At 38.5% G+C, this 72089-nt stretch overlaps 3 protein-coding genes across 4 annotated transcripts; all 3 read left to right on the forward strand.

The window, feature by feature from the left end:
* Window positions 1–2075: 2075 nt before the first annotated feature.
* Window positions 2076–16038, forward strand: mmp2 (matrix metallopeptidase 2). The gene is made up of 13 exons (XM_085450392.1): window positions 2076–2425; window positions 2627–2853; window positions 3643–3791; window positions 4447–4575; window positions 5351–5524; window positions 6271–6444; window positions 7316–7489; window positions 7633–7788; window positions 7909–8035; window positions 11549–11682; window positions 12287–12446; window positions 13388–13497; window positions 14940–16038. The coding sequence occupies exons 1-13, from the start codon at window positions 2273–2275 to the stop codon at window positions 15041–15043; spliced, it is 1971 nt and encodes a 656-aa protein (XP_085306518.1). The 5' UTR covers window positions 2076–2272; the 3' UTR covers window positions 15044–16038.
* Window positions 16039–16710: 672 nt separating this feature from the next.
* Window positions 16711–25590, forward strand: lpcat2 (lysophosphatidylcholine acyltransferase 2). The gene is made up of 14 exons (XM_085450479.1): window positions 16711–16981; window positions 17357–17499; window positions 19103–19320; window positions 19828–19940; window positions 20110–20170; window positions 20583–20641; window positions 21118–21152; window positions 21373–21427; window positions 21639–21721; window positions 22120–22245; window positions 22375–22528; window positions 23199–23297; window positions 24006–24147; window positions 24486–25590. The coding sequence occupies exons 1-14, from the start codon at window positions 16871–16873 to the stop codon at window positions 24662–24664; spliced, it is 1578 nt and encodes a 525-aa protein (XP_085306605.1). The 5' UTR covers window positions 16711–16870; the 3' UTR covers window positions 24665–25590.
* Window positions 25591–31187: 5597 nt separating this feature from the next.
* slc6a2 (solute carrier family 6 member 2) lies at window positions 31188–58812 on the forward strand. 2 transcript variants are annotated; one of them, XM_085450499.1, is made up of 15 exons: window positions 31188–31278; window positions 31693–32170; window positions 33264–33395; window positions 36786–37014; window positions 43521–43659; window positions 43837–43971; window positions 44588–44691; window positions 47796–47920; window positions 48108–48220; window positions 50457–50585; window positions 51232–51331; window positions 52208–52308; window positions 55412–55576; window positions 56637–56708; window positions 56992–58812. In XM_085450499.1, the coding sequence occupies exons 2-15, from the start codon at window positions 31873–31875 to the stop codon at window positions 57013–57015; spliced, it is 1866 nt and encodes a 621-aa protein (XP_085306625.1). In that variant the 5' UTR covers window positions 31188–31278; window positions 31693–31872; the 3' UTR covers window positions 57016–58812. The 2 variants fall into 2 exon arrangements, with proteins under 2 accessions (XP_085306625.1, XP_085306631.1); XM_085450505.1 differs by having other exon boundaries at window positions 31188–32170.
* The last annotated feature ends 13277 nt before the right edge of the window (window positions 58813–72089 follow it).

Consider the following 72089-nt stretch of genomic DNA (forward strand, 5'->3'; position numbering starts at 1 on the left):
GGAGAGAGAAAAACAATTTACATGCAAATCAAACCTTATCATCTCCATCTCTTTATGCCACTTTTGCCGACAAAATTGCATTCATATGCACAAAGGCATTCAATTACTGTAGCTGTGGCTCAACTTTTCACATACCAGCATTTTCTATTTGGAGAGGCAGGCCCATGTACATTTAATAGGTAGCCATTCTGTTCCCCGGCTCTGCGAGAGATCACTGCCAGTGTGTCAGTTAGAGGAGATGGCAGCATGTATCAGTGCATGAAATAAAGCTCATGCTCCAAAGTGACAGGTCCTGGATATTGTTGGCAAATGGATGTTAAATTCACTCTGCAACCACCAACAGCAGCCCTGGCTATGAAAAATTAACTGTACTCTGGCTAAAGGGAAGGGAAATTGCTTTGCTAGATATACCACAAAATCCTGTTTGTGAGCCATCCATCTGTCAGATCTCTTTGCAAAAAAAGTCCTTCAGCTCTCTCTATTAAAGAGTCTGCTCTCATATGCTGTTCAGAGTAATCCAGTATGAGAGCGGAAACAAAGAGATGTCAAAGAGAGTTAGAGTAAATCCTAAATCTGTGCTGTAGATTACAAATCAGGAAAGAACACTGGCTCCAAGGGCCACAAAACAGACCAGGTACTTGTTATATGTGAACCACTAGAGGGCACCAATCACCACTGTTACTATTCAATAGTTAAAGTAGGTTAGTTCACTTAGTGTACATTATAGTCTATAACTGTTGGCTTTGGGAAGCAAAGTGTTATACACCAAACTACATAAGAAACATTGTAAAGGATACATTTTCCACTGCACAAGAAATATTTTGTAAACCTTTATTTATCCAGGCGCGTGATTTCCAGGGGGTTTAGGGAGGTTATGACCCCCCCAATAATTAGACCCAACCAATATAATCCTCCCAATAAAATTTCAGGTATTACCAGCAAAACAGTATAATGTTTAATCATCTGGGAATTTACCCAGATTTATTTCAGCACAAAGTTACACTGATGTATATATACACAAGGCCTGGTATTATATACATGTTTTATCTGCAGATTGCTGTCGTTAAGTAAAATGTCTCATGAGGTTTGAAGTCCACTCATGGTAAGCAGCAGTGTATTTATTTATTGTTTTGTTTTTGTTTGTTTTTTTGTTTTTTTTTTTACCGTGTATTTATTTTCTATAACATGTATACTGGGATAAGTCAGCATTAGCAAATCTCCCCCCGGCACACACACACACTCTCACCCTTATTAGTTTTCATGGGTACAATACATATGGTTCACTTGGCTCTTTCTAGCTTCCAAATATTGAGACCAGTTTCGCATCCTACCAGTAGATGTCAATCTACCACTTTGAATAACTTCTGGCCTTTCTGCAACTGGGTGTCGCTGTTTTTCTCTCCTGGCAAGGTAATATATTGTGTGGTGACGCTCAGCAGCTTTGCGTCAATGAATTCCAAATTAATCCAGTATAATGATTTCCTCCCTCTCCCCCTACCCACCGCATCGCGAATGATTATTTAGAAATTCATGAATAGGGATAGAAAATCGGTCGCTGGAAGTCAGAAAGTTAGAAGGGAGGTGTGGTGATGCTCTCAGACAGCAGTGAACAGTGCAAAAAAAGTACCAAAAAAGTCGCCCACTTCTACCAGTTATAAGGTTATTGGCTGAATTGGTTGGCAGAACTTACTTTAGTAAACAAATAGGTGATTTTAAGTCTGGAAAGAAAAATCATGAAGATCATTCCCAAACAAACAAAAAAGTCAAACAACATGCTGAAACCTCTTGGCATGCAGGTTATAGTTTATCTTGGAATCTGCACATATTAATTTAAGAAATGCACACTTAAAAAGCAGGTCTTCATTGGTTTAATTGGTCAGCTTGGCCCAAAATTGGTTAATTTCGCCTCTAGATGATTATCCTACTCTTTAAAAAAAAAGATAAAAGAAACAATTAAAAAAAAGAACATTTTTATTTGTTTGTAGACGTTTTCTGGTAAAAGCGAGTGACTAAGAACTGTAGTCGGTGAATCATTCAGCATTTGATTTGCTGGTTCGTCCCCATTTCTTTCCCAACCTGGAGACTGCGCAGAAGGCGTCGGGGGAAAAGTGCATGTGCAAGCAGAACTAAGAAAGTTCGCAGACCCGAGGTGCAGGATGTCCCGTTAAGGAGAAAAAAAAATCCTGCTGAGGAGCAGAAGCAACACAAGCTGACGGGCTGCAAGGACTGCGAACGGCACTTACCGCACAAGATATACTGTTAACCAGAGAAAATGGGCTTTCCGACGATATTCAGTTGTCGTCGGAGTCTTCTCAAATTGTTTTTGCTTCAGTTCATCGTGTTCCAAACAGTAAATGCTCGTCCTTCTCCTATTATCAGGTTTCCTGGAGACGATACCCCCAGAACAGACAAAGAAGTTGCTTTGGTAAGTTTCTGTCTTTTTTTTTTTCTTCCTTCCTCAGGATATGTCTAAGTAGGTCAGGCAGCAATGAACTGTTTTTACCCCTGGAGTACCAGAAATGAACAGGAGTAGTTTTCACATTATTTATTTCTTATTGCTCTAATTTTATATAAAGATACCATAAGAACGCTAACCTATTATTTTATGTTTTTATCCAAACTTTAGCATTATCTAAACAAGTTTTATGGATGCCCACAAGACAGATGTAATCTTATGGTGCTCAAGGATACCCTGAAGAAAATGCAAAAGTTTTTTTCTCTGCAAGAAACTGGAGAGATTGATGCCAAAACTGTAGAGATCATGAAAAAACCCCGCTGCGGTGTCCCAGATGTGGCCAATTATAACTTCTTCCACAGAAAACCCAAATGGCAGAACAAGGACGTCACCTACAGGTCAGAGAATTAACAATAACACACATGATTAGAGAGGCTATGGATTATGCTATAATGGGAGTGAGTGCCAATCCACTGTGACTCCAAATTAGTTCTCAAACAATTGCGGAGGTTTTAATCAGCTTTGCCTGCAAAATGGTTATGGCATTACCACTGGGTGTGATCTAATAGTTTTTGAGTTACTTGGCATGCTGCACTTTAGGAAACCGTTTACTGCACAGCACTATTTTAAAAATCTGTTGCTTTAACAATTGCCCATAAATCAAAGTTGTTGTACTGAGACATATTTGCCCCTGTCTAACCCTCTAAAACCGACCCCACCCTCTCCACAGCCTCCATTCCACACTACCCCCATCCACACAGTCTTGAAGTGCTTGCATCTTTATGTCTCGCTAACACCAGCATTCCTACACAGTATGTGTCAGGTCCTTTGTTTTCATTCTGTTTGAGGTTTACTATGATGTGGATGTAGTTTATTTATATCAGCGGTTTTGCATGTTCTGATCATTCCAGCCTCTCTGTCTGTGTGTTTATAAGAAAGACTGGAAGCCAAAGACAATAACAACTATGAGATCTTAGACTGTTTTCAGGAAAAGGACTGTGTAGACAGGCATACAAATGGGTTTGCGGCTGAACATTGTTTCAGGAGGTGCTTTTACAGATTACTCATATTGGCCTCTTTATTTTCCATGATCTTTAGTAATGAAAGGAGAATTTGCAACACTCACAGATTGTCCTGATTGGACAATTCAAGTCATGCTTGTTTTTTTTGTTCAACTCAATTTGTAGAATCCTGGGTTACACTCCCGATCTGGATGAAGAAGTCATAAATGATGCTTTCTTCAGGGCCTTCAAAGTATGGAGTGATGTCACGCCACTCACTTTTACTCGCATCATGGATGGAGAAGCTGACATCATGATTAATTTTGGCCGCAATGGTATACTATGTGTATAAACATCACACTATATAGATATTCCATTTGTTATTTGAAAACTATTGTACATCTGTACTCAGGTGGGTTTACGAGAATCACAATTAATAAAGAAATGTATCAGTTTGTTTTATAATAATACAATTGTAAGCCCTCAAAATCCTCCTTTTATTGGATCTGCCACATCTTTGTAATAGAATAAAGAGATTGTACCACAGGATAAAATTCTAAGAATGTTCCTATAATAATTAGCACAAGTCAATATTTAAACAGAAGCTCACCGAGTTCTAGACTAATGCTGAAGGAGCAAAAACATACATCTTTTTAAAGTAACATTCTTTTCAAAGTGACTCTACATCCCGCCATCCTGTATTTTAGGAATTCTTTAAAGACAGTGGGGATTATGGTATTAACCCAGTTCATTCCAAACATTCCAGCTAAAATAACCACTTGATATTTACCCGCATTCTGTCTGGTCACAGCTGACTATATTCAGAAAGAATCTAGTAATTATAGGGAAACGCAACTGAAAATCGGCCGCTGAAGAAGACATGGAATTGTTGTTTCAGAAACAGAAATCTTTGAATACATGGACAAATGTCACATCATGTCTTAAGCAGTCAGTATACATGTTTTGATTGGTTAATGATGTCATCAATAGAGCATGGAGATGGTTACCCCTTTGATGGCAAGGATGGCCTCCTGGCTCATGCCTTTGCTCCAGGCCCAGGAATTGGTGGAGACTCTCACTTTGATGATGATGAGCAGTGGACACTTGGAGAGGGGCAAGGTAATGCAAGAATGCTAGTTACAAAAAGTGCATGCAGCAAAACCACCAGTGATGATTTCTTAAATGTATTTAGTTCTTCATTTTTTTGCTTAGACTGTTATGTAAAGTTAATTTAAAACTTTGTCAGGTGAGAATTTGAAATTGTAGAAACTAATATAACTTTCAGATGCTATTTTCCAAGCATCTTTTTCTGGCACCTGACATCATATCAAACTACAGCCATCTGGAAGCTAAATTAAAAAAAAAAAATCTCTATTGCACACATTTGTATTCGCATCCATTGACCCAGATAGTTTTACTCCCAAGTACTTCCCCTTTTTAACATCCTTATGTCTGGATATTTAATTTGTGTGGAAATAATCTATAAACCTATTTTCCATTTCTCTTGGTGCTAGTCTTAAACAGATGAACAGATGAGGATCTCTTGGATGAATTTTTATTTTCTCAATATGTGTTTGTTGTTCATACTGTTACATACAAATCATTTGTACCCTGCATTATACAGTTTGGTTGGACATTTTTCAAAGCCTACTTTGAAACTGCTTTCCAAATTCTAGACAACAATATTTGCTTTAACTTCCAGGAAGTTGAAGCTTGCTATGTTATGTTAGCTTGCTTGCTATTATTGTAACAAAAGTTACCTTCTAAACATGTGTGAAACTAATGCTACAAAGTTTTATAGTGAATTGAGAAACCATCATATGAAATCAAACACCATAGAGCAAATATTCATATATCTTCACTCCTTTCTATGTATGCATTCTTTGTTTTACAGTGGTGAAGGTGAAATTTGGCAATGCTGATGGCGAGTTTTGTAAATTCCCTTTCCTGTTCATGGGCACTGAGTACAACAGCTGCACAGCTCAGGGTCGTGATGACGGTTTCCTATGGTGTTCCACCACTTACAACTTTGATGAAGATGGCAAATATGGCTTCTGCCCTCATGAATGTAAGCTTACCCAGTGGGTCCCTTTTTTGTTAAAGCATATACTATATGTTTGACATGCAGCTGTGATGTCTGTTTGGACATTTTGCTTTTGAAACTTGTGATTTTTGTGGCCCCACATGACCTTAGGCGTGATGTGCCCTACTTGGATCTTATTGAACCAGACAAAACATTTAATTAGTCTTTCAGTACTGGTAAAGCAATACTTAATATCACATCATAGCTATACTCAAAGCTGTTCTGTTGTTTTTGAACATGAAGAAAATAGGTTGGCCAGGAAAATGCTTTTTTTTTTCTTTAAATTTGTTTTATTTGGAGTGAATTATGGAACATTTCTTCTCCAAGTTACTGCCCCACTTTACAACATGAGGCTTTGTCAAACATTTTGTTTATCTCTGTTATGTTGCTGTCCATGGTACTAACATGATCAGATGCTATTACAACTAACTGCCAAAATACACATGTTCAAAGTCATTTTATGTGATTAAAAACACGAGTAAGGCCTGTTTGCACTGGAGTTTTCTATTTTGTTAAACTTTAGTTTTGAAGTAAAAAAAACCCAAACAGTTCCAATGTACCTATTTTGTTAATTCAAGTTTATTGTGTTCCCTTGTGTTATATCACTACTTAGTGATCAAGGGTTTTGTATTACAATTGAATTTCTTATTTTAGTTAGAAGAATGTAAAAACAAATACTGTTTTTAAATTTATTAGGCCATCTGTAACTTCATTTGGTTTGTGATTTGCAGTACTTTTCACCCTGGGTGGAAATGCAGAAGGGGCTCCATGTAAATTCCCCTTCAACTTTCAGGGGGAAAAGTATGATGGATGCACCACTCAGGGCAGAGATGATGGTTACCGCTGGTGTGCCACTACTGAGGATTATGACCGCGACAAAACGTATGGCTTTTGTCCTGAAACTGGTAAGTGGTGTGTCATGTGTTGTCTCTTATTCACATAACATATAGTAAAATGAAAGATAATCACATCAAGTTGATGTCCACTTAGGTGTGCATAGTGGTCACGGCCTTCATTATGCAATAACACTTAAATAAATAAATATTTCACTAGCGGTGCTTTTTTTGATGAGCAGTGCATAGTGCCTTGCCATATGTTGGGCTACAGGAATTCTGCAGCTGCGGTTTTTGGTTATGCTCGTGGTGGGCTGAATAGCTATAAAAGTATTTTAATGTGCAGTAGCAGGGCCTATTTTCCATTCTGTCAGTGGGGCTTGTTTTAGGGTTGAGGTACTGGGGTAGGGAGAAAGGCATACAGGGAGAGGTACTACCGTTGGTGCTTTCATCTGATTTTATTTGATTAGGGATGAAGCTTTGCTGTAGAGTCCTGTGTGAGAACTTGTACCGAATAAGAAATTATACTGTTTTTTTGTTTTACTCTTTCTTTCTTTCTTTCTTTCTTTCTTTCTTTCTTTCTTTCTTTCTTTCTTTCTTTCTTTCTTTCTTTCTTTCTTTCTTTCTTTCTTTCTTTCTTTCTTTCTTTTAACACAAAACCACTCTTGCCAGACTGAAAATGATCTCTCTTTGAAAGAAAATCAATTTGGATGGGTGCATTTTGGTTGTGTGCCTAATGGATTAGTTATTGATGTCGTGTGTGTTGTGCCAGCTGCTTTCATCGTGCTATTTCTGAACATCATCTGCACTCATTTCATAATAACCCAAACTTTTCCAGAAAGAAAAAAAAATCACTTTGCATAGTGAATTTATAAGATAATTAAGCAACTGAATTCAGTGCTTATTTTGCATTTACTGTTTTGCATTTTGTTGCTGTTACCAGCAATGTCAACAGTGGGAGGCAATGCAGATGGAAGCCCCTGTGCCTTCCCTTTCACCTTCCTGGGAGACACTTATGAATCTTGCACCACCTCTGGACGCAGCGATGGCAAAATGTGGTGCGCTACCACCAAGAGTTACGATGATGACCGCAAATGGGGTTTCTGTCCTGATCAAGGTAAAAGAATTTGCCAGTGGTATTTGGGGATATTTTTCCCAAGAGCCAGTGGATTGGAAGACACTGAATCTATCTTTTTCTTTTTTTTCTTTTTTTTACTGTGGAAAGATAATAGATATTTGTTTAAACTAACTTGTTTCTAGGCTACAGCCTTTTCCTGGTAGCAGCCCATGAATTTGGTCATGCTCTTGGTTTGGAGCACTCTCAGGACCCCGGTGCACTGATGGCCCCTGTTTACACTTTTACTAAAGACTTCAGGCTCTCCAATGATGACATCAAAGGCATCCAGGAGTTGTATGGTGAGAGAAAATGCCACATAGAGTCTAATACCAATAAGTGCCTGGGAAAATGATTGTGTTGTCAGTGGATAATTTGCAGACCCCTTTAAATAATAAATACTGTGGTAAATCTGACAACAGGTGTGCCAACAGACAAGCCTTTGCCTCCAACCCAGGGTCCTGTCACTCCAATGGATATCTGTAATGAGCCAGTGATCTTTGATGCTGTAGCACAGATCAGAGGAGAAACATTCTTCTTCAAAGACAGGTAATCATCTCAGTTAGCAACTTGATGTATCTTTAAAAAAAAAAAAGACTTCAATGTAAGAAAAGTCTGAAGCCCAGGCAAAGTGTTCTAGATATGCAAGCTGTAATGTTCCCAGTTGCTCTTTTGAGTCTTAAATGTGATGTAAAGGCTGAGTTTGTGAACACTGAAAGCACTGCCAAAGTCCTGTTAAATTTCCTGTCTGTGATCTGTGCGAAGAGCGATAAAGAAAACGAAATTGCCTGCTTCAGGCTGTATCGCGTGACTGAAACACAGCAGCCTGCACCAACTGGATTTCACAATCACATCACTGCAAACAATGAGCAGTTTAACATGAGGTTTCTTGTTAATTATGGTTTCTCTTTTTACAGTCTTGTGCCACTTGAAGATTGTGAGCATATTGTTGTTTTGTGATATGACAATTAGTAAGAGTTGAAAACAAGCTATCCCTCTACTCACGCAGTGACAACCAAAGTAGTCATCATTCATAAACAGTCTACACTCCTCTTCTCCACCGGCGCCAGTGAATCCAAAGTCATGTAGCTTTACTATGTGTCTGCTGGCTGACTCTGTAGAAAAGAAGTTGCATAAAGTCCTGTGGTTCGGTCAACAGTCTTCGTGAGTCAGGGTACTTCCTGTAGAAAGATGAACAGTTTCATTGCAACAGCTGAAGTTTGTTACAAAGAGCTTACCCCAGTGGCATGTTACAAAAAGGAACTGTTAGGACAAACAAATGATGGGTTAGCTGTTGACATTGTTGACACAAACACTATAATTTCAACGTTAAGAGCTGCATATCCTGTCACAATCATTTGGAAATCAGCTAAGAGTAGATGCATCAGCAAAATGCTCAAGAGTCAGTTAGCTTGGCTTTTTTCACTGAGTTACAATATTTTTCACCTTGCTGTGGCTCTAGCAGAGAGTGTGCAGCGAACCATGAAACTTTGGATCAGTTGTTGGTCATCAAGTCAGCTGAAATGATCTTTTTCTTCCATCTGAAACATTATATATCTTATTTAACTGTTGGGACAATTTTTTTTTAAAGTGAAAATTTTATTTTCACTTTAAGCATTGTTGAAGTCTGAAAATGCACACAGTCACATTAATGTAAAGGCAAGAACAAGTTTCCGACATACCTCGGCTCTCAGGTCACCGTTGTTTAAATGAAGCCATGGAAAAATAATATCTTAAAAAAGAAATGACATTGTGTCTAAATGATAGGATGACAGCAGTGCTAAGCATCACCTACCTGGGTGGAATGTAACAGATGATTAAACTGTCATTTTGCAGAGAGATGGTATTCAGAGCAAACTGGTTCAGTTTAAGGTGGCTAAAAGTTCCATATACATATGTTACACTGAAATTTAGCTGAGCTGTAACATATTTAGACATTTTCCTGTTTGCCAGATTTTTTAGCACCATTGTGCACTAATCTAAGCTGTTGTGTGATGTTTTCAAACACATTTAATTCAATATGACGTGAATTTTAGGTTGCTATGTGAAAATTTAATCAAGCAAAGTTTAAAAGTTATTCTGAAGATCAGGGTGGGAAAATGAGGACATAGTATTATGAAGTTACTGTAGTGAACAAACAGTATATCTCACTGAAATCTGGGATCGGTAAAGTTTTAGTACAGGCCTGTTGGTCCAACTTCATAAGTTGCCTGAAGGGCATGTCAGAGTTGTATGCTGCAGAGTTCTGGTACATGCTAAGTTTTATAGCTTTACAGAAAGAGCTGTACCCTCTGGGCTCTGGGGCTAAGCTCACTTGACTCTCCCACTGTAAAAGTGGAATCTCTCATTCTGTTAGCTCAGCATATTTATGTTGTGAGACAAATCTTAACGTGATGCAATGAGTAATACTTGCAGCACTCCCTGAGCTCAGCATATAAGTGGGTCTGTCTGTCTCAAGGCTTAAGGAGAAGGTACTTAGAAAGTCTGACTTATAGAAAATGTTTGGCCAACCTGCTGGTTAGGTCTGTTCTGAAGCGTAAAACCAGTAGAGATTGTTGTGACTGTTGTGCAGAGGCTGGTGAAAAACTGTTAAGAAAGACTGCTGTTTTATAGAAGCACTTTTGTTGAATGGTAGTAGTTAAAGATAGTGACAGTATAAAAATACAATAGGCCTCACAAACACTGCCAAATACCTGTGACTGAACTTTGCTTTTGAATGTTTCATTATTTTCTGACTTTTTTGGTGCACTTTAAACATATTTAGACTCAAAAATGATAAAGATCTGTTCTCCATCTACTTTATTCTTTTTCTTCTGGTTTGTGAATGTCGAATGTTTTCCTTTTTTATGTACACCACAATCCATGTCTGAGAGGATGTAGCGTTAAACCCCACAAACCAAACTTTTTGTTTTACCATCATAACTCTCAAAGAAATACTTTGGTGTACCTTTTCCAGCTTCCCTGACAGATACTATTGTTACTCTTTCTTCAGTTGTGAAATTCTTTCTATCTTCTTTTTTGTTTTTGCTCTGTTATACAATTTTAGTGCCTTTTCCACAATGCATTTTAGGCAAACTTATAATGTGGGTCAGTACATTGAGCCATTTAAATCAATGTGTTAAAAACTTATATTTCTCACAAAGCTCAGTTGCATTGTCATAATCATCAACCTGTATTTTTACACAGTTCAAACAGGACTTTGTTAAGAACAAATCCAAGATCAATGGATTATCTACTTCAGATGTTCGGGTTATTAGTAATTACCTGTATGAAAATACAGGTAAATAAAAAAAGAATAAAACAGACTCAGAGATCTAAAACAACAGGAGTGCTTTAGAAAAATCACTTGAATATTTTCTGTACACGTATTCCCCTTACCACCCCTAGGCAGATCTTGTTTTTCCTTTTATTGAGTGCATACTGGAAGAAAAGAGAGGGAGGAAAGGATAAAATTAAAGCTCTGCTACAGACTGAAAACCCTCTGGATATTGTTAGTGCACGAACAGCAAACTGATCTGCAAGAACACAAATAAAATAATGACATTCGTAGATGGTTGGTTCAGACTGGAATATGTCTCATCTTTCATCCTGACAAATGTAACTTTGGGCAAGTGTTATGTATGCACACTTCTATTTATGCTTGTTTGTAAAGTTTTATTCTCATCTTCACTTTATCATTATGACAACTGATCTTTGTTTTTGGCAAATCTTTGTCTGTCTAAAAAATAGGTCAGTGGAAAAGAGTATGGTAAGCTGCTATTGTTGCGCAGCTGTGTATTGGAAATCCGGGCAAGATGGGTCTTGTTCCGCTGGCGTCTGCAGCCTTAGTCCTAACGAGAACCAGATGCTCATGAATCAGACCATTGTGGCTGGCTCGGCCAGCGAAGCACTTGCACTAAAACCCCGATCTCTTATACACACAGACACACATGCTTTTTCTCTCTCTTTCTCTCCCCACCTCCTCATCAGCCCCCTCTGGTCCTTTCACTCTTACTTCTTCACTCTTATTTCTTCCCTAGCCTGTCTAACTCATGATTGCTCATCCACCCACTCTCTCTGCAGGTTCCTGTTCAGGTCAGTCAACTTTAGAAGCAAACCCAATGGGCCAATGCTAGTGGCCACCTACTGGCCTGACCTGCCCGCCAAGATAGATGCTGCCTATGAAAATCCAGAGGAAAAAACAGTCTTCTTTGCAGGTATTCTGAGGAAAGCAAGAGACTTTGAAAAATGCACATTTAGATCTGTTTTAATATTGACATAACCCCGCACTTATAAGGTGATGAAGGAAACAGATGCATTACTTTTAATGAGTAATGAAGATGTGTCTTCCCCATTTTACCACTTGGATGCATTTCCCCTAATGGTCAGCCATTTCTATTACCTGAAACTTTAGGAGGCACCAGAATGTAGGCCAAACACTCTTAAGTGCAGTGTGGACTCTTCCAGCATACTTATTAGTGGTTTATGAAATATTCACAGCATTTTACAAATATGACAACTTTCCTGAATACTGATGAGACTTACATGATATATCCATCAACTCTAAAGACATTAAGATGGTTTGGTAAATGTTCGAATTATTATCTCACTGCAAAATTGGTTCATAGAGTTAACCCTTGTGTTGTCCTCGGGTCAAAATTGACCCCTAGGTGAATGGCAAACAAGTATATGGGAATCCCGAGGACAACACAAGAATAAATGATTAAATGTTGATTTAAAAGTTTAGTGATTTTCATTAGAATAACATATTGTATGTATCCTAAAAGTGAGTTCTCTTTTTATCTTACTCTTCTCTCCCAGGCAATGAAATTTGGATTTATAGAGCTGATCAGTTGGAGACAGGCTACCCGAAAAGGTTGTCCAGCCTGGGCCTCCCCACTGACCTGCAGCAAATCGATGCTGCCTTCAACTTTAGGAAGAACAGGAAGACTTACTTCTTTGCTGGAGACAAATTCTGGAGGTAAGGAGAGTTAAAGTTTGTGCAAAGATTTGCATTTAATGTAATTAAAAGCCCTGTGTGACTTGACCTAGCTCTTGCAATTGAGGTCATAAACTGTTGCAGTTGTGTGCTATATCTGAACTGAGTTAGTGTTTGGTGTGACCTAAACGGTACAGTAACTCAACAGCTTGTAGTTTTTGCACATATGAAGCCGTAGTGTTTGTTTTATCTGGGAAAGTGCCATCATATGTGTTTCTGATGCACTTTATCAGATGCAAACCAACGAATGTCATTCAACAACAGAGGGTCTTTAAAAAAAAAAAGTGAAATCATGGCTATCTCACTTCTATTGTGCATATTGCACTGGTCTGCAGGCTCTTTGGCCTAAACAAACAGGTACAGCATGCTGGCCATGTCCACAGTCCCTGTCCAATTGTAAATCGACTTTTTGGTGCATTTACAGCCACAAACCTTGAGTAACTGAGAGTAAATCATAATAACAATGCAGCCAGAACAGTTTGCCCTAACTAACGTCCTATGTTATTAAATAGCAATGATATTTGTCATTATCTGGCTGATGTGCACACACCCAATTTTTAACAGGCTAAAACAGAGAGCAAAGCAAAGCAGCAACTGTACTTTGATAAAAGGACTGTGCATTATAAAAAAAACATTTTTTAAATTCTTTGGGTATGGGAGCGACCTAGTTAACAGTCTGGATTGTTACTCTACTTCTTTTACTTTTATTCTCTTCTCTAAATGATGCAAGAAAGGAACAACAGTTTATGAAACTGATGGTCAGATTAGCTACTAAAGCTCTGAAGGCATCCTCTGACAAAAATGTCAATACACTACATATTTTTGGCACAGCATAGAGTTGTTCGGTGCTAAATTAATGCTATTAATGTAATACATGTCATATGTAAAACCTCAGATGTGATTTCATTGTTGTGTGTTTACAGATATGATGAGACCAGCAAGACAATGGACTCTGGCTTCCCAAAACTTATTGCGGATTCCTGGAATGGCATCCCAGATGGCATTGACTCTGCCTTCAGTCTTAATGGCATTGGTAAAATAATACTTTTAACAAGTAAATTTGACCAAAATATGGCAGGAACAGTTATTAGTATGTGAATGAATTTGTTGCACGATTCATACCATTGTGCCATTGCTGTACTCTATTTTCCAAGAAAAAGTGATTTCAAGTTTTCAAGATATGGCAGTATTTAGGGAAAAGGATAAAAAGCTACACCTGCAACTTTGTTAGTTACAGAGCATTGTAGTTCTTTCCACTGAAAACAATATATGAGTATAAGGTTTCATAGGTATATCATTTTAGAACACTGTCATATTTTAATTAGTACTAAACAAAAAGAACAGCTCAAACTAAGCAGGAGAAGTTTGATTCCGCCACATTTCATGGCAGCCCATGCCAAAGGAATGTCAAGACATTTGACTGGAAAATATGAATCAACCTCACTATGGTAGGAAAAGTCACAGGTTCCCCAAAAGGTCTTATTTTCTGGGAATTGTGAATGTTTGTACCAGATAATATAGAAAGCCTTCAATAGCTGTTGAAATATTGGAGTCCTGAGCAAATGGGAAACTTCCTGACTCTACCGCTTCTAGAGCCATGGCTCCAATATGCCAAGAATATGCCACACAACTGTTGCTATGCTCTGATAACGACACTAGTGTTTTTATGTGTGTGTGATTACTGTCTGCACAGCAGCATTCCTTCTGGTAAAATTGCAGGAAAATCCAGTCAGCTCTATCAGTGAGTCTGGCACTCTGCCTTTGTCAGTAAAACTCCTCATATACCAGAATTGAGCAAACAGTGACGCCTTCTAGGCAAAAAAAAAAAAGTGTTTAGAGGAGTTGGCTACACAAAGAATGTCAGGAAGGCAAATAGACCATAAGGAGTATTTCTGAAGTCAGGGAGTGATCAGTGGTTTTATAATGACAGAATTGTTGCATTTTTTGTGAGTGAATATCACAGGTTAGTTGACACTTACTTTTACTGCTGGTGCAAAGTGCATTGCAGCCACTGTAAGAAGTAAATGGTGAATTTTTAATGTGAGACCACCAGTAAATATCTTTTGAGATTCTCACTGTCAGCCATGTATACTTGAGGTCAGAGGTGGTTAGCAAATTTTTGCCTATGGCAAGCAACCAGGGACTTTTTCATTGCTTCTCTCCTAACATACAGACAGTGCTGTAAGTGTCACATAGCCCCTTCCCCACACCGTAAACAAACATATTTATATAAAGAAGGTCTTTCACCCTCTACAGAGGCGCCTCTGTGTACCTCCTCCTTAGCATAATTCAGAGAACGCGAGGCTTGACTTTGGCTTCTGATTGGGTATTTTAATTCTTGTACGCTTGTACAGAAGCTTGTTTATTTCACTGTTATTGCGTGGTAGTTTGTTTGACTCGAGCAAATTTAATAAAGAAAATTCTCAGCTTAGTAAATGTTTTAAACACAATGTGTATTCTGCTTGTCTTTCACAGACTACAGCTACTTCTTCAAAGGCAACCACTATTTCAAACTAGAAGACAGCAGCTTGAAGATCGTGAAGTTGGGTGAAATCACAAAGGACTGGCTCGGATGTTGAACATTTCCAAAATGTCTCACAACTAACTTGTGTAATGGTGACCTCTTGAGCCTCATGAGGACATTATTGTAGTATTGAACACAACTTAAGGTCGCTGCAGTGAAAACTGTTGTAATTTTTCTATCATGGCAACTCTGCACGCTTTCCTGCAGCCTGTATAACCGGTCTCCAGATTTGTAGAACGCCACCCCTGAACCTTCTTCGTAGGCTGAACATATGCAACTGGATATTTGCTACATTTCTGTGTGACTTTGACATTTTATTTGTTATGCTGTTATGCAGATTTATTACAATATGCACCCCATCTTTTATTATTTTATAGATTTTTTTTTCCCAAGTCAGACATCAGGTATGTCCACACTGCTTTAAAATGCAGTGCTATACTGTGCTGGTCAATATTGCCTTTTTATACAAATTTGATTTCTTTAACACCATAAGAGGAAATCATGTTGGCTTAGAATTATTTCAGTGTAATACGTGCAGTTTAATAATTGTATCTGTTTAATTACGTTTTTCATTGTTGTGCGCTACATTTGAAAGAATGAATTTGCACAATGTGACCGAAAATGGTGCTTTTAGAGATCGCTTTTTGCATATAGTCATATATATACATTATATTCTGTATAACTATGTCTGATCGGACTACTTAGTATCCTCTGGATGTATAAAAGTAGTATTCCCAGACACATTATCCTTCATTTGATTAGCACTTTGTTTAGGACTATACAAGGGAGTGGCACAATAGGAAGACCAAATTATTTCCGTGTCAACTCCATGTTACATTTCCCTACACTAATGGTACAGAAAGATTAATGGCACAGGTTGCCTCTAGAGGCTGTATAGGTTTCATGCATAATGGAACCATGACAAGAGTACCGCAGTAGTATTGCTTAATTATCTTTTTTTACATGTTTTTTCCTTGTGATGGTTTGTTTATGCTTTTTGCACTGTCATCAATAAAGATGGTCAATATAATAAATCTACAAAATTGTGAATGATTAGCCATGATATGTGATCCTTATCCGCTAGGTACCAAAAAAAAAGTGGGAGATCATATACCTTAGTGCACTGTATACATACTCTTGCAACACATTAGTGGTAAAAGTAGATCTATAATGCTTGTGTTATGAACTTACACCAGTGTTGCTTTGTCATAGAGTTCATCTTTATGATATATAGTAATGCTGGCACTTCTTTAAATTTTAAGGTTCTATAAGTAACAAGCGGGCTAACTTTAAAATAATCAGATATAAAATTCATTGAATAGAGCAAACGGACTTTATCTAAACCCCTGCAAAGACTATAATTTGTTTGGAAACTGTGCCATCTTGTGGACATTTATGATAAATGTGTAGCCTTTGCATAAAATCAGTTATTTGCTCGTGACACCGCGATCGTCCTAACTTTCTTTAGCATTTACTCCCCCGGGAGTCCTAACCAGTGTTATTTTATCAAAGCACACAACCTACGAGACAATTTTAATCTTTTCCTATCTGAACCAATTTTTTTCGAGGCATCTAAATGGGATACCACTATATTTTAGATACTGTCGAAAGGGTACTGTCTAAAGTCAGTACCTTGCAAAATTTAGTGACAGTGTACAAACATTCACTTAACAGTCTTAATTCCCCACTGCACAGCGGAGGTGGAGCTTGAAGCTACCGGTTTTGCTCTCGCGTGCTTGAGTTTTGTACTCGTCGTAACTCGCGCTTGATACCGTTTGGCTCAGCAACAAATGAGAACAGGTTCTCTGTTGAGGAAGTGAGATGGTAACATCACGGGGCTACAAATTAGAACTTCAGCCGTCATTTCGCTCACTGGACTACGATGCCACCGCAGCGAGTAGGTGCCTTGCCGAGGCAACAATCTCTGCTTTTGCCTGCGGTCGTCAACCCGTTTGTCCAAGACACCAAACTAAGCAACGCTGCTATAATTAAAGTGAGTATTTCTTCTTCTTTTTCTTTTTCTTCTTCTTCTGCTTTTTTAAGAGATTGCACAAAGGCAGGATTTTGAAGAATGCTCGTTTGGTAACAGTGTTTCATAGTGTGACATAGTGCACTCAGGCTGCTGTATCCAGGGCCTGTAATCTTCTCCAACACGGCTTTGACAATCAGCTTGTAAAGCCTCCTATGCAGCACAACAGACTGAGCCATTGGGAGCTTTCTAGAAAGCTTTCCAGCAATGTGGATTTCTAGGCTCGTGCATATTTCTGCTAGGTGGGAGGTCAGTTTTCAGCCAGGCAGCAAGTGACTTGAACACCAGGGAGGTTTGGGCCTGTAATTAATATGCATAAATGTACTCCTCTGCCTGCAGTGTGTCTTGTTGGGAATTTTCTTGGTCCCTCTTCGAGCTATCTTTATAACCCTGGTTCTGATGGTGTTATGGCCAGTGTCTGTCATTGTCACCTTCAAGCTGCCTCTGAAAGGAGCTGTGGAGCCAAGCACAGGATGGAGAAGGTAACTATGGATACCAGTAACATCCAGTCTTTCTCAGAGTTGGCCACGACTTTATCACACCTAAAGCAAAACAATAATAATATATTTAGCTTATTCTTGACATCAGTTTTGTTTACTTGCAAATGATCTTTTGCTTATTTATTTTTTCAAAACTTGGTTGCCCAGAAAAACTGTTTTGAATTGAACTACTACTACTAAACGCTTTGAACATATCTATCAAACAATAAACATATTGAACTTTAAGTTTTGCAAAAGTAATGAATTGTACTGAGGTGAGAAGAAGGATAAAAAGTCAGTTTTCGCTCATATGCTTTACAGAAGCAAAACATGCCAAAAAAATAATAGTTCCTGTAATAATGAATTAGCAGCTACTTGTGTTCATGTCGACTCATGCTTTTCTAGATCATATCCTCTTCACAAGCAATACCTCACCTCAGTTTCCTTCAGAAAGGAACTAGTCGGTGGGGGGTTAAGGGGAACTGGAGATGATGTTTTAGCCACTTTGTTCACCTCTGATGTCCAAAAGTAATAACAGACATTATAATTATAATAATTTTCTATATCTGTTTATATCTTGTATGAAAAGGACTCATTCCACTGGACTTATTAAACAGTATGTCTGTACATATAGTCTGAAAATGACAATTAGTTTTGTAGTCTATATTTTACTTGGGTGTGTGTTGGCTTCTTCACACTTGTTCACAGTGTAAACAGTTCTTGTGATCTTAGACTACAACATTTTTCATACATTTTGCAGATGACTGACAGAAAAAAAAAATATAAGTTTAAACTATTGAAATCTTGTAATCTTGTGTCTTGTCTTTTTTTGACAGACAGGTTAGGCTGTTACTACAAAGCTTTATATCAATGAATTTGTGTTGTATTGCAGATACCAGTGAAAATCGCCACCCTGCTTTGTCGAACCACAGGTTTTTTTAACCTTGATAGTTTGTTTGCATTAGTAAAATGATGAACCATCCTTCAGCTTAAAGGCTGTATACTATTTTCGGAGCCTGTGACAAATTGCTCAGAAGCACAGAAAGTGTGACATGATAGTTTAAAGCAGGGCATAAGCCCACACTGCATAATGAAGGAAGTGAAACTTAACCATAATAACTTGACTGATAGCATACGTTAAAACGTTTTACTGTAAGAGCCGATTGATTAATGTATCTTTAAATATTCATGTTTGTATTCTCTTTAATTTGTTTCATATTAAGTATGTGAAACTAAGTTCATAATGTCATTCATCATTTTGTATCTCTGACTCCATAGCAACACCCCTTCCTTCCTTTCTACAGTTTTTGAGGAAGCAATTGGCAACAGTAACATACTTTGCGCTTTAAGGTTAAAGAAAAGCACGAAATTGTGAAACGCATCCTGTTACCACAACACATCAGTCAATATACTGAACCGATAAACAAAGAAGGTCTAAATAGACCCATTAAAAATATTATACCAGCCCTTTTTATGTAAAGAATTTAGGATTTTCTCATGCAAAGCTTCTTGCACTGTTGTGTAGAATAGACAGTCACTTCCCATTCACATTTTTTTTTCATTCACAAAAATTCAGCAATTTAAAAAAAAAAATTTTTATCTCCAGATTTTTGTGTCAAAGAGTGATGGCTGCCTTGGGGAGGGCTTACTTCTTCAGCATGGGTTTTCGAGTGGTGGTCAAGGGTAAGCAGGCCAGCAGCCATGACGCACCCATCCTGGCTGTGGCCCCCCACTCCACCTTTTTTGATGGGATTGTCTGCGTTGTAGCTGGCCTGCCCTCCACTGTCTCCCGTGTCGAGAACCTCGCCACACCCATCTTTGGCAGTAAGATACTTTTTGCATGATTGTTTCGAACAGGAAAGTAGGGACAAACTGTGTTTGTTATAGTCCATTTCCATCTGCCTTCACCTGAATGCACAGTTTCCCACTCTCTATGAAACGTGGGAGAGCTTGTAATATATATACAATGGAATGTCATTACTTGCTGCCTGTACTGGGTATCAATTAGTCCAGTACTTTGGAGTTGTCATTGACATAAATCCTTGTTATAGTAAGTAAAATTTACAAATGCACTCTATGAAGTAAACACAAGCTAAGACATTGATTAATATAAGCCTTTTCATCCATCTTTTTAAAAGTAATAACAACACATAACTCATTTCATATCTGTCACATGTGATTTGTTAAACAGTGATATCACTCTGTCTTATTTAACACTTACAAACGAATGCAAATAACTAAAGCCTGTGCACCAGATTAGTGGAAAATATGATCAAGATTACTATATTCTTTTGTATGTTCATTACCATTAATCTTTTGTTCTCTCTTTAGGGTTCCTTCGGAGTCTCCAGCCAGTGCTGGTATCTAGAACAGACCCAGACTCCCGGAAGAACACAATCAACGAGATTAACAAGAGAGCCAAGTCAGGAGGCCAGTGGCCACAGGTCTGGCACTGCAGTCATTCTCAATAAAAATGACTTTTATATGAATTTATTCGTTGTTTCCAAAGGAGAAAAACTGTATTCAGTGTTGACTCAGATTATTTTAAAAGCAATCTTTGCAATTTTGAGGGGTATTATTTTACCATTCAGCAAGGATGCTTTTTTTTTTCAGGTTCTTATATTTCCAGAAGGAACATGTACAAATCGCTCATGTCTTATCACGTTCAAACAAGGTAAGATATAAAATGTACATTTTGTGTAGTGTAATCATTAGTTTAATTTCTATCAGCATGTCAAATGCAAATAAAAAAGATAACAACATTTTACTATACAAAACTTAGATCTACTACTGTATTATAGAACATTTAGTATTTTCTCTTAACATAAATCAAATCCATTTAATACATCGATTTCATAACAGAGAGTGCTTCTTCGTACGTTATTCCATTTAATCAATATTTGATGTGGTTTGTGTTTTAACTTTTGGTTAACTGATGCCTATAAGAGTGGTTCTGTATGTGGTGAGAGAATGGAGAAGTCAGAGTAAAATCATATAGTTTTACAGCTATGCACTTCATGTTTAACTACACGCTGTGTGGTTTTTTATTTTATTTTAATACCTATTGTTCCCCACGCCACTTTTAGGTGCCTTCATTCCTGGTGTTCCTGTGCAGCCTGTGCTTCTGAGGTATCCTAACAAACTGGTAAGTAGGGTTGTGACAGTAATAGATTTTCATTTTTCGTACATATACATACACAGCCAGTAATATCTGTTCAGTTATGTAGTGCAAAACTATAGGAATAGTGTATATATTGGATTCCCTGTTGGATTTGTAGATTTGCTCACAAACAAATGAACAGTCGTATTTTTTATGATAGTTTCATTTTATTGGAGAACGACTTACTTTCTAAATCTTTTACCTTTTTTTGGTTGTGGCTCGGCAGTTCAAAGCTTCAATTCCCTCCAGATTTTCGTGAGGATTGTGGGCTTGTCTCATCATTGTGTTCACTAGGAAATCTAAAAGCATGACATTCCTATATATTTGTAAATGATTTTAAAATTTATACCAGTGTTGTAGTGGATAATATAATATGACACAGTCCTATGTGCAGACTGTCTTATACCAATGTTAAAGATTCAGGAATGAATGAATAATATACTTGTGTTTTTTCTCTGTAGGATACAGTGACTTGGACATGGCAAGGATTCAAGTCGTGAGTATGCTTTATAGAGTTTTGCCTCGTCCAGTATACATCACTCGATCTATAAGTATGCATGTCTAAATATGCATATTTATAAATTGCATGCATTTGTAAACTGTCACTTTTTCCCAGAAAATAAACATAATTATTGCACAATTATATGGCTGCCTTATTTTTACAACACTGTAGTTCTAATGAATGAGAATGTATAACAGTTTTTTTGATTATGCAGGAAAACACTTCTGCTTTTGACACTGTGCCAGCTCTACACAACAGTAGAAATTGAGGTAAGAGATTTTCTGATTTCTCGTAGTGTTTGTATAATAACATTATCTCATGAAGTCGTTTAAAGAGTTTTAGTTGTTTTGGATATATGATGTACTCAAAAGGACTCTTTTAAACTAAGGCTAGCAGAAGTTTTTATTTTCCTTTTTGGTTTAAGTGTACTTTTTGTTTGACTGTTCTCATACACTTCTCATCTGTTTACATGCTTCCCAGTTCCTCCCACCTCATATCCCCACAGAGGAAGAGAAGAAAAGCCCCGCTCTGTTTGCCAGCAGAGTACGAGAAACTATGGCCAAGTAAGTGTTCATTAGTCTTAAGCGTATAATGTATTATGTAAAGCAATTTATGTTGCCTTTTCGTAAAGAGGTTCTGTGCAAAACCACATTGCACTGCATATTGCTCAAATGCAAAGTGGAACAATTTGCTATAGAAAGTAAAAGTACTGTATAAATGTTTAAATAAGTCATAAATATAGTGTTATGCACATGCAAGGCTACTAAGCTGATAAGAAAATAAACAAGTGGTCAGTATTGGAGAGTGAGTGCAATTTGTCAAACTAAATTTGCATTTTTTACTGTCTTTAGGTCTATATCCATGCACAGTGAATCTGGCTATTGCTTTGCTATAATCTTTGTGTGCCTCCTTTGACTACTATAGTGAGTTGATTAAATGTCTGCAAACCTTCTATTTTTAGGGCTTTGGGCGTTCCTGTGACAGACCACACATATGAAGATTGCCGCTTAATGATCTCAGCTGGTGAACTCACACTTCCGATGGAGGCTGGCTTGGTTGAGTTCACTAAAATTAGTCGCAAACTCAAGTAAGAACATGTAATATGAGCGTTACCAAAAATTGCAGTTAGTACTGACCAATGCAGCTTCAAAGGGTTCTTATTGTTGTTAATGTTGATTATGATATAACCTGTCACCATTATGTTTGGCTCAACTAGTCTGAAGTGGGACAATATAAGGAAGGAACTTGACGGTTTTGCAACCATGGCCAGCACCTGTAAGGGGGGACGCATAACTATTGAGGAATTTGCCAGTTTCTTAAAGCTTCCTGTCAGCCCAGTCCTCGAGGATCTGTTTAGACTGTTTGACAGGGTGAGAAACTTGTATGTTAAATATTTGTTAAACATTATATGTTGAAATCAACTGAACATTACCCTTTTCAAATATCGCCGTGGCGTGGCACCACTTCACAAGGTTTTAAAACAGCCAGTATTTGGCCTGGCCAAGCGAATGACATTTATTAGATGGACACATTTGAATGTGAATGATCAGTAAAATAGTGAAGTTCATTTTACTGATAGCTGTAGTATTTATGTAAGTTTAGGCACTTTAGAAAAACTTCGCTTGCAAACCCTTAAAAAATAAAACACCTTTTATATTTATTTTTATAAAGCTCTAATAGGGTATGTGAAATGAAGTGAAAATCCAATACATTTCTGTGTCACAGTGTTGCACCAGTTGGAGGGGGAAAGCTACTGAGTTTCATACTTTCTGTTCTCTTATCTGTGTTCATCACTTTCAACATGAGTCAGAGAGCATGTGTTTACTAAAAACTGAATGTTACCTTGTATCATGTGCATTTCATAAACTTGTTATCAAATCACTATAGTAGTAAAGACTTAATCAAATAGTATTATCACTATTACCAGACACCGAATAACAGCAGACAACAAGCGCTTGCACCATAAATGATTAAATGCTGTCGATCATAATAATCTTTACATTTAACAGCTCATCTGTTCTAATTGACCTCTCTCTCTAGAATGGAGATGGCACTATAGACTTCAGAGAATATGTTATCGGTGTGAATATCCTGTGTAGGCCATCTAACACTGAGGATGTTCTCAAAATGGCTTTCCAGGTGAGACCATACATTTCTCATACTGATGTGTTCATATTGGGGGCTGAATATTATGCAAATCTCTTGGAGTGAAGCAAGAAAAATTACAACAGCTCCTTTATTGACTCGCCCAAGGTAGCACTACTATGGTTTTTGCAAGGCAAATGACCTTCAAGGGTATTTATACATTTCTGTATAAATACCCTTCTGTACACCTAATATGTTACTTCTATTGCATCATGCATTTCCTGCTGATAGTAGTTTTATCACTCTATCATGATAAACTAGTAGCTATGAAGGATATATCTGAGATGCTTAAACTGTAATCTGTGACAATTTGTGAGAAGTATAAACAGTGCAACTGTTTATATATGAAATATATACCCCAAAATATAAAAAGCATATACACTTTGCAAAAGGAATAAGTTAAATGCAAAAAATGACCAATGTTAAGATAAAATCAACCAGCCCAGCCCTTACTGTCTGTGCACAGCAGCAGCTTTAGTATAGCAAGAACAAAGGCAGCATACAATTCACAGAAGGTTGCATAATGTCAGGCTAACAATGTGTGTCTGCTGTGAACATTTTGCTGGCCATAAAGTCAGATGCAATTTGAACTTACTAATCAAAACTTACTTTCTCCTGCTTCGTGCAACGTCCAAGATCATTTTGAAACCTTTTTCTTGAAAGTCGTTACTCATTTCTCACTTTTTATTATCTTTCATGCAGCTTTTTGACACAGATGAAGATGAGAAAGTCACCCATGACGAGTTTACTGCTCTGCTGTGCTCTGCTTTGGGTGTGTCAGATGTAGACATGACCAAACTTTTTGAAGCGATTGATGCCGACGGCTCTGGTTTCATTACCTTCAGTAAGTAGAATCTAATTGAAGAGAAAAGCCTAATGCAAAGCTCCCGTTATGTCTTGTGGCCTCTTATTTGATTCCTGGTGATATTTTGTCAAGAAAATGTTAAATAAATAAAATAATAATAACAATAATAATGGATTGCATTTATATAGCGCTTTTCGAGACCCTCAAAGCGCTTTACAATTCCACTATTCATTCACTCTCACATTCACACACTGGTGGAGGCAGCTACAGTTGTAGCCACAGCTGCCCTGGGTCAGACTGACTAAATTGTTCAAAAAATAGTTCATTATTATTGTGTGTACAGCACCCTGTAGTTTTTCTCTGTTCTGATTCTTTAGATGAATTTCAAGAATTTGCTGCAACCCATCCTGAGTATGCCAAGCTCTTCACCACCTATCTGGAACTTCAGAGATATCAAGCTATCCAAGAAGCAAACCCAGGTGATCTGGAACTTGCTGTTCAGCCCAGTTCAGGGGAAGAACCAGAGGAGAGCACATCTGACAAAAAAGATGACTAAGACAGACCATAACTGTGACTTTTATTTGACTTCACTGAAAAGAGAAATGAATACAAGGCTGTTGCAGTCTTGTCAGCATATTCAAGTCACTGCAGCAGAAATGGTCATATATGGTGAAGCGCTTGCATTTTTATAGTTTTAGAAAGCTTTGATTTTCGATTTTAGTGCCTTATAGATAAAAAGCAACTTACCCCCAAATTTTTTCTGTCAGTGTATTTTTGTGTATGCTTTGCTATGACACGAAACACAGATGGGGTGCGTCATAGCAGGACAATATGTCTGAAAACTGGTCATTGTTTTAAATAAGGTTTACACCTATTCTTCAGTCATCACTGTGGTTTTTGCTGGGTTTTTACTGACGGAGATGAGCACAGCCTTGTGCACCTTATCCTTTGTCTTTGTAATTTTTCTTTAACAGAGTGGGAAATCTTGCCAAATCAACACAAATTTTAAATGTAAGCAAAGAGTCCTTGTGCTTCTTTATTACAGTATAATTAGAGTACTGTGAGCAACCCAGATATGTTCTGTTTTAAAATTTTGTCTACAGTGAGCATAGATGCTGTGTATTACACTTTTCCCACCCTCGGTGCTCAGGGACACAGAACTTGTAACTCAGCTGTATAATTAGCCAGAAGTTTGCTTTGCATGTGTATCTATTTGCATTTCTACTGAAGATTGTTGTTGCTGAGACAGCACCACGTCTGTGCAGCTTTAAGTTTACTAAAGCAAATCAACCACTGAAAATAGGGCAATTTGTGAGCAAAAAGGCAACGGTGCTTCTACACAACAGCATATTCCAGTGGGGTATGCTTTCAGACCCGATTAACTAGAGGCATTGTTATTTATTTAGTGGGTTGTATTGCAATTATGTTTTGCTTTTTGTTAACACTGCAAAATGTTATTTTTAAAATAAAACAAGAACACAATCCTCTTTGCCATTTTTTTTTTTATTCATCACAGAGGAAACTTGTAATGACTTTCATAGACTTTGTTTCTATTAAGGCATAAGTGCAATAAACAGGCTACAGCTGAACTGCTGTTTTTCCAAAATCACCACAAGGTGTCAGTAGTTACCCATTGCAGTTCTGTTGTGTGTGCCTTTTTTCTTCACCCACTTGCCAATGTGAGTTAAAATACCTTGTGTCTATTTTGACTGTACCTTACTTTGATGTTGGCGCTAGACAATGAGGTTTAAACTGGGGGAGGAATTAAAGGCAGGCATGTACTGATAAAATTGGATAAATGTTGTTGTGCATGTTTGTAAGATTTACCTCATTACTGGCCAACATGGATGATTTTTTTAAGCTATGGATATCTATAGCATGATTCAGGGTTTTTTCTGATTACACTTGCTATGGATTTAAATGTTAAAATTATTTGAATCAGAGAAATATTTATGCAAATAAAATAACATCCTTGCATGTCTTGAAAGAATGTGTCCACTTTTATCATTTAAGAATTTGTGGAATTTTCAATTTCTAAAAAAAAAAGATTATAATCACTTATCATTTGGTACATATTGATCTGTCAACTGATTGGTGAAACTGTTGCTTTTACGTTTACCTTACGTTTTAGCACAACTGTGTGATCCTCCTCACCTGATCTCAGCAGAGAACAACCACTAAATGCAACTTTAGTCTTAATACAATTTTGGTTACTTTGTTCTCACATCTACAGAAACACAAAAACGCACAGTCTTGCTTTATATGCACAGACAAGGCAGAAATGAGCGATGGAGAGCGGCCTCTTCATTGAAAGCCCGCTGTTACACAAACTGTGATTACCTGCTGTGATTTCCACCTTCAATTTGTTTTAACCTTTTCAAACATACAGACGCTCATTTAATTTTAATCAAAATTGATGAGGTGGCATGGAATCAATTAAATCACATTGTCGCCGCGCTTACAACAGTGTGACTCCCTCCCTACCCCCAGCTTCTGCTCTTCTCTTTGGCCACATCTCCCTCCATCCTCACACTTTCCTCTGGATGGTTCTTGTATATTGCTGTATCCATTTGAGCCATGCCTGCAGGGCAATCCTGTCGCAGTAGATTGTGGGAGAGATGTGTTGGTAATCTGATTTGGTCTCCTCAGGACCTGAGTGAGTGATCAGCCTCTGTGGATGCGAGCTGGACACAGGCCTCATACGGATTGGGGACTCACCGTGCCAAGCTGGAAGGAAAGGTCAAACCCGACAGGCCTCACTCCTAAATTAATGTGACTCAACTTTGGGCCTCAATTTAACCGAGCTGCCTTCTCAGGCAAAATCAGAACCAGGAATCAGTCTTGGCGGAGTTCCACTCTGCAAACTGAAATCCATCTGAAATCCATTTAGTGTATTTCAAAAAGTTTAAGGATGATTTTTATGTTGCGCTGACAGGTTTGACTTTCAGTATACAAGGCAAACACTCTAGTCCAAGCAATCCCAAATATCATGTTTTAACAGCTACAAATGCTGACCATATCCAAATCCACATTTTGCTCATGTAACTCCAGAAACAACAGAATAGTCTAATTCATCTGCTTTTATGTAATATTAATAAAAAAAATATGTCTGTGAAGGTTCTCAGTCATCCAGGTCATCGTAGTCAAAGGAGCTTGCAAAGAAAAGCGTCTGGACTTCTTTAAGAAGTCTTAATAAAAAAAAACAAACGAACATGAAAAGTCCCCAGCTTTGTTATTGCAAGGATGTTTTAGGAATCTTACATAAGAGGAAGAAATCAAAATAACTTCATGTTCCTATAGAATCGACTTTCCTGATTATAAAAACAGGATACCTGGGTGTGTGTATACATAGTCGTCTGACCCTCCTTCCTATGAGTGACGAACATGGACATAAGGTTTCAAAAACACAGTATTAACGTTAGCTTACAGGTCAGAGGAGTGCACAAAAGTTCTGGCAAGAAGAGGTTGGCAAGCTGAAATGCTGGAAATGTTTGGATGAAAGTACATAAAAGGTATTAACGCTTTTACCCCACCCAAGCTTGAAATTAGGCCTTAAAAAGATAACATGTAAGAAAAATGATAAAGGCTTTGATCTCTGGTCCACTACAAATGCTTTGTTCTTCCTGGTTGTATCAATTGTAAAGTGGAGATCTTTTCCACTGATTTGGCATGGCATAATGGGCTTTCACTTTGAGATGTGCTGCATAGTTTACAAAAAAAAAAAACAGTCTATGAATGTTTGGCAGCATTATGGCCCTCTGTAAAGATGAACCCACTGTTTAATCTGCTGTCAGTTCAGCTGTACTAAAGCCAGCTGGAAAGGCTGAACGTGATACAGGTGCTGGGTTCAACTGTAGCTCAGTGTAAATGTTTAATTTAATTCTTTTGGATGGTTTCCTCTCTAGACGCTGGTATTTTGATTTAATACATTTTTACTGCGATCGGTGCACTCATTAGTACACACCTTCACAGCTCACATGTTGGACCACCCTTGACTTTTGCTAGCTTAAGCTTAGCAGTCTTTCTCCTACAGCTCTTCAGGGAGTTCCTCCAAATTTCATTGTTACATTTCCTTATCACACCAGATGACACCTTGTTGATTTTCATTCTCCTATTATTCTCTCAGAAAAGTGATTGCGCCTCATTTCCTGTGTAGTGGTTTATAGAAACAGTGAAGGGCTCGGTGAGGGCAAGGTTCGGGGAACCTTATAAAACATCAGTTATCCAGCGCCAGTATCTGCAGTGAAAGTTTGTTTTCTTGCTCAGTGTTTAGGGTGTTTTACATCTCTGTCTGATTTCCAGATGGTTCTGTGAATGAAGGGCAACAACTTTTCCTGCGTAATAGTCGAGGATGGGTCAGCATGAGGTTGAAATAAAGAAATGTGTCTTTTATTTGCCAGTGAGACTGGCCAACAAAGGTGTGAAAGTGTTTCTATTTTTCAAACAAACCCCAAATAATGCCTAGATCAGTGGTTCTTAACCCGGGTTCGATCGAACCCTAGGGGTTCGATGAGTCAGTCTCAGGGGTTCAGCAGAGCCTCCACCGTGACATGCACGGCTCATTTTGTGCACCAATAAAAAAACATATCTATGTCTTGAATTTGAAAAAAATCATTTTTTTATTTTTCACTAAAGAGGGGTTCAGTGAATGCGCATATGAAACTGCTGGGGTTCGGTGCCTCCAACAAGGTTAAGAACCACTGGCCTAGACACTCATTTTCTTCCTCTTTTTCCTACTTGATTCCTATTGCCAACAAAACTTGATCATGCGTTACAGTGTTTACAACAGTTTCACAATATGTATTTATGGTTACATCATAGAAAAGTAGAAGTTGGAGGATGGAAATTGAAATGTGTCTCTTAGAGGAGATGTTAGTGCAGTCTGATTCTAATCTATAATTTGAAATTTTATGTAAGACTTCCTGATCAACTGTAGCCTTTTTTCAAACCATAATCATGTCAATCAGCATGCTATTAGGCTTCCCCTTTCAGGCCAATGATTACTACCCACAACTGAAGGGTTGAAAGGATGTGACCAACTGAAAGATAAAAGTCTTTTTGATATACTGATGAGGACTGATGGAGGACTTTTTAGAGACAATGGCATTCTTACAGATTTTCTTTTGTGTGTACGTGTTGGCTGAAGCTCTCTTTACTAGTCTGCAAGTTTGGATTGTCTTAGGCATATTTTAAGGATGTGCTGTGTGCTGCTCGGAACATGGCTCTCTGTCCCCAGACATCTGACTCAAACTGCTGTTTCACTCACCAAATGTATACAGCAAGAAGGAAAAAGACTTAACATTGCTGAAGTAGTTAAATCTTTGCAGATACTACTAAAGCCTAGAGGGGAAAATTTAATGACACTCCTCCCTTAGTGAGGCCTGGAGAGATTTAAAACAGAGAGCTTTAAAGGGGCAGCAGAACAAAACAAACCCACTCAGTACTAATACCATGAACTGATTGCCATGTAGTAAAGACCTGGTAAGTTAAGTCTGCGGAATGACCACGTAAGAATTGCATTTTTGTTTTTATGTGTAAGGGCAAAGGTCCTTTACGTTAAAATTGTGGCCTATGGATTTACAGAATAGCCTGAAAGTCTCATTTAAGCTGTGTCATATGTGTCTGTTTTGAACTTAATTATAAGGTAAGACAGAAAGGTATATATTTGTCATTATATTTATAATATTACCAAGACTGAAACTATTAAGTAGAATAGGTGCATATGGCATTGTATGGAAAGAAATGTTTGTGTGGTTTTAAAGGGCATTAGAAGGGAAAAGTCTTTGCTTTGCCCCTAACTAAATGTTCAGGTTAATTCTAGAGGGTCATGCTGTGGCAGCTGAGAGATTGCCTCTCCGTTTATTACAGTTTAAGCCTAAGGTCAATCAGGAAGAATCCAAATCTTAAGAGAAAAAGAAGACTGAGGAAAAAGTGGAGGATAGAAGAGGACTTAAAAACTCCATGGATACAGCATGATTAGGGTTATAGACTGATTTGCCCATTCCCAGTATTTGACCTGCATTATGCACCTGCACAGCAAAAAACTGTGAGGACTATTACCTTTAAAATAAATGTGCTATTGTATAATATTTAAGATGACTGAAAATTTGAAGGAACACACTTGTTGAAGGTACATCATAACAAAACGCAGTACATGCAATTTAGCTGATTATGGTCAATTTTATTCTTACCTAGAGATGCCATTTTCAAATGTAACTGGCACTGCAAAATAAAGTGCAAAAGAATAGAAGTAATTCAGAAGAAAAGGGCAGTAATAACACATTATCCTACCTTGTTACCTGGTCCTTTGTCTTACCATCACTGCAGTTATTCAATCTTCACAAACAAAACGCCTCCAACCAGCCCTGTTAGGGTTTTTTAAAACAAGCACTGGAGAGCAAAGAGGACATTCATTGACTTTAATGGGATGAACTGATCAACCATATCTAATAGAAATCATTGCCCCTGGCAAAAGCTGCTTTAGAATTGAATTACACATGGGACACAATGCTTTTATGGCTTCTTAGAAAACTGTAATTCAATCTGTTTAGTGCAGAGAAGAAACAGATAAAGTCCAAATGAAAACATTAAAAAAAGTTTTGGTGTATGTGAAATTTACGTGCTATAAAAACATGAAGGTAAAGCGATCATATGTCTCTTGGACAACGTTAAATCCAAACACCAAGTAGAAATGCACATAGGCCTACATGCGCTATCGTTTTACCCCATTCTTGACACGGAAAACTTAAACATCAAATAAATCAACATATTCTAACAAGTTTGTGCTGTGTACGTTTTGTGTGTTTGTTTTTCTCACATACTTGATTTATAGAAAAAGCAATGCTTCGTATAAGTTCGTACAAGTTTCGTTCCAGGTGGAACAATCTTACCACGACTGTACAGTCGGATGTAGGCGTGCAGATTTATGGAAACTTGAGCTATGACAAGCCAAAAAAAAAAAAAAAGTCGACATCAAACTGGAGAGAAAGCGTTCAATTATGAAATATCACGTGGAAGGGAGAGGGGAAAGCGATTTAAAAGCTCGCATTTTATATCGTCTCTGCTGGAGAAGGCGAGCCTTAAAGTTCCTTCAGAATGGGCAGTCTTCCCTCAGAAGCATCTGGACAACAACAGTATCGGGTCATAGAGTCGTGTCCTTAACTTTACCAAGTATGGGGGGAAGCCTTTTATTTGCAGGACTTTAAATTGCGTTAGCAACAATGGCATTCAACCATTTATCTTTTTTTAAATTATCCTTATGATTAATGTTTTAGGTAATTGTTAAGTAGATTGTTCAGCGCACAATGCGCTCAGTGCGCGCTGTGACGTAGAGAGGATTTTACTCTGAAGTATGCTTCACTTGTCGCCTCGTATTCCTCACTACATCAGATTCCACAGGCATTTTCCTTAATGGTTTACTAATAATAGTAACTCGGATTCAGTAGGTCTGTTTCCTACAGGACGAATAACGTCGCTTTTTCCATCTTCGCAGTTCTAAGAAGTTTCCCGCTGTGCGTAACTGAAACTTTACGCACAAACACCAAATCTCTCTAAACTCTTTTTTTTCTTTTCCCTTCTTTTCAGCCCATGTACACGGGAGTATCACCTGTAGTGTCGGCGGAGAACACTTGCGTATCCGCTTTTTGCCGGCGGGATAGCGGTCCTTATTCAAGCGCACCGACCCAGACCGTTAACTCCACCAGAACCCGCAGGGGGCCGTGAGAGCGCCGCGCCAGCGTGTGCTTCGTACTCACTGCAGAGAAGATGAATATCCAGGTTATGCCAGAGCACAAGCTCTCATCGGTTGCCCCAATGAAACAGTGCAATGTGGAGAAAAAAGAGGTAGAACTGATTCTAGTGAAGGATCAGAACGGCGTCCAGTACACAAATTCCTCGATCATTCCCACCAATGGTTGTCGCGTAGGTCCACCCGGATCCTCCTCCGAGGACAACCGAGAAACTTGGGGCAAGAAAATAGACTTTCTCCTGTCGGTTATTGGCTTCGCGGTGGACCTGGCTAATGTCTGGAGATTTCCTTACTTGTGCTACAAAAATGGAGGGGGTGAGTATGTGGCCTCTGTTTCTAATACGAGTGTATATAAAGATGCTTATTTATTTTTTTAATTACCAGACTGATTCTGTCACTAAATAGTCGTAATGTAACGGCAAAGATAGCGGACAGCGAAAATGAACTACAAATTACCCTAGGTGCCCTTAGTAAAATTTTCTTCTGTACTGGTGTTCCTTTATTGATGAGGATGAGGATGATGATGAGACGTGTGTGTAAAGTGTGTGTAAATCTGTTTTTATTTTATTTTATTTTATTTTATTATTTATAAAAATAAATTTATGTTTATTTCCTAAGCAAATAAAGTAAATATCCTTTAATTAACTAAATGAGCTGATGACAAGACATGAAATTAATGATTTGAAACTGTCAGATAAATAATGGAAAGTGACGAAAAATTTAAGTGGCTTGTGGCTCCTCATAAATTCTGGGGACAAGATAATCAACTTAAAATATATATTTTTTCAAATGTACTTAATAGCTTTAGCCAATGTATGTAAACTGGACTTTAATGGACTATGGATTGTTTACAAAACTACCAAACACTGCATTGATGCTATACAGCAGTGAGAGAAAAAAAGTACAGTGTGTGGTTAAATAAACAAAGGAATTTAAAACAAAGTGGTGTTTTACTTTCAACACTAATGACAACAGAGTGCTCACTAGAAGGTGCGCCCTATATGTTTGTCTGCATATGCATTCACAAAAACATGTTGTGGTCTGTGTTCACAGTGGTCACCTCTACCGCCAACCTGTCAATCATATAGGCCCTCAGCAAAATGTATTCATTACTGTGAATAATGTGTCAGTTGTGATGGACAATGTCAAGAACAATTCAATTGTGAGAGGTTGTTTCCATTTTGGTGGGTGTGCTACTGAGGCACAGCATGAAAATAGCCATGAGCCATCCCACTTCTATGTTATAGTGTGCTGCTTTTACAAGTATGTTATGGTTTGTGGCCCCTACCACTTCCTTTCTCCTTTTCTTTTTGAATATTGTGTTTTGTTTGGCACTTATTTCACTATCAGGCACCCTTGTTAGTTTTTTTTTTTTAATATTTAATTGATATTATTTCTCTCCTTCCAGGTGCCTTTTTGATTCCCTATATTCTTTTCCTGTTCATTGCCGGGATGCCATTGTTCTACATGGAGCTTGCCTTAGGCCAATATAACAGAGAAGGAGCAGCTACGGTTTGGAAAATATGCCCCGTCTTTAAAGGTGAACTGTGACACACCCAAACACAGAGACACTCTACATTTACCTGCACAGCCATGTATGTCTATATACTTCACCCTTCACTGATCTCCTAATCTGTGTACCTGCTTTGGTCATGTTGTTTTTGCTTCTGTTCAGTGTCTTGCCCTTTAATTTTGTCCATCTGTTCTTGTCCTTTCGCCCTCAGAGGTGCATAGTGTCACTTTAAACTAGTGTCTGTCACATTGGCTCTTTCATCTCTCTGTATTTTCTTTAATCCCTCACCTATTGTACTTCCAACCTTGCAGCCTTCTGCAAATGTCAACTTTCCACGAGTGAAACAAAACCACACTAGGCCAATGTTAACAGTACGCTAAGGAAAATAGATGATTACAATTTAATCACTCATATTCGACAGAAGAACACTGAAACAACTCCAATAAAACCCAGTCTATTTTAGATTTACAGAAAAGGACAGTGACCTCACTGGAGTTTACAGCTAGCTTAAAACCTTTAATTTATTACCACCAAAATGACAAGTGCTTTTCATATTATGTAAACCAACTGTAGCCGCTCAGAATATTTAGATATTTTGTCAGAATAAGAGTGAATTGTTTTTCTCTCCTTGTATTTTTTTTCCCAAAGTCTTGCCCTCCATATTTTCGCTGGCACTGATTCCCTACTGTTATCTTCATGAGGATAACTGACTGCCAATATGTGCCAAAATCTTCAGATGCTGATTTCAACAGCTCTTTGCAAAGCAAAATTCTGCAATGGTATTACAACACAGTTAAAAAAAAATCAGCAGGAGTGCAGAAAACATGTGGATAGTTACTAGAGCTGGGCGATATATCGAGTTTTTAAAACATATCGATATATTTTTATACGAGATATAAGATGTGACAATATCCTTTATATCGATATAGTCTATGTTACGTTATAATTATAGTTGTGGAGCCGCAAGTTTGCCTCTCTTTCGTCCACTTTTGTCTCTACGCAACGTTACTCCGCCTCGCCTTCACTGAAGACAACTCCCCCTCCTCCCCCATCGCTTCACGTGCAGGCAGCGACAAGACGGACACGGCAAATCTCCGTTAACGAGTTACTGCGCATCGCCCCATGCGTGGGGCTGGACGGCGTCAACGTGCTAACGAGCTAAACATGCTAACGAGCTAACAGCGCTAACAGCGCTAACCCTAAAATCCTTTCATTCTCTCAAAAGTTGATAGCGCGCCTTATGTATGAATTCTGGTTGTGCTTGATGGCCGCGAACCGATTTTATGTGGTACACAGCGCTCAGCAATCTGTCAAAAATGTTTGAGTACGACTTTGGTAAGCTACGGAGCTGCACCGCTTGATAGATTGTCGGCGCATTACGGCTACCGAAGAGCTTCGCGGAGTGATATGTACTGTGCATCAACGTAATATTACCGTATTGTGTGTGTATAAGGACCATAAATGGCACCTGTAAGAGACGTGGTTATGAAGCGGATTTCAAACTCCAGGCTATCAGTCACACAGTAAAACTTGGGAACAGAGCAGCTGTGAAATCTGTCTGTCTTTGTTATTACGCTCAGCGTCTTTTAGTTTACATTTTGACTGCACAATTGTGAGCTCTTTGTTTAGCACAAAAACAACCTTGTTTTCTTTTATTTATGGAGCATTATTATTTAATGAATTCTCATAATTTAATTTTGAGTAATTTTTCATGTACATCTGTGCTGTATGTTAATAAAAGTGCCTGTGTGACATCTGGGACACAGCTTTGACTAAGAACTCTCTTTTTGTTCTTACTTTATGGCTTAAAAAAAAAAATCGAGATATATATCTTATATCGCCATCCAGCTAAAAAATATCGAGATATGAATTTTGGGTCATATCGCCCAGCCCTAATAGTTACTACCTAAAAACAAAACAGATCTACAGCGTGCAATAGAATGTTATAGTCTGAATAGCTAGTGGACACTGTTTGGCCACACATTTTCATAGATTATAGGCCTTGTACTAAAGTTTGTATGCTCTCTTTTGCAATCTAACAGTGAAAGAACCACTGTTAGGCTAAGTCCATCACTATTACCTGCATCAATAAATTATCTTCTGCATCTTCATAGCAACAACTCAGGGTAGCAACATGTTGCTACTCTGCCACATGTTATTATGTATCTTACTGTTCAGTGAGGTAGGTTGTTGCTTTCATATAATGTTTATACAAGCTACTCCATGTTCATATATTGTTGTAACTCTAGTGTCAGAAGCTTTAGAACTTTGTTTTACAATACTCATACACATGACTTACACTTGTGCTCCTGGCAGACTTTAAATATTAGTAGACTAGTGTGCACCTGATGACTTAGACCAGGGGTCCCCAATCCCAGTCCACAAGGGCCGGTGTCCCTGCAGCTTTTAGATGTGTCCTTGATCCATCACAGCTGATTTAAATGGATAAATTACCTCCTCAACATGTCTTGAAGTTCTCCAGAGGCCTGGTAATGAGCTAATCATGTGATTCAGGTGTGTTGACCCAGGGTGAGATCTAAAACCTGCAGGGACACCGGCCCTCGTGGACTGAGATTGGGGACCCCTGACTTAGACAATGAAATATGTAGGAGAATAAAACTAATCAACTGAGAAGAAACCTAATCTTTTTTTAATCACGACTTATGCAACCAATAACTGTTTAAACTTCATTTGACAAAATGTACAAAAAAAGTTAGTATAAAAACTTGAAAAGTTTAACAATAAAGGAGGTATTACAACGTGTATCTTAAAAAAACGCCAGAGAAGTCCCTCTGTCTCCACTGTTAAAACAGCACCAGTCACTGCTTTTGTTGGCTTTTGTGCTAAGGCGGATTTGTTTTTTTTCCTGCGTAGAATGAGTGGGTGATGGGTTTATGGGCTTCTCTGCTTCATGCAAGGACATTACATTCCAGAGTAGGCAAAATAACCCACCCAGAATCCATGAAAAAATAGTGGATATATTTGTGTGTGTGTGTGTGTGTGTGTGTGTGTGTGTGTGTGTGGACAGTATTTCTGTTTTCAAAATACTGGTAAATTTTCAGATATGTGTATTTACCATTTACTACAGTCCCAATGAAAAAATATAGGTGCAGGTCATGGTAATGGCGAAACGATAAAACAAAAACTTGTTCCCATGTCTGCAACCTCTAGTGCTTATTTGCCTGTGTTACCCATTGTTTGTTGATTATATCGCTTTCTCTTGAGTAATGGGTGAACTCCACCTCATTTTCCATAGTTTATTTATTATACCTCCAGCTTTATACACTTATTTTTACAAATTATCTTGAAAAAAACCACATTGGAGTGTTTTTTAAAAAGAACTTGACAACTGCATGAATTCCATATTGTGAGAATAAGCCGTAATTTCTTTCTCATTAATAACCCAATGTTCCTTAGGTGTGGGCTACACTGTGATTCTCATAGCCCTGTATGTTGGCTTCTACTACAATGTCATCATTGCTTGGTCACTCCACTACCTGTTCTCCTCCATGACTACTGAGCTGCCATGGCTCAAATGTGGGAACAGCTGGAATAGTGTGAACTGCACTGAATTCAATGGATCGCTTCCTGATAATAGCACATCATACGCCAAGAACAAGAATACACCGGCAGCAGAATACTATGAGTAAGTGATTTCTGAAATTAATTTGTCAGACAATAAACTATTTAGAGTACTGGATTTTAACAAAAATGAAAACTGGCAGATTTTTTAAATTCAAAGCAAAGGAACATCCTAGCATCTAGCTTTTTTGATGAGTGACAAAATCATTAGATTAAAAACCAGAAGCATGTCTACATCTGTTTTTTAGTAAAACTCTTATGAAAATCTGAAGGCTAAATGTATATTGAGTATATAGTGTAAATGAAATAGTAAATCAGTAAATAGTAAACGTAAAAAATGTAGTGATCTTCATCACAGTATTGTATATAAATGTTTTTTTTTTAATTGATGACAGTGCTTTGACCTGCTTAAACAGGAACTTGCTGTCTTCATAAGACAGTGTTTAAATGTTTTGTTCATTCAAAACTCAAGTATTTGTTTTTTTTGTATTGTTACTTTATTAGATGCAATTAGCCTGAGTCAGTAAACTGAATACAGTATAATAATTTACATTTTAACTATGACATACTGAAGTGAAGCATTCTAGTTTTGAAGTTGTTCTCACAATAACATTAGAATAACATATGCACCTGGCTAAAATAACCCAAGTAATACTTCTAGAGGGAAACTACCAGTTATGGAAACAGAAGTAGAAGACTTCAAAATTGTCCAGCTATAAATGTTTCCACTGTAAAAGGCTTAAACATAAAAAGTTGAAATGCACTCTTTGAAGTGAATGAAAACACTCCATCTGTTTATACTTCAAAGACAGCCAGTTCTTCCCCAGCTTCTGTGAAGACTGACTGTGCAGTCCAGAGGAAGTCTGTGAAATGATTTGGACAATACAAGGGACACATGCTAAGCATGACGCACAGAATACATTGACAGTGCACCACAGCCAATGAGCTTTTCAAGATTTTTCACTCCCATTCGGCTGAGCATGTATGTTTATTTAATCAGTATATATAGTTATCTTTCAAACTTCAGGAACCCTTAAACTTGATTTGTTTTAGGTACCAAATACTTTTTATTTAACACAAAGAGGTCAGTATTCACATGCAGGCTCTAACCTTTTGGATTACGTCAGATCCTCAAAGAAGTGATGCAATATTACTTAAAGCATAGACAGGATCCATAAAACCACATCTCAGAATATATATTCCTCATGTATTATTGAGCTTCATTCACAGACAACAATGGGGTACTTTAAGACAGATCTCGCACTGCAGGGGACAATAAATCCTCCTGCTTACAGCTAGCTTTGAACACAGGAGCAATGCCAAAGCACAGCATGAGGAAGGCCAACTGAGTCAACAGTTCTCTTGCTTCACCTTTTGAGCTTAGTTTGTAACACGAAGTTAGTGTGTATCAAAGTTCAACAGTAAAACAAACTGTAAAATATAATGCCTTCAAAAAACGGGTTGTACTTTACATGGTTTACCAACCTAAGTGCCAAATACAGCATTTCAGTGCAGTACATTATAGGCAGAAGACAGCAAGCGTGTACACATATTGTCAACCAATTAAACTGATATGACAAATATTTTAGGAAGTAGCTGTCAGTTGATTATTCTTTGGTGTAGGGTCTAATGATCCTATACCAGCTTGTTTATTGGTTGTTTTCAACCAAAATTAAAAAAAGCCTGATTATTGATACAGCCTTTGTACCCTCAGAGTAACACTAAAATATCTGACAAAGACCTAAAAAGTGTTTAATAATAACTCATTTGAGGTTTTTCACCTCACTGTTACCTTTCCTGCAAACATCTGATGGGATTTTATTATAGCATAAAATAATGATTTCTAACTATTGTTAATTTTGAATAAAATTCAATGGAATTTTATTCAATGGAAGTTTATTCCACTGAATTCTTCTAGAACCAAGTCTTTCCATTTGACAGCTATCTTGCCAATGGCTCAAATCAGATTGTGGACACAATTAAACTATCTGGCTTATGAGATCATTGAACCAAGACCATGTGATTCATGTTATGTTACTAAAGCAAAAAAAGGAGAAAAGAAAGTATACTTGCGTACATTCTTAGTATGTTAAAAAATAGAGCTAGGTTTCTGTAACTACATAAGTGAAAATGTGGTGAACCTCTATTGCATCAGTCGATCAACAAGAATTTCCTCTTTTGGCTTTTGATTGGCTCTTTATAGATAGAGGTGAGACAACCAATTCTGTTGCATGGATTGCAGTTTTCTCATAGATTTGTATTATTTTGAATGATGTCCCTGATGATGTCCTTTTTAAAAAAAAATCTTTTTCCACTTCTTTTATATCAAGTCAGTTGAGAGGAAGAGCTTTTACATTACATATACAGCAAACATACACTATGGCTGACCTGGCCTTATATAGGTGATATCAAAGTAAATTTTAAATCATGTAAAAGGGTTTAGCTTGGAAGACGTCAGCTGCAGGAGTCACGTAAGGACAGCCAAAAACATGATCTCTGCCAAAAAATCTGACCTGGGGAAAAGAGATTTGCTGGGCACTCCTCTGTGATTAATATGATAACTTTTACAGTATCAGATCAAAGAAACCTTCCAAACGTTAAATACCCAGATCACTGAATCATTTCAATTACCATGAAACATAGTATCTTTGCTGTCTCATTGCTTAAAGCCATACATGTCAAAAAACCACCGGCTTTCACTTAATATTTAGTCTAATAGTTTGCTTCAAAGTACTTTTGAAATGGCTAAACTGCTTTGGGAAACCTTACACAATTCTAAATTGTATTTCTGTAATTTCTTAATAAAATAACATAATGACTAGGCTTTGTTTACAAAAAACAAACTTGTAAGAAATATAAAACTCTTTTCCATCTGGTCTGTGCTGTAATTTGGTTTTTTAAGCTTTCAGTAATATTACAGTATGATTCCTCTTATAACAACAATTTCCGGTCTCTACCAACTCCTGAAACAAATATCTGACACATTAGATGTGATTCTATACTTTTTTGCTAGCTATATAATACTAACTAATATTTTTTTAAGTCAGCACCACTAACTCCTTTCATTATCGTACACAATATCTATTCTCTACGGATCTAGCCTGAAAGCAATCACATCTGATGTTATGTCAAGGATAACTAGACTTGATAAATAGCTCTCATTTGAACTAAAATATCTAATTTCACAGACACTTGAAGAAACTGCCTTTGCTTCTGCCGCACACATGAATTTAACATTTGTTGAAATAATTGTTCCAATCACATGTAATTTATTAAATAAAGCAGATTAAAATTACATAGAGGTGTAACTTGACACTCAGGACTTTGGTCCTGAGTTTTACATGTGCTTTTTCAAATTTTTTAAGCAACTTGAAAACCAGGCTGAATGTAAAGTAGTGTGCTAGCGTCAAATATACAGAGATGAGTAATGGTAACAGTGAGTGTTGGGATAGCAGAACAGCTGGCTTAGTGAGTGACGATTAGACTAAATGTGTTTAGAGTAACTCGGCCAAAGGGGTCTGGATTTATGTTATAGTGCGCATGTACTGGCAGTGCTTTAGCAATGCTATCAGATGAGCAAGGAGGCTCTGGGGCATTACAGCATAACACTAAGACGAGGCCTACAGGCCAGAGCAGAGACTCTCAGCTCCTCTCCTCAAATAAACTGATGTCTTCACACGAGCATCTTCTTCCCCAAAGACCATATAGCTTTGAATACATTATCTGAAAAAGATCAGCAAATGTCTGTCTCTGAACAGTCTTCAGTTTGCATGTCCTTGAGGATACTTGTGTCGGGCTGTTGTGTAAGCAACCTGAATATCAGATCCAAATCCAGTTCCACTGCTTATCAGCCCATAACATTGCATGCCAATTGAATTTTATCTTTCTTGAGGAAAGTCTTAGGGCAAATGTGAAAGGAACAAAAGTGCTTTTAAATGTTTAACTGCACGATAATGATATCCAATTAAAATCAAACCAACTCCCAGTACTTATCAGCTCTGGAGCAACATCTAACAATTTATAATATCATGACCTGGCTTGTTTTTGGGTTGTTGCCCATCACAAGCGCTCATTGGGACAGGCTGATCTCTTGGGGTCCATGGATGCAGAATCCTAAATTGATGCTTTGGAAAGCATTTTTCATGCATTCCAACAACCGCCTCCTTTCACAGTGCTTTTGAGTAGATCTAAACATTTTATTATTATCCATCCATTCTCTTCCGCTTATCCTTTTCAGGGTCGCGGGGGGCGCTGGAGCCTATCCCAGCTGTCATAGGGCGAGAGGCAGGGTACACCCTGGACAGGTCGCCAGTCTGTCGCAGGGCTAACACACAGGGACAGACAACCATTCGCACTCACATTCACTCGCACATTCACACCTAGTGGCAATTTGGATTATCCAATTAACCTATCCCCACAAGTTGCATGTCTTTGGACAGTGGGAGGAAGCCGGAGTACCCGGAGAGAACCCACGCAAACACGGGGAGAACATGCAAACTCCACACAGAAAGACCCCGGCCTGATGGTGGAATTGAACTCAGGACCTTCTTGCTGTGCGGCAACAGTGCTAACCACCGTGCCACCGTGCTGCCCATTTTATTATTATTATTTTAAATAAATTCCAGATGTTGCAACCACACCTAAAAACAGCAAAACCAGCATTTCATTTATCTGTTATCTTAATCTAAAGAGAAAATCATACTATTTTCTATACTCTTCAGCCAAACTGTAGATATTTCTTAGTAATAGTAATGAATAACTGTATAAAAACAGATATTCATTATGTCTGTGTTGGTTCTCATTCATTCAGGTCATGGTAGTCTAAGGAGCTTGGAAGAAAGCGACTGGACTTCTTTACCTAAAGATCTTTAAAAAAAATTCACTCACTTTCTTTTCAAGCTCCTTAGAAGACATTCATAATCAATCCAACATTATGTGGCACTTTGAAACTTTTAAAAGTAAAAATTTCTATTTGGTTAACAATAAAAGAAAGATCTCATGAGTTTATCCATCTATGACCAGTGTGTAGTCTTATAATCTTTGCCCAAAATTAATTTGATCATCAAGAAAAGTCACTGTAAAGATTCAGAAGAAAATGCACTCATGAAGACATTGTTATCTCATTTAATTCCTCTATAACTTAAATTTGCCAATTTTGTATTGCTTCTAAATGTGTTATGAAAGAAAAGTGATTTTTTGATGTGCTGGAAGACATACTAATATTTTAGGATGACATATTAAGTAACCTGAAAGATGAACTTTTCACCATACAATATGTGTACAGGTTTTTCTAAGCATTGGACGCTGTGAACTTCCTTCCCATTACTCTAGAGCAAACATTCAAAGAATGGCCTAGCAGATGAAAACAATATTTACTGTAGATAGGGAAGGAAGAGATACCATTTGTCTGTCTTTGTTTCATTATGTCATAACACTGCACTTGAATCTTTGAACCACGACCTTTAATCTTACAGTAGCATTTTGCTTGAGGAATAGCCTTATAAAAGTAGAACAATGCCATAGGTCTTTATTGACAGTTTCAAAGCATTTGTGTGCAGTTGGGTGACAAAGGAAAGCGGTTAATTCACTTCGAAAGCCTGGAAGCTAGATGCGTTTTCATCCAATTTCAAACAACTTTCATCCCTTAAATTTACTGTCAGAGCCGGGCAGGCCGAAGTGTTTGAGGTGTGGACCCAAAAGCAGACACTGGAGAGAAAAACTAAGTATAACAAAAAGCAAGCTGTTTTTTAATGCTGATATCAAAACAAAAAACAAGGCAAAGAGAGCTTAGAAAAAATTAAACTAAAACCTAAACTGGGATAAACTAGGTTTAACAATGAAAACCATGACAAGAAAACATTAACATTAAACTGAACAGAAGCATAAAATAATCCTGGGACCTGATGTGACATGATCTAAGGCGAACAGACGAAACAACGCTGAACAGAGGGAGACAGAGGACTTAAATACACAGAAGGGTAATGAGGGAAGTGGAAACACCTGGGAAAACGCAGCTGACACAAATGAATCTGAATCAAAAATACAAAATAAACTCAAAATGCTGGGACACAGATCAAGCCCCCTTACATTTACAAGCCAACAATGTTAAGTGACAAACTAAGGAAACCATCAGCTACTAGTTGGAAATGTTGGGACACATTTGTCCCACAAGTTGTTTTTACCCAGGACACTTGTTAACTTACTATTTTTAAGACTACCCGAACTGTTGTAGAAAATGAATGAGCTTATTCATCAAAAAGCATGTCTGGTAAGATATAGCTTCAGTGTAAAATAAATACATAAATGAATTTAAGATGCTTTATCTGTGACAACCTATGCTAAAAGCAGTGTTACACGACAGTTTAAATTGATATATAGCACTTGTTTTTTGTATAATTTTTAATAGATATATGATTTATGGCTTTGTTATTTACCAACAATGCTGTGTAATTCTTCAAAAATAGCTTGTGAAATACTAAAAATTGTTTGAATGGAAGTATACACTGCATGAAAAGGGCAAGATAAACCCTCTTGGTGTCATGATATAATGCTATTTATCATCTTTTGCAGACGGGGTGTGTTGAATCTTCATGAAAGTAGTGGTATCGAGGACCTGGGCTGGCCTCGCTGGCAGTTGGTTTTGTGCCTGGTCGTGGTAGTCTTCATCCTGTACTTCAGCCTGTGGAAAGGTGTCAAGTCGTCCGGCAAGGTACAGCCATGGATCAACAAACAGTTTTCTTAGTTTTTTCTCAATCGTTTTATACCAAGTGGGATGATTGTTCATATCCACAGTTCATTGTATTGCACGTTTTCACTGAAAAAACGGTTCACTGAAAAAAAAGGAAAGTATGATTTCCTTTTTGTTTTCTGTTTGTTCCCTACTCAGGTGGTGTACATTACAGCTACAATGCCCTATGTGGTCCTTTTTGTGCTGCTGATCCGAGGCATAACTTTAGATGGGTCTATGGATGGCATCAAAGCTTACCTCTCTATTGACTTCAAGCGACTAAAAACTTTAGAGGTCAGAGACAGACTATGAAATTCCCTGTTTCAGTGCTATGCAGATTTACACTTTTGTGCTTTTTTCAGATGCTGAGTTGTTATTGAGTTGTTGTTAGGAGTTAGGTCATGAAACCCTCAGGTGCATTACTTAACCTGCTGCTGCAAAAAAACAGTCATGTCAGTGTCTAAGTCGATTTACACAGCCCACTTTCTGAGTTACTGTTATGTAGTGGGTGGAGTATGTCATGCTTAGGGTTAAATGCTAAATTTCATTAGTGCCTCCCAGACTGAATGAATGTACAGTATATGAATGAATGTGCTCTATACACACAATCTTGAGACACAGTCTTCCACTGTCTGAGCTCATGTATGTGTGTAAGGGTTGATATTCATGTTTTGCAAAACATTTGCACAACATCCATAAATAATATACCTGACATGTTTTGTAAAATAGAGCCTGGTGTTCCTGGCTGATTAAAAAAAGGTGCAGGTAGACAATGATTTGTTTTCTCAAAGATGATATTCAGGGAAGTAATGAAAGTTAGTGTATTCACGTCAGCCTATGGCTGTGTGGCATTTTAGGTGGGAACCCTCTCTTTAGGAATTGATACATTTTCTTGTTACTTTTGGCATAGGTGTGGACTGATGCTGCAACACAGATATTCTACTCGCTGGGTGCAGGATTTGGTGTGCTCATTGCATTTTCTAGTTACAACAAATTTGACAACAACTGTTACAGGTAAAAGTTTGCATTATATTTGTGATAATCTGAAATAAGCCCACTGCAAAATTTATCCTGCTGCTTTTAAGCTGCCCTGTTTTTTCAGCTTTTAATTGGATTATGCTGCAGAGGTGATCTTAATCTGTCTAACTTACCCCAATGAACAGGTGTTAGCAGAGCAGATAAAGTACAGGCCAGGAAGAGCTGCCAAATAATAGCCAAAGGCTGTATGTTCACCGGTCTGTTTAAATGCTGCTTTTCCTCAGGAAACGTAGGAAATGTGGTTGGAGACTTGACTAATCTTTTCCACATAATTAGGTTGCAGTTGTCCTCTTACAGGGAAATGTTGTTGGCAAAACACTTTGAGTTTGACCTATGGTATATATATGTATATATATGTATATACATATATACATATATGTATATACATATATATATATGTATATACATATATATATATGTATATACATATATATATGTATATGTATATACATATATATATGTATATATATATGTACATATATATATGAGACGCCCTCTAGGATGGTAGAGAATGTGAGTGTGTGTCTGTGTGTGTGTGTGTGTGTGTGTGTGTGTGTGTGTGTGTGTGTGTGTGTGTAGAGTGAGAAAGAGAGAAAGTTGTCTGCTTTGTGCAACAGGCAGACAACGCTTGCTTAAAAATAGCTTAAATAAGTGAATATTATTATTAACTGCTTATATTGTCAAATAAGTAGATAATAAATAATAGTCATAACAGAGGCCTCCAAGCTAAATCTTAACTACACTCTGATATATGCATTATGGAACCTGCTGTCCTGTCCTCTCTCATTTATTCACGTTTGCTAAACCCCAAACTAGGCCTCTTTTGCCTTCCTCCTCTCATGTCCCATTTAGAAATGTGAGTGGACTGCTGGCAGGTGGAATTTGCATTATGCCCTTAGTGGCAAATGAGCAGATTTGAACTATTTGAAAGGCAGCAGCCTGGAAGAACAAGCAAAGTTGGAAAGAGTTTTGTTTGAATACCAACAGAGACAGAACACCAGCTAAATAGTGAAAATAATGATAATTAAATAATGAAATAAAAGTCCTACTAATTAAAACTTAGCCTAATAATTTTCAATTAACAAATGGAAAAGGAAATTATTATGACAAAGAAAAACAGCTTAAAATAACAGGAAGTCTAATATCAAAACACACCAGATTCCAGTTAAAATCTAATCATGTTTGTGTAATCATTAAACTATTAATAAACTATGTTAATTCGTCTTATTAAATGAAAATTGTAGGGGATCACATACAGAGACCTGTTTAACGAGACAGATGTAAATGATTTCCCCGGGATTGTGATAAGAGAGGACCCAAATGCGGGCACTGACTTTGATGAGATGAGTGAGCTTTTCTTTATAAGTAGAGATACTACAGACAAAAGTGGAGGTGTTGAGGACAGGAACTAAGAAATAACCTAAACTGGAAAAACCTAACAAATGAAACTGAAGCCAAAACTCACAGGATGACATGCAGAGGAACACAGGGAGACTCAGGGAGACAACACAGACAAACCAGCAACAAGCACGAGAAAACACAGGGCTTACATAGTCACAGGAGATATCAGGCAATGGGGGACAGGAGGGGAACAAAGCTTGGAGAAATCAGTGCTGACAAGACAAAGAAGCAAAGCAGAATACACTAACATGAGACACAGACCTTCAAATTAAAACAGGAAGCATACAGAGACAGCCTGGAGGAAGAAAGAGAACATGAAGAAGCACATGACGGGATAAGGAAACAGAACACAAGGAGTGGGAACACGGCACCAGAACTAACATCACAATGTAAACACAGATACACAGAGGGCAAGTACACGAGGGGAACCTACTGAATACACAGGGAACTAAACAGAGAATACAGCACAGGTGTCGAACTCCAGGCCTCGAGAGCCGGTGTCCTGCTAGTTTTAGATGTGTCCTTGATCCAACACAGCTGATTTAAATGCCTAAATTACCTCCTCAACATGTCTTGAAGTTCTCCAGAGGCCTGGTAATAAACTAATCATTTGATTCAGGTATGGTAAATGTATAGCGCTTTACTAGTCCCTAAGGACCCCAAAGCGCTTTACACAATCAGTCACCCACCCATTCAGACACATTCAGGCAAGCTACATTGTAGCCACAGCTGCCCTGGGGCGCACTGACAGAGGCGAGGCTGCCGAATACTGGCGCCACCGGGCCCTCTGACCACCACCAGTAGGCAACGGGTGAAGTGTCTTGCCCAAGGACACAACAACCGAGACTGTCCGAGCCAGGGCTCGAACCGGCAACCTTCCGACTACAAGACGAACTGCCAACTCTTGAGCCACAATCGCCCAATGTTCACCCAGGGTGATATCTAAAACCTGCAACCTAAACTAGAACACTGGACACTATGGAATAAACTAAGATTAACAAAAATAACCTGAAACATTAATCATAATGCAAAATCACAAAGACACAAACAACTCAAAATGCTGGGTCGAGAGACCCAGGATCCTGACATTAAATACATTTACAGAAGTGAAATGAATACAAATAATTGAATAAAAATACATTTTTCACAGCCTATAAACTAAAAATAAATGTCGAAAGGGGTGGTGTTAGGGGGTAGAAATTTTTTTGTTGTTGAGATGAGTCACTCACTAAACCAATAAAAATGTCAAGGTCAAGTTGGATTTGTTCTTTTGGTCTAACAGCAGCAAGTTAGTGACCAAGCACCATAATCGCCTTTCCAACCACCTACTAGAAGCAAGGGACAAAAGTTTCTCATTATGTATTATATGTAAATCAATCCATGAAACATTTGAAAGATAACAAGTAACATTCGGCTTCATTTTAGCTTTTTTGCCTTCTTGACCCAGTACAAACTGTGATGCAGATTACCATAAAAGAGAAGCACTTATATTAGCAGTGATTTAACAATGTTTGATGCCATAGAATGTGAACGAATGATACTAGCTCATTGGAACTATTGTGTACTATAAAGATCGAAAAGGTCGGATAGTTGGCACTTTTAAAAATAGAAGGTATACCGAAAAAAAGAAAACTGTTCCTTCTTAACTTTTTATTTTTGCATGTGCTTTCTTAATCTAGGGATGCTCTCTTGACCAGCACTGTGAACTGCGTTACCAGTTTCTTCTCAGGGTTTGCCATCTTCTCTGTGCTCGGATATATGGCTAAAAAACATGGGGTGAAAGTAGAAAATGTGGCAACAGAGGGTAAGTTTTCACATAGCAGCAAAAGCATTCGTAAGACTGACATCACTCACTAACCTATGTTGCTGTAATGCATTTTATATGTGATTTTTAACTTTGGAACGATTGATACAGTATTCGATCATCTGTACTTAATACTGAATACACATAGATACATACAGGAACGCTGAATTGTTCATTGTATATACAGGTGCAGGTCTGGTGTTTATAATCTACCCTGAAGCAATTTCAACACTTCCGGGCTCAACATTTTGGGCCATTGTGTTCTTCATCATGTTGCTGACTTTAGGCATTGACAGTGCAGTAAGTACTACAGACTATTACAGCAGCTCCTTAAACTAAACTCATATCCTTACAACTGAAAGTGGACCGCTTATTTATAAACAGTTATTTCCCAATTATCTCTACATTTTATATATAAATATATAATTACTCACACACACTGTTGGGGAGTAACGGAATACATGTACCGCCATTACGTATTTAAAATACAAAATATGAGTAACTGTATTCTGTTACAGTTACCATTTAAAAAGGTGGTATTCATAATATAGTTACTTTGCTGAAATAAAGGGATTACATGGCGGTCTTTTCCTGTTTCATATGTTAGACTATGCCCTCTCTATTTTTGGTTTCAACGCCCAGACAAAACATTAACATTAAGAGGCTCTATTGCCTGTGTCTCAATCTCACGGCCCATGTCACCTCTACTTGCAGCCCGCATAATGACGTGAAGAAATATTATTAAAAATTATTGTTCAAAAAATTATTTAATATGAAGGCAATAGGCAGAGTGTTTACAATCATAGCTCTAAAGAATGTAGCCTCATGGGCAGTGTAGTCCAGTTGTAAGTAAGCTATTAAGACTGGACTGTACACTGTGTTCGTGTTTTCTTCCGAAACAATAAGTTCCTTTGGAGCAGCCTTTCAACGCTTCTCTCTGTCTCTCGTTAGCAAAGTTGACCCAGACAACAAACTAAAGCTAGTTTTCGGCTACGAGCCCGACACGAACCCGATGTATTAGCCAGAGGTCCCTTTATTACGGTTCGGAGCCGCGGACCTGTTTTATATACGTGCGGAATAGTTTTCTATAGATCGCTGCAAAAAGTGCAGCCTTACCTAATGTCCACCCTACTGTTACTCATTTTATATTAAGATTTAAAAATCTAGTTGTTAAGTAATCCAAGGTATTCAGAATACGTTACTCTCATTGAGTAACGTAACGGAATACGTTACAAAATACATTTTGGGGCATGTATTCTGTAATCTGTAGTGGAATACATTTTAAAAGTAACCTTCCCAACACTGCTCACACATTATGCAAGTGGAAAATAAATATGTTAAGTTGTAAAAATATATAAAAGCCCAAAGACAAAAATAAGGCAGCAGTTGTGTGGTGAATGTTACAGCTGAAATACATTATTATGTATGCACAACAAGAAATAATTTTATTAAGAGAGAAAAAAGTGTAAATAATAATGTGCACTCTGAGAAAAATGTGTTACTGTGGTTCACAAATGATGCAACAAAAGTAGACACCTCCAAGCACAGTTGTAAATGCAGCAAAAAGACATTGAGGAGCAATAGAGCTCCACTCACACCATACTCAGAGGTCACATATGGCCAAGTTCCTTTAGCACTGTCTACACAAAAGTGTCCACAATGGTTTGACCTTAATGTGTACACAATTCTCTTTCAGTGTGACATGTCGTATGTTGCTTGGCAGTATTGTCGACTTGACAGTTAAGTTAACATTGTCAAGTTAAACTACAACAACAGGATAGATAAGATAGATAGATAAAAAATTAACTTATCGATCCAATCACTTATTGCATAGAACAGATTGGGGTGTGTAATAAAAATATTAAACAGTATAACGGTATTTATTTCATTAGACTCTTTATTGGCACAAAACATGAAAAATGTTGGTACATTTAAACAAAAGGAAACTAGCATAATGTATGTGTGGCTTCAGGTGTCATCAAATGATTAGCGAACAACATGCCAGTAAAAGAACAGAAATATAATAATAATAAAATGAATGAATAAAATAAACAGATAATTGACAACTACAAACATAAATATTAATAGAAATATTGTTACACTATAACCAAATGAATTTTTGCATGAAAAAGCTCTTATATCATAAGTCATCTAGACTGTCAGTCATGCCAAATACCTAAAGTTTGTATTTTGGATATTATTAACATATTTAAAGATGATCTGCATCCCTGTATCCCACTCTAATCTTAGGACAGAGTAATAACTATTTCACAATTATTATTATTTCATAAAATATTGTACAGATTTGAGGATTTCCAATTATTTTATAATATACCATATCTATCGCCATTTTGTGTGATATGTAGATATTTCACTAAGGTTTTTCTCCTCTGAAGCCACCTCTTGTAGCTAAAACACTGCCATAACAGTATTGACTGAAATTGCAAAGTTGCAGTTGTATGATTGCCATTGGAGTTCACTTATGGCTCAGATTCAGTTCTGAGTGTCTTGTGTCTTTTTGTGTGTCCCCTCCCAGATGGGTGGCATGGAGGCAGTCATCACAGGCCTGTCAGATGACTTTAAGATTCTCAAAAGAAACCGAAAGCTTTTCACCTTCGCTACAGCTTTTGGAACCTTCCTGTTTGCTCTGCTCTGCGTTACCAACGTCAGTATGACTGGATGTTTATCTGCTTATTTACTTATTCATGAATATCTAAATAGTAAATATTGTTTTAAATATTTTACTTTTGTAATATACTTTTGCTTTGTAAAACACAGCTGACATTTAAAATGCAAGGGACTCAGTCTCATGACTTGATGCCATCACGAAACAAACTATTTCAAAGAAAAAGACCAGCTCTGATAACAAATCATAATTTAATTAAAGCCAATATTCAGTTTTCATTCACATGGTATCACCAGCAAGGTAAAATTCATGCTGACTGTGGAAATATAAACTTTGGAGACAGGATGAAATTGTGTTAGTGAATCACATGGTTTATTCCCTTTATCAGATCAGTAAAATTATTAGTAAAGTGAATGATGCCTTTCTTTTGGCGTATCCTTGAGAAAGGAAACAGACCAAATCAAAGATTTACTTACGTCAAATGTGCATGGCATATCATCCTGAGATGCCAACTCCACAAACTCAATTTTAAATAATCTTTTAGAACAAAATTTGTATATGACGTCTATTAGTTCGTTTACGTTGAGAGAGACTTGTTGGTTGATTTCACCAGCTGCATTATCTTCAAAGTAAAACAGTTATATATGGCACACACACTAAATGATGGTTCTTTCCTGCTTTGTAGGGTGGAATGTATGTCCTGACCTTGTTAGATAGGCATGCAGCAGGGACTTCAATACTCTTTGGTGTGTTGATCGAGGCCATTGGAGTGTCGTGGTTTTATGGTAGGTATGCCCATGGTGTTCTTTATTATTTAATATTCTGTTAAGTTATTTATCTGTATATCTGTATATGTATCTATATTATACAGATAGGTATCCAATTAAAGTGAGAGGATGAACATTTATCCCATTAAAATCCTGTTAGGATTTTACTGGTATGGAATTGGTCCACTTGTCTCCTTTGAGGGAAAGATCTCTGCAAATCAGTGCAAAACTTAGTTGTTCTCTGTCCTGTGAACCTGAATTGGATTAGCAGAAGAAAATGGATAGATAAGACAGAAATTTAAATGGTGGAAAAAAGCAGACAGTCTGTCATAGGTTAAGCAAGGGAAGACCAACAAGCAGAAAATTAAGTTTAGTGATGAGTTTTGCCTTAGTGGAACACATATCCAGTTTGCATTTGTTTGTATTTTGCACTATTGCAGCACAGGGATGAACAAGATAACATACTTGACTTAAAAGTGTCATTAAGAGAGTTGTACAGAGGCAGAGAGAGAGAGAGAGAGAGAAAAGTGAATAAACCAAGTCCAAGACAGAATACTTTTTGGCACATCACACCTATCTAATCTTTTAAGTCATCTGTAGACAAGCAAAACTGGATAGATATAGATAGATTAAAATATCTAGGAGGCAGAAAGAAATGTTGATAACAACATGGTCATTTCTTTGAAATAATGATATGAATAAGATGCTTGATGGGTTATGTCAGGTTTAGATTATCTCAGGTCACTCATGAAAAATAATAGTGGACTATGAGGGTGTAAACCATGTTGCATTTTCTCCTTGTGTCCAGTGAGACTACATGCTTGGCACAAAGAGCTGGCTGAAGCCTACACTGATTAGTAACCTTCGCTGTTTAACTTTTTATGCTCGCCCCAGGTGTGGATCGCTTCAGTGAAGATATTGAGCGAATGATGGGCTTCAAGCCAGGACTCTACTGGAGGCTGTGCTGGAAATATGTCAGCCCTGCTTTTCTGTTGGTGAGAGCGGCAACAACAAGAAAGATTGTAGTCCGATACTCTGGGACAGGCATAGTATCTGAGCTCAGACCAAGACACAAACTCAGCAAGGCCAGATAAAACTAAAATGTTTCAAGAATCAGTGACTGGATTTCTTGGAATTATTATTTACTTTATGTATTTATTTATTTAATTTATTTGAATATCTTGCATTCTTAATGTTTGAAAGCTGCATTGAGGTCCAGTTCAATTCAATTTAATTAAATTCAGTTTTATTTATTTAGATGGCCTGTATTTGTATAGCGCTTTTACTAGTCCCTAAGGACCCCAAAGCGCTTTACACAACCAGTCATCCACCCATTCACACACACATTCACACACTGGTGATGGCAAGCTACATTGTAGCTACAGCTGCCCTGGGGCGCACTGACAGAGGCGAGGCTGCCATATAGCACCAAAGCACAACAATAGCTGCCTCAAGGTGCTTTATATTGCTAGGTAAAGACCCTACGATAATCCAGCAGGTCCATTTCATTCCAGCATTAAGTTTCCTTCTCAGTGATACAGTACTGGTTAGCTCATGCAAGATGTAACATGAGAAATATTAAAAAACAGAGAAAGAATAGAGAACTTAAAAAAAACAAAAACATTTACTACACCAGAGAGAGCACATATGCACATAAGCACAGAAGGAGGGTGGGATAAGGGAGAATTGTTTGAACCTTAGCGTGCCTCCTGGCGAGTTCCTCACTGGCAGGTGGATTTAGCAGTGCGCTATTCCACGTGCATTAGAGGAAGCGCATTGCTCGATTCACTGTTATGCAAAAGTGGGTGTAGACAGCCATGTGCTTCCTTTAATATATATGCGTGGTGGTTTGCAGAAATTAGTAAAATTACATATTGTAATGAATAATAACAAGTTACCATTGTTTATGTATACATTTTCGTATACAGGGAATTCCCCGGGTTACATGCTTTTGTACACCAACAGAATACATATCCTTCCTGAAAACTAAAAAGTTTAATTTGTTAGTAAGCTAGGAGATAAGTAATATGGCAGCGATATGGCAGTGAATTCAGTGTTTACTTTTTAAGTCAGTGAATACACTTAAGTGTCCATGTGTTTCTCTGTGTGAAGTAATAATTTGTTCTGGACTATAACTTAGATTTACAGGCAAAAATGTCTTACAAGGCAACAAACTCTTGTGGCCATTAGAAGCATTGCTGTTTTTTTTACAGCCAACTTCATTAAAGAATCTGAATGCATTCATTCATTCACAAGACTTGGGAAAATACTGTCTCAATGAATGCTGAAAGAATTTGGGATCAATCACATGCCTTCCTCTCATATATTAGTACACGAGAGATGGAGAACAGTTTATTGAAGCATAAACAGTTAAACAGATTAAATTAGTTTCATAAATATCATTTTTCAATCATGTTCTGCACATGTGTGTTGCTTGTTAGGGATAAGAATTGATAAGGAGTTAGTGATTCCAATTCTATTATCAATGTCTTATTGCTTTAATTCCTTACTGATTTTCTTTTTGTTTTTCACTGGGTTGTTATTGGCTCTGTTGGTGTCACCACCATCACTAGGCAACATTTCAAAGGCATTCCATTAATGCAAATTAATTGCCTATTGTGTGGGCAAATGTTTGTGCATGTGGGAGAACTTTACTGTTTTTACTGTAATCAGTATTGGGGTTGTTACTCAAAAAAAGTTATTTATTACACAAATTACAAATTTGTGTAATATGTGTAATGGAGTATTTTGCATAATTAATTTGAGGAGAAAGTAATTCATTATATTACTTGTTACATTACTTTTGCATTTCTCTGTAAAATGACCCAAAACACATTGTCTTAAATTACAATTTAACAATGTAAATCTATGGGCTATAGTCCCATACACCAACACAAATCTCTATCCTAATGACACATACAGTATATGATCTTTATCGTAGTATTGAGATATGACCACAAACCCAACAACACAAAGCAAAGATGGAGACAAAGAGACTTTAAAGTGATCGCTGCAGTGATTCTACTTTAGAAACATGGACAGGTATAAGTGGAGGCTGCAGCCTGATTGCTCATCTGTTTGCTACCTTTTGAAATTTTGGGTCTGGCTGCTGGGCTGCCAGCTTTGAGCACTCAGCTTTAACATCAGTCTGGGTTTTTGGCTAGCTTAGCATTAGCACAGTGTCTGTGCAGATGGTTGCAAAAAGCTAGGGTTAACAACATAATGCAGTTGTTTCTGTCCTGGTTTTCACTTTACCATCGTGCTCTCGTCCTTTTAAAAGTAATGGTCATATCCACACTCTACACTCCACAAGAAATGAAATCAGCTGATTGTAGCAGTGCAAGTGCTAAGTGGAAATGAAAAGGGGAATCAACAGGCAAGCAATTTAACAATTTTGAAGAACTGATCAGATCAATTCTCAATTCCCATCCCTATTGGTGATTTAAATGTAGTACTCAGTTTCTGATCATCTAATTATGCTTCTCACTGGTTCTCTAAATTGTCTAGAAACCTTTAATTTTACCATACCTAAATTATTAAAACACAAACGAAATCATAGACCCCTTGTATAGCTTTTTGCTTTTATGAACATGAGCACAATTCTATAATGAGCAACAACCTGCAATATGTACCAAAAATCTTCATGGTTACACCTGCAATTAAAGACCAGATGCATTTTATATCCGTTTTAATTCTTCCTTATCTAAAACCTCCTCAGTTTCAGGTTAGTTTTAATTAGTCTCAATTAATAGTTCTAGTTGTATTTGCAATCTCCCTACTGCAAACTGCACAAGAACCTTACACATCCTCTCCAAAACACTCTCCCGCCAAGCTGTAACCCTGTGTAAAAACATTAGTCAGCAGTTACATGTTAAGCTCCTTCAACTCCCCATTCACCTGGCTGAGCTTTTATTTCACTCTTCTGTTTACATTCCTGCCTTTTATTCTTTTCCTTTTTTTTTGCCTTTGTTGCCTGTTTTACAATTCTATGCATGTTTTATTTCAGACATTAAGACCATTATCACTCCAAATAGATCTTACCTTTATATTGTGTCTATTATTCTCTTTTTCTTCTCTTTTCTGTTCTATTTTCAACAGTTTGTGGTAATAGCCAGTCTGACATCATCAGACCTGAGCTATGATAACTACGTCTTCCCTGAATGGGCCAACCAAATCGGCTGGGGTGTGGCATTGTCCTCCATGCTGATGGTTCCTTCTTATGCGATGTATAAGTTCTGCAGTCTATCAGGAACCTTCCGAGAGGTTTGTATCAGGATATGTTCAGCACACAACGTTTAAAAGTAACTGTATTAATTTCGTGACTCATCCAAGTGACTTCTTCAGTTTGTCTCTCCCACTGAAAACACAATTTCCAGATAAACAGGTTCAACTTTCTTGAATTTCCTTACCTGGATGATTAAGTGTGTATCAAGACATATATATATATATTGACTAAGGTTTTCAGCAGGCTGATCATTGAAAAGAAGCAAATATAAAAGACGTTTTCACTGTAGGAAGCACTTTGTTAGAAACATTTTAAAACAAAAATCTAATTTATCTATATTCTTTGATGGATATTTTCTCATGGGTCTCATCTGTCACTGGAAAAAAAAACATTCATTCTGATCATTTGCTAGTCCAATATTTCACCATGGACTTCAATCTCGCACCCAAAGCAAACATCATTTTTTGCTTAGATTAACCTGTTTTTGATTTGAAGGATCATCGCTCAGAATTATTATTTCTTTTTTAGTGCAAAGAGCAACTAGAAGTATAAATAAGTAGTTGGTGAAAAAAGCATCACTCTTCATACGTATACAATACACATAAAATAGAGCATCAAACACAGTGAAAATTAATCTTACATAAGAGTAGCTAGATTCAGTCACTTCCATTGGTGTACACTAATGCTGTGTGAATTTGCTTTTGTTAAACTCTTGAGACCTATATTGAACACTTAGCAGTTAACTATTGTTAACGCCACTCCATTGTAACAATTCCTTCATCCTTCTGGCATTTCCCATTGATCCTCAGTGATAAATATTATTCTCAGGTTTCTCAGGGCATGTGCTGAAAACTATTATGATGCCTATTCATTTTTTTGGCTGAAGTTTCCTCATGATAAAGTATTTTGCATGTTCTTTAGAAGAACTCATTCAAAAAATCTATCTATCTATCTATCTATCTATCTATCTATCTATCTATCTATCTATCTATCTATCTATCTATCTATCTATCTATCTATCTATCTATCTGTGTGTGTGTACTTAATAGAGGACATGCTTCTGTTAGAACTGATTTGTCGTAATTACTTGTTTTGCAGAGGATAGCTTACTGCATCACTCCAGAACATGAACATCACATGGTTGCTGAAGGAAAAGTCCGGCAGTTCAAAGTAAGGCTCACATTTTTTTGTTTAAATATGAACTGGCTAAATGGCTGTAATTAATTTGGATTTGAACACAGGTGTGTCTACTAACTATTGACTATTGACTATTGTCTCAAAGTGTGCATGAGAGGCAAACAAAATGTATGGTAGACTTACAAATGTAATGTAATGTCATTTTACTGAACAGAGAACAATATCAAAATATAATAAGGTACTTTTAGCATGTTGATAAAACAGATCCTTGTGAGTAAGCAATGAAGTATGGATGAGTATATCTATTGTGTTACAGCTCAGACACTGGTTGGCCATCTGATCACAAATACAGTACCCAGAATGCTATCATCCATCCTCACATCTGGTGTCTGAAGTTCCTGTGTGCCACCTGTGGTCAGACAGACAAGAAGAACAGTAGGCTCCAACCTCTCTCAGCAGCCTCCCTCTTCTCTCTGCATTTACCACCCAAGGCCTTTGTTGTCAACAGTGGCTTCAAGCATTTTGATTCAAGAGCCTGCCTGCTAACATTTGGAAATCATTCTACAAGCTTCCACTACCAAGGGAGGATCACACTGTGGGAAAAATTTACAGTTATTTGCTCATGATTTTTATACACCTTAGTTTTCATTTTGTACACTTTTCATTATCTCTTGGAAGGTATAAAACTTAAAACAGAAGCAATCCCATTTCCCTGTATACTACTAAACAGGGGACTAAAAATGTTATAACTTTGAAACTTGTTTTAAAGATTCTTTATTATTGCGTTGTTATTGGAAGAAAGTCTTTATTCTTACCATTCTGTGTGCACAGTGACTTATCAATGTCAGTGCCTTATCAAGCAAGACACTCTATGTTTCTTACAGTTCACAGACAAAGAAATAAAATACACTGTGTCGACTCAGGAACCCACTACAATCCAACCGCTTTGTGGATGGCAATCTCCTAGTCCTTTGACACAAATTTCAAAGAGCTGGGAGTCAACAGTGCATCAAGGTCAAGCTCTTTATCAAATGAAAAACCAAGAAGAAACAATCCTTTTGTGTCACACTGTGTTATAGTAAAGGGAATAATGCATGTATTACTCCAAAGCTTCAAAGAACAGTGGCAGGCTTTGTTCAGCTCTTACGCTTTCAGAAGCATAAGGAAAACTTATAATTAAATCTTAGCCTCAAAGAATGGCTAATTTATAACCTGGTTAGTCTCTGGCTGCTCACTTAAGGTGCAGGGGAAAAAATTCACCAAAACAAATGGCGTAACTGTTACAAACAGCTTTGTATTTGTGTTGTGTGACTTTTATCTTCCATTTTTTTGTCTGTTTAGTGCTTCTAAAGAATCTCTGTGGCTTTTCCTTCAAGGAGACAATGAGAGAAAGGACAGTGAGAGCATGTGTGTGTGTGTGTGTGTGTGTGAGGGTGTGTGTGTGTGAGTTGTGTATTGGGATTATGTTGCAAACCATGCTATATGCTGTTAGCGCACATTACACAGAATACAACAATCAAATGCCTCGTTTTCTTGTGCTGTATATTAATGATTATGTTATTTGATTATAACACTTATATTTTCATTTGAAACACGACTTGTAGTGTTCCTGTTTTCATCATCATAGAAGTGCCAACAATTTGTATTAGTGATATTTTTTATCTTCTCCTGTTTTTTGGGGTTTTTTTGTTTGTTTTTTTATTGGGATGAAGTTGAAGGAGTCTAACCTTGAATCATAACAGAAAAAGGAATAAAGCCACAAAGAAAAAAACAAATATATGTGGAATATATAAGAAGATATAGAAATATATGAATATATTCTTTTGTTATAGCTAATATTGTATTTATCAACTTGTTTATAGCAAACCGTGAATGTAAAGTATTTTAAACGTAACTGTCCATAGTCATAATATAGTGTTTGATGTATAGCTAAGAAAAAAAATTATATTCCATGTAACCTTGGGCTACTTTGTCACATATGAATGTGAAAAAAAACCCACCCTGGCTTTACTGGACTACGTTTAGAGTAATGCTATGTACAACACCAATGTCCTATTGATCGTGAGTGACAAATGTCTATGAAGAATTCTGAAGTATCAACACGATGATAATAAAGAATTTCTTCTATACAGTTTAACATTGCTTTTTCTTTCTTTATTTCCTTTTGTTTTAGTTTTTAAGCATTCAGCTATTGCTAACTTCATCTGTTTGTCATAGACATTATGAACACAGTTAGTTTTACTGTTGGATAAGCACTTCTAATACTGGTTCACTGTGCCTTTGTACTCATGCTACTAACTCTGTTTTTTAGTTAATGCTTACTAAAGTTCAGTATCCTTAAGGTGGTATCATTTTCATGTTCATCAGTTACTCTAAAAGAAACTCTGAAACTATAATACAAAGTTAGTAAATTACAGTGATAATCTGCAATACACACCAGGTTTTTTTTTCAACATGATGAGTTTAAAAAGAACACTTCCCTCTGCTATCTCTGTGGTTTCATTGAAAAAAAGATACTTCTAAATACTATTTTAGAATGGATCAGGCATCGCTTTCTAGGCTTCCTGAGCACTGCCCAGGATGATTATGAGTGGTTTAAGTAAAATCAACCAGAGTATTTATAGGATAATATTACATCCAGCAGTACGACAGTACTCTAGAGGTTTGTTTCCAATACTAGCACAATCATACTGCAAATGACAAGGTCTACATTTAACCTTATTTAATTTGATGAAAAGGTGATGCTAAAGCTTAAGAAAGATTCCAGTGAGTAAGCAAGCCATCACTTCCATAACTACTATTTTCAGTATTTCATTGCCCACCAAACATACACCATGTATGAATAAGGATGCTCTAATAAGTCTGATACTGGTCTAATTGTGTCTGCACAGGAGGTATCAGGTCAGTAATCTTTTTCAGGTCACTAAAAATACCTGAATAAATAATAGTACATAGTACACAGAGGGACATACAGGTAAATTTAAAAAAACCCTCTTTGGCCATTGTGTCACACACATAACTGGGCTGAATAGTACATACCCTTTCAATCAGCTGCACAAGATAATTAGCAGAAATACATGGCTGATTTTTTTTTTATTTGTAGACATGAATAAGGCACAGTTACCTTTACCTTTACTCGTGTGTTTGGACTGCAACGCCATAGAGTCCATAGCTATAATTGGTTCTGTCTATACATTAACCCTGTGACTGGCACCCACTTGTTCAAAAGTTGATATGGAAACAGACATAAAGATATCTTACTTTTAAGGAACTCCTTAGCTTGACCAGTTTCAATTCATAGGTAAAAGCATGGCTGGAGGACATCCAGCACCCTTACCCTATTATCTTGCAGGCCACTAAGATAATTCACAGGCTCAGTAGCACATAGGTTAATGAGAATCACGGTGAAACAGAAGGTTCTAATATTGTTTAGCTCTTAATTGCTGTATAGAGCTTGGGGGGCAGCATGTATTGGCAGATACGGTAATAGTCGCCTTTTTTTGTCTTAAGGAGTACTATTTGAATGTCACATGAGGTCACCAAACAATTTAGAATCAACCAAAAGGACCTGGGTGATAGGCCTGGGGTGATGTAAGGAGAGTCTACATGATTTAGTCAGTCACAGTGATTCATAGCCAGATGGATGGAAGAATTGTATATATTTTCATGTGAATCCATTCAGGCTTATAAATCCTTATGTATATGCTATATATATATATATATATATACCCAATGTATATACTATACTATATATATATATATATATATATTTTTTTTTTTTTTTTGCACATGTCGAGGAGTGTGTCAGGCTACATTTCACTGTGTGTTATACTTGTATAACTATGCATGTGACAAATAAAGAACCTTGAACCTTTAAGGAAAATGTTTTACATCTCCTAACATGAAATATGCAAAGGAAAACTAATGTTATTATTATATAGACAATAAACAAATATTAAATAAAATAAATGGTTAAATAAATGGAGTGGTTATTGTGTTATTCATTTATGAATATCCAACATCAGCTCTGACTTGACAGGAATGCTATCAGTCATAATATAAAATGTAAATGAAGCAGACAAAATGAATAAAAACACTTTTATTTAAAGAATGTATGCAATGTGCCAAGAGGCAGTAATCTAGAGTATGACCTAGTCTCAAGGTGCAAGGTTCACATATTGCAGCAAAGCTAAAGGAAACTGCAGTTCATTACTTAAAGAAGCTACCACTTACATGTGCAGGTCCAATCACAAAGAACCAAAGTATACCAAACAAACGATTGCCAATTTTACAAACACAAGACTTGTTACAAACTATTAACAACACTGATAAGTAAACGCAGAACAAATAGAAACAGTGCTAAGTGTTCAATATATGACAAAATAACCACTATGTGTTTATAGCAGGTACAGTGATGGCATCTGGATTAGATTTTCTCTGTTTTCTATATTGCAGGGTCTTTACCTTACAATATAAATAGCCTTGAAGCAACTGTTGCGGTGATTTGGCACTATAAATATAAAAATGATCTGAATTAAATTTAAGTTTAATTGAACTGGATCACAGCACTGGGGTGCCACTGTTCCAACTAGTCATGGAGGCAGGTGGCAAATGTAGGTACCGTCCTAAATAGTGCATTTTCAATAAAAGCAAAGAAACCAAAACCTTCAAAGGGCAATTTATGATCCCAAATTAATATCCATTACATAATATCCATGGTGAGTTTGTTTATATTGTTTGGTTTGATTTGTGTGTTATCAAGAGAAAAGATGATACTAACCTCACTCTCCATTTTGAAGTGACTGTTATTCATCAAACAGTGATTCATCTTTTCACTAGCTTGAATATATTGCTCTTCAGGAGATCATCAGCTACATTGAGATTTTAAAAGGCGTAGCTTCATTGTGTGAATGAGTTGTGTAAAAAGTGCTCATAGAAAAGTTCTAGTAGAATGCAGATTTTTAAAATAAAAATTGGAACTTTTTTTTTTCTTTAAGTATTATTTTAAACAAGCGACACAGCACTGTGCGTAAGCTGGAACTCATAACCATTAACATCAGGCTGAAAAGCAGTCTTTCACTGATCTCTCTGGCTAAGAACTGCAAGAGTCTGTTCTACCTTCCATTTGCATGAAGTCTGAATGCAACCCATCTGTTGTCTGCACAGCGTACTGACATGCCCTGGGATACATTTCTATATTTCCATAACCAGACGAGACATTAAACATCTAGAATAAAAAGATTAAAGGAACATCAAAAGGTTAAAATGGAGTTGCAAAATATTTTATTTCATTTGATGGATCTTTAAAGTCCTTAATGCTTTTCTTTGACATGCTGTCTGATTATATGTTATAAAGGCCTTTTCAGTAACAAAACTATGCAAAAGCTGCTTTGGCTCGGTCACAGAGAAAAGATCACTGTTTTGTTTTCTTATTATTATTTCAATGATATGAAAAAAAATGGAAAGGACATTTTTTAATAGATGAATGAATTTGGGGGTGTAGTAAAAAAAAAAAACAACCCCCTCCCCCAACAAGAACAACAACAAAAGGCTTACTTTTGCATACTTAGGCTAACAGTGATAATTCAATAAATGGCAGCAACAGTATGGCAATGTTTATGTTAACAAAAATTACTTCACAAACACATTTAGAAGGTGCATACAATTTCTGGATTTGTTTGACTGTAGTGATGAATGGAAAACATACTTGCAAAATGGAAATTACATAATTTCACTGACTAAGAAAATACTGTTTTCTGCTTCAGAATGACATAATTTAATGATTAACATTTTATAATTGATCATTTTTTGATGATGGGCTTGAATAGTTTTAGTTCTACCTTAATGCAGCAAAAAGGTCAAAACCACAAACTTTCATCAAATTTGTTAAGCTAATAAAAGTCAGGCCAGACCAACATAGACTGCTTCTTAATTGTCAGCTGTGTACAGCACTAATAGGATTTGAGCAAAGGAGGGTCATTTTTTAATCCAGCTCTTCAAACAGAGGACTTGTTCTATGTTCACAATCCAATTGTCTTGAAATAATCCATATGACTGAGCAGTAAAATCCTTTTTTGGTTGGAGGGAAAGTGTTCTGTTTCCTGGAGACAACTCAAAAAAGGAGACACAAGTAGAGCATTGACTGTGCTGCTACAAAAACACTATAAGATCATCGGTTCAGATTAGAAAACCTTTGTTTTCTACAGCTAAGAAGTGCTAATATTAAATTAATAATAATACAGAAACAGTAATATGTCTGACTTCAGATAGTGTTAATAATGTCAACCCTTTTTTGTGTCACATTAGCTTGGCAATCATGCAGAAACCTATTTAAAGTTAAGAGTTCTTATTTGTTCACACATGTTTGATGCATACAGTTTGAAGAAAACCTTATTTGTGTTGATGGATAAAGTCTTAGGTTAACAGTTACTGTGGACGTTGAAGGTTAAACAGAATGCCAGACATCAGTTCCTCCCCTTAGTGCAGCAAAAATGCCTTGTTTTTCTTGGAAATATAAAGGAAACTCACCAAGCAATGAACTTTTCCATCATGACCTCCAGCTGTGAGAAAAATAATCTTTTACTGTTTGAGCTTTAACAACATTTCCCGGTTCTTTAGCATGTGGCATTTTTTTTTAATGAAAAGAATGCCCCATTAGGTATTTTCCATTATTGGGTGCCAAATTTGACTATTACATTAATTTAAACCTTTTTTATTTTTTTAGTTCTGTCCAACACTTGTAATATTGTGTCTGTAACAAAAATGACAGACAGTAATAGTCACTTAAGTGCTTGGAAGTCTTTAATCACACAGCTGAATTGGAGATTCAGAAATCACAGAGCAAGCATGGGCATAGCACAATGGACAGCATACCTCAGGAAACTCCTCTCCTCCCAAGGGCACACTTCTCTGGATGATGTATTTCCTGTTTATTTCTTGGGGCCCCCCATCAGCTTTGTACCAAAAAACCCCCCAAAACCCTGGACTATATCGAAATTGCTTTCCAAAGAATGAGATAACTCTAAAATTTATGTGACCCTCTCCTCCACTTTTGTAGTTTAAGCCCATCCATTTTTATTATTCTTAGAAGCAAAATTTTCCATTAAAATGAGTAGTGCCTGTTTCCTGTCTTCCAAGAAAAAGGAGACATAAATCTAATAGACGTCAAAATCTGATTCCCACTTAAGATATGGTTACATATAGTTACTTTTCAAAATTCCTGGTACAGTAAACATTTCTGATAGTCCAGGTTTAAAACCAACAAAAGAGTAAATGTTCAATAGAATATCTAATAGAATGTTAATTCATAACTGATCTGTGGCCTTCCGGCTGTGTGATAAACCAGTTATCAAATAGAAGACAAATAGCTTTCAGCTTAAAATTAGGTTTTTGGGTTGTTTTGCCTTGGGTTAAGTAGCTCTTAAAGTCATCCGTACTTTCTGTATACCTTGAGAACAAGAAATTAGTTTTCTTAATTTCTTTACTTTCTTAAGTATATGTCTTGTTTTAATTTTAAAAAAATCTCAAGAGCAAAGAAACATACACATACTGTACACAAGCAGACAAGCATGTGCACATACTTCCAGACATGCAGACCATAAAAATCTGATATAAATCCTTCTGGGAGTTCATGTTTAAAAATAGGCACAGTGTTGGTCTACACATGAAGTAACTTTTGAACATAAGCTGGAAAATCACTTAAACTGAGGTACACTGGTCTGCACCTATGGGACAGGACAACAATTCTTTCCATTCGGTATATTTCTATGTCTGTATTTTATGACATTTACATGCAATTTAGCCAACATTTGTTCTTTGTTTGTTCTTAAATTTTCACCAAAGGTGTGTGCACTCCTATCACTGTTCCTAAATTCACATTAATGTTATAGACATACAGAAAACATAGTGAGCAAAGTGAGTTTGAAGTCTGAGCTCAGTAATACTGAGCTCAAATGTCAGTTTATATTCTTACTACATTCACACTGATGCTATGAGTATTTCACAAAGTATCTGCATTCGCTTTACAAAGAAATGTAAGTGAATCAAACCAGGAACAAAAGACCAGAGAGGAGGCCTTTTACAAGACTGATGAAGTAACTCAAAATGTATTAATGATCCAAACAGCAAAGATTAGGCCAAGGCATTTCCTGCAACCATGTGGTGGTTTTAAGGCCTGGACCTTATTTGACATCTGGCACATCTATTTGGCACAAACAAGTTACATCACCTCATGTGTCCTGATATGTGGAATGTGGTTGCAAAAATCTTATATTTCAGCTTCACTGAATTCAGTGATTTGTAAGCCTGAGTTGATGTAAATTCATGATGTTCATGATTTTCAAAGCAGCATCAAAATCAATTAAGACCGTCCTTAACACATTTTAGATGGCTATGGTCAATCAGCCTGCACATGCTCATCAGGTAATAATATTGGGATTGAGATGTGTTCAGATATGAACGTATATCAAAACATTCAAGCCTAAAATATCATGGCTAAATAAAGAAAACATGGAAACATAGGAAACCTAAGCTTTGCAATTTAACATCAACAAGATTTTTGGCAAAGACTCCTCACACATGACATTGATTTAAATCCAAAACTGAATCAAATGATGTCTCAAGATGAAATTCTTCGACTCAGGTTGGACTGGGTTTAGGACATGGCTTCAAGAGGCTCTTTTGTCTTGTCTTGAAATTTAACTGGGTGTATCTAATTTCACATATGAGCCAGAAACATAGAAGTGGGGCAAGACCCATAAAATGTTTCTCCCACTTGAGTTTTTCATGATTTTGCCTTTGAAAAGATTAACTGGTGTAAATAATAATAAAAGGAGTGATTCCAATATACCCTTTGCATGTGACTTATAATATAGTATGAGGTTCTCCTCAAGGGGTAACAGTGCAGCTCTGTTTGTTTGTGTGAATATTTACGTTGGATGTAAATGTGGCAGGAGTGTACACAAATGGATTCATTCAGGCATGTGAGTGTGTAAGTATGTTTGTACAATATAGTTTACATTTGCTAAGGACTTTTACACCAGTGACTGGCATTTTATGCCAATCTAAACTCGACTAGCCCCAGATGGTTTTTTTTAAAGGAACCGAATTAACACTGAAAGCAAGTTATAAACTTAAACAGACATATTTCGGGTAAAGTTAGATTTACTTATCTTTGCAGCATTATGTATGTTGTGTAAGTAACTGCATGTGAATTGGTCTAGGACCACTACACTGAAAACTTAACGTTTTCAGCAAATTTCTGCAATACTTAATATTTCAGAACCTTAGTAAATCCACAAAACACTCTGTAAGACAGAGAGAAAGTACTTAAGAAAGTATTTAAGTAACTTAAGTAATACCTAAGTAACTGATGGACTGGTGTTCTTTGTAACACATGAATGCCATGATGCTCTTCTGTATCTTAGTTAACCAGCTAAGATCCTTCCAGGATTCCCTGATCTTGTTGTTTAGGCTTCTTCTCTGTGGTGGCCTTCTTCTGCATGCATCCTTGAAATTATACCCAAGTGATTCTAGTATTACTGTGGTAGTGTTGTATATGCACTCACTGAATTCAGCGATATGGGTTGTGGGGATTGTGCACAGAGCAGTGTTCACATTTGCAAGCATCTTCGCTGATGGGACTTTGTCAGTGAGCTGAGGGAGTTTGGTTAGAATCTCCATCATCAGCTCAGTAGATGCATCTGTGATTGGAGGTGGCTGAGCATGATCTAGTTCAGTTACATTGCTCTTTTCTACCAGGGTTGGGTCATTATGTCCATACTTTTCAGTATTGTTCCCACGATGCTGTAGCCTCTGGATCTCCAGCTTCGATAGTAGCTGTCTTCTATTAAAGTTATTGTAATACGCTACCAGGTGCTTCTTGGTCAGGGTAGATGTTGGCTTTCTGCTCATTCATAATTCCCACATGTGTTCCATAATTCTCTCCTTGGGTTGGGTTGGTCAGGACAGTACTATTCCATCAATTGTTAGTCCTTGTCTATGTATAGCTTGCTCCATTAGATTATTTCTCATTAGTATATCCTGGTTCCCTACACTTGACATGGACCTTGTTAAGCCAGCTGGTGTAGATTTGGTTATCCAAAAGTCTTACTGTACTTAAGTAGTCAAAAATAGCTCAATTGCTATCAAAAAACTGATATCTGGCTTAATACTTACTGGAAAATTAAATGTTGCAAAGACATAGTAAGTTACCTAGGGAAGGCTGCATCTAATGGAGTGGTAAATTGTTATGTAATTTGCCAAGAGTTAAACTCTTCAAAGCAGAACAAAGTGTAACTGTCACGGTCCTGGGTCTCCTGACCCAGCGTTTTTAGTTCTTTGTGATTTTCGTATTATTGTACTTGTGTGTGATTTTATTTTATGGCTTCTAGTTTTGATCCCTTGCCCTTCATGTCTCCCTGTGTGCCCCTCTGTGTATCTGTGAGCCCTCGTCTCTCCTTATGTTTTATTCCATGCTTCCCCTGCCCATTATGTCTAAGTTCTCCCCGTGCTCTCTCTTCCCCCTGTGTGCCCTCTATGTATTTATGAGCCCTCGTCCCCTTTCGTGTTTATTCCGTGTCTCCCCTACCCGTTACGTTGGTGTTCTACTCGTGCTCTCTCTCCTCTGTACTTCCTGTTTCACCTCTCCCGTCAGTGTTCAGTTCACCCCGCCTGTCTCGTTATGATTATCAGTGTCACCTGTGTTCCCCGTGTGTTCCCACTCCCCTCGTTAACCCTCTGTGTATTTCTGTCTGCGTCTCCCTCTGTTCAGCGTGACGTCGTCCCTCATGTTGTGTGGATCTCCCTGTGTCTCTGCGTATGTTTGTTTACTTTTCCCAGTTTAGTTTTGTATTTCCTATGTTCTGCCACTCCAGCATTAAAGCTGTGATTTTGAGTTCATCTCCGTGTCTGTGAGTTTTGCGTTTGGGTCCTCCTCCTGCCTGCCACACAGCCGCGCCTTGACAGTACGACGTCACCAGACATGGACCCAGCAGGCTCCTCCCGGGAAAGCGATTTGGCCCGCATCTTCGGCCTGTGGGAGCGAGTTTCCCACGCCTCGGACATTAAAGCCGTGTCCATTGGGATAAACGCCATCGAGGCTATTCTCAAAGGGAATCCCCATCTCCACGAGCTCTCAGGATTTTCGGGCCTACTGTCCAATCTGCAGAAAGCCAAGAAGACAGTACAAATTCGCGAGCTCGTCATACCGCAACAGCGACCGCCACAATCGGGAAACGTTTCCACGTTACTGCCACTGGACTCCTCTCCATCCACCCTCCACTCTGACTGTCACTCACCCGCTGCTTTTCTCGCAGCAATGTGGTCGGAGGATGAGGAGCCGGCCGCGATCTCTCCGTCGTTGCCGGTTTCCTCCATCACCGCACCTCCGGCTTCCCGAAGAAAACGGCATTCACGCCGCCGACGCGCCACCCCACAGCCGGACATTCGGCCTTCTAATTCACCTGCTGTGGTGAGTGAGAACTCTGTGTCTTTTCCAGACATTATGACTGTTCATTCAGGGGCTGTGTTTTGTGTGGCGGAAGTCAATGCGAGCTGCTTATCGCCTGCGCAGCCCTTCACAGCTCCCTCGCAGCCCTTCACAGCTCCCTCGCAGCCCTTCACAGCTCCCTCGCAGCCCTTCACAGCTCCGTTAGCTCCCTCGCAGCCCTTCACAGCTCCGTTAGCTCCCTCGCAGCCCTTCACAGCTCCGTTAGCTCCCTCGCAGCCCTTCACAGCTCCGTTAGCTTCCTCGCAGCCCTTCACAGCTCCGTTAGCTTCCTCGCAGCCCTTCACAGCTCCGTTAGCTCCCTCGCCGCCACCCTCAGTTCAGTTAGCTCCCTCGCCGCCACCCTCAGTTCAGTTAGCTCCCTTGCAGCCACCCTCAGTTCAGTCTCCTGTGTCCCCGCTAGCTCAGCCATTAACTCCACCACAAGCTCCATCATCCACTCTACCACCTGTTTCTCTTCCACCACAACCGTCCCTACACCCAGCCACTCAGGCTGCTACTCAGTCAGTCATTCAACCCATAGCCCTGCCGTTACCATACCCTGTAGCTGAGCCACTAGCCGTCCGACCCACAGCCACTTCAGCCACTCCTTCACCCGTTACACCTCCACTACAACCATCACTGCAGTCTCCAGTGTCCCCAGTGCAGTCTCCAGTGTCCCCAGTGCAGTCTCCAGTGTCCCCAGTGCAGTCTCCAGTGTCCCCAGTGCAGTCTCCAGTGTCCCCAGTGCAGCCTCCTTTAGCACAGTCATCCACTCAATCACCAGCTCCACTTTCCCCTCAACTATCACTACCACCTCTAGCTCAATCTCCTGCGCACTCACCTCTGGTTCATTCTCCTGTGAAGTCGCCTACTCCACTCTCACCACCTCCGTTACAACAGACATCAGTTCAGTCCCCTGTGCCAGTGCAGACGCCCTCAGTTCAGTTCCCCGTGCAGTTATCTACTTCACCACCATCAGTAGCTCAGCTCCCACTCTCATCCGCCCCCCCAGTAGCTCAGCTCGCACCTGAACCATTGGCCCAGTCCCCGATAGCAATACGGTCTTCTGTTCGGCTTAACATTCAGCCAGGGGTCCCAAACCTCTCTGGCTCTACATCAGCTCCTGCTGGAAGCTCGGATGAGCTCATCCAGGACTCCGTGGCTCCCACGCCGCCATCTGCCTCATCCGCTGGGGGTTCCAGTGAGCCCGGCCAGCACCTCCTCGTCCCCGCTGGAGGGTCCGAGAGGCCCGTTCAGCCTCCTGTCTCCGCTGGAGGGTCCGAGAGGCCCGTTCAGCCTCCTGTCTCCGCTGGAGGGTCCGAGAGGCCCGTTCAGCCTCCTGTCTCCGCTGGAGGGTCCGAGGGGCCCGTTCAGCCTCCTGTCTCCGCTGGAGGGTCCGAGGGGCCCGTTCAGCCTCCTGTCTCCGCTGGAGGGTCCGAGGGGCCCGTTCAGCCTCCTGTCTCCGCTGGAGGGTCCGAGGGGCCCGTTCAGCCTCACGTCTCCGCTGGAGGGTCCGAGGGGCCCGTTCAGCCTCACGTCTCCGCTGGAGAGTCCGAAGGGCCTGTCCAGCCTCACGCCGCATCAGCTGGAGGGCCCGAGGAGCCTGTCCAGCCGCCATCTGCGACCGCTTCGTCATCGCCTGGGCCAGCCTCTGCAGCTCCGCCTGGTCCGGCCTCAGCCTCTGCAGCTCCGCCTGGTCCGGCCTCAGCCTCTGCAGCTCCGCCTGGTCCGGCCTCAGCCTCTGCAGCTCCGCCTGGCCCGGCCTCAGCCTCTGCAGCTCCGCCTGGCCCGGCCTCAGAGTCTTCGTCTGCTGCAGCCTCCTCAGAGTCTTCGTCTGCTGCAGCCTCCTCAGAGTCTTCGTCTGCTGCAGCCTCCTCAGCCTGTGCTTCGCCTGCTGCAGCCTCCTCAGCCTGTGCTTCGCCTGGTCCTGTGCCCTCCGGGCCTCGGCCGGTGCGCCTGACACTGGAGAGCCGCCGCCGCTGCCTTCCGCGCGGCCGGCCCCCTGAACTGCACCGTCATCGCCTGAGTGGCCGCCGTCGCCTTCCGCGCGGCCGGCCCCCGGAACTGCACCGTCATCGCCTGAGTGGCCGCCGTCGCCTTCCGCGCGGCCGGCCCCCGGACCAGCGCTGTCATCGTCGCCGCCGCCTCCCGCGCGGTCGGCCTCCTGAACTGCTCCGTCGTCTCCTTCGCCGCCGCCGTTGCCTTGCGCACGGCCGGCCTCCTGAACTGTTTTCACGTCTCCGCCGTTGCCTTGCGCACGGCCGGCCTCCTGAACTGTTTTCACGTCTCCGCCGTTGCCTTGCGCACGGCCGGCCTCCTGAACTGTTTTCACGTCTCCGCCGTTGCCTTGCGCATGGTCGGCCCCCTGAACTGCTCTGTGTTTGAGTTATTTTCTTGGGCTCCGGTGTTTGCTGTGCTCTTCTTTTGTTTTCTGTTCCGAGCCCTCCGTCCTGGGCCCCCGCCGCCCGCCCTGGGTTGTTTTCTGTTTGGTTTTGTTTTTCTGTGTTTGGGCTGTCTGGAGCCAGCCCTTGAGGGGGGGGTACTGTCACGGTCCTGGGTCTCCTGACCCAGCGTTTTTAGTTCTTTGTGATTTTCGTATTATTGTACTTGTGTGTGATTTTATTTTATGGCTTCTAGTTTTGATCCCTTGCCCTTCATGTCTCCCTGTGTGCCCCTCTGTGTATCTGTGAGCCCTCGTCTCTCCTTATGTTTTATTCCATGCTTCCCCTGCCCATTATGTCTAAGTTCTCCCCGTGCTCTCTCTTCCCCCTGTGTGCCCTCTATGTATTTATGAGCCCTCGTCCCCTTTCGTGTTTATTCCGTGTCTCCCCTACCCGTTACGTTGGTGTTCTACTCGTGCTCTCTCTCCTCTGTACTTCCTGTTTCACCTCTCCCGTCAGTGTTCAGTTCACCCCGCCTGTCTCGTTATGATTATCAGTGTCACCTGTGTTCCCCGTGTGTTCCCACTCCCCTCGTTAACCCTCTGTGTATTTCTGTCTGCGTCTCCCTCTGTTCAGCGTGACGTCGTCCCTCATGTTGTGTGGATCTCCCTGTGTCTCTGCGTATGTTTGTTTACTTTTCCCAGTTTAGTTTTGTATTTCCTATGTTCTGCCACTCCAGCATTAAAGCTGTGATTTTGAGTTCATCTCCGTGTCTGTGAGTTTTGCGTTTGGGTCCTCCTCCTGCCTGCCACACAGCCGCGCCTTGACAGTAACAATGTGTATTCGTGGAAAGGAATGCTGTGTAAATAGATGGAAGGGTAATTTGGTAAAAATAAGTGCATGAAAGAAGAAGAAGAAGGAGAAGAATTCCAAACCTACAAGCAGCTTGAGAAGCTCTGGCAGCCTTTGCTGCTCAATGTTCTTTATCATTACACAGTGTTAAGCAGTTCAGAAACTGGATGACGTGCAAAGGATATGTACTATGACAAAGCAGAAAAGAAGAGGACAAACAAAAACGTCCTGTTGTGATTGAGAACAGAATGTTTGTTTTCACCTAACCCTGGCTTAATGTCTCTATCACTCCAGATCTCCAGTCCATGGCTCTTTTTCAGTTTTCTTTCTTTCTCTCTTCTACATTCTATTTTCTGCTTCTTTATGTTCTCCATTTTATCTCTCCTCCTCACTGTGTCTCCTTTATTCTCTCATTTGAAATCCTGTTTGAGTTGATTCCTAGTCTGCAATCTGTCAAAGAAGGAATATGGTCCTCATGTTATCATACCCATCAGCAATACATTTCCTGGGAGGATGGTGTCTGTTATGGTGTATGTGTGGGTGTGTATCTGTCCTGGACAAAAATTTAAGCGTTAAGCCCCAATCTTTCGTAAGATACGTAAACTATATAAACTAAACAGAATTATCATGTAAAACAAGAATAACAAGCTGTTAAAACACCCCGTATGCATGGATACAACTGTTAACTTTTTT

This window comes from Copadichromis virginalis, linkage group LG1 (genome assembly GCF_057382275.1).
Source record: "Copadichromis virginalis isolate Kocher_CV1m ecotype Utaka linkage group LG1, C_Virginalis_male_GT1.1, whole genome shotgun sequence".
NCBI classification, from domain to species: domain Eukaryota; kingdom Metazoa; phylum Chordata; class Actinopteri; order Cichliformes; family Cichlidae; genus Copadichromis; species Copadichromis virginalis.

Excerpts from the sequence above, each read along its gene's own strand:
- slc6a2 (XM_085450505.1), top strand. The coding sequence starts at position 31,873 with ATGAATATCCAGGTTATGCCAGAGCACAAGCTCTCATCGGTTGCCCCA. Across the intron at positions 43,972-44,587 it reads AGCGACTAAAAACTTTAGAG|GTGTGGACTGATGCTGCAAC; the intron begins GTCAGAGACAGA and ends CTTTTGGCATAG. Across the intron at positions 52,309-55,411 it reads TCAGCCCTGCTTTTCTGTTG|TTTGTGGTAATAGCCAGTCT; the intron begins GTGAGAGCGGCA and ends TATTTTCAACAG.
- mmp2 (XM_085450392.1), top strand. The coding sequence starts at position 2,273 with ATGGGCTTTCCGACGATATTCAGTTGTCGTCGGAGTCTTCTCAAATTG. Across the intron at positions 12,447-13,387 it reads GCTGGAGACAAATTCTGGAG|ATATGATGAGACCAGCAAGA; the intron begins GTAAGGAGAGTT and ends GTGTGTTTACAG. Across the intron at positions 13,498-14,939 it reads CTTCAGTCTTAATGGCATTG|ACTACAGCTACTTCTTCAAA; the intron begins GTAAAATAATAC and ends TGTCTTTCACAG.
- lpcat2 (XM_085450479.1), top strand. The coding sequence starts at position 16,871 with ATGCCACCGCAGCGAGTAGGTGCCTTGCCGAGGCAACAATCTCTGCTT. Across the intron at positions 21,428-21,638 it reads ACACAACAGTAGAAATTGAG|TTCCTCCCACCTCATATCCC; the intron begins GTAAGAGATTTT and ends CATGCTTCCCAG. Across the intron at positions 21,722-22,119 it reads GTACGAGAAACTATGGCCAA|GGCTTTGGGCGTTCCTGTGA; the intron begins GTAAGTGTTCAT and ends TTCTATTTTTAG.